Source organism: Ambystoma mexicanum, chromosome 9, assembly GCF_040938575.1.
Source record: "Ambystoma mexicanum isolate Mex_15411 chromosome 9, UKY_AmexF1_1, whole genome shotgun sequence".
In the NCBI taxonomy this organism is placed as follows: Eukaryota; Metazoa; Chordata; class Amphibia; order Caudata; family Ambystomatidae; genus Ambystoma; species Ambystoma mexicanum.
The window spans coordinates 1,498,144,874-1,498,216,962 of NC_090931.1; the positions used below are offsets into that span (position 1 = coordinate 1,498,144,874).

Below are 72,089 nucleotides of genomic sequence, written 5' to 3' on the forward strand. Positions count from 1 at the left end.
GAAAATAAAGGTAAAACATTGAATTGTGTATTCATGACAAGGTGGACGAAGCCGCAGGAAGGGATTTAACTACCAGAAGCTTGAAGCCCTATCCTGAACTGTTGAATTGTGCCAGTAAGCCAAAGTGTGTAATACTGATAGAACTGTGCCATCCACCTATCCTTTTAAATAAACTCTCTAGGCCCTGTGCTGCTGAATGTGGGGCAGGGAGTTGTTACCTAAGCCCTTCTGACATTTCTTTTGAGACCCGATTTTCCTCTTGTATTACCCTTAACACATTTGTCGTTTTGAGAAGGAGGGCAAGGTTAGATTTTTTAGAATAGGCCTTTTTATTTTGACTAGACTGACTTGGATTTGTTTTTTATTTGTTTAATGGTCGAGACTACTCCCATTCTAGAGTAAGGGCCAGTTAGGAATTCTACCAACCAAACCAAAACACCAAATAAAGGTATTGTGTCTTGTCTACTACTTGATACCATGACTTCCTTACAGAGGCTAAAGCAAAGTATCTCCATACGAAAATTCAATCTGCTTTGAATAAATGCTGAGAGCTTGTCGAATAACTCAGCTTATGGAACAGCTGAAACCAACTAATGACAGGTTATATGCTCTACCAGCGATACCGGCTTTGGTTGCACCCAAATATGCCATGGCTACTGCCCCTATTAGCACAGTGTTTGTTAACCATTCTCTAGATCAAGGCATTGCTCCTCTGGAATTGAAATTTTCAACAGCCTCACCTCTATTAAAAAAGCCTTTGCTTGATACATAGAACATGCAAAATTCATGTCCAGTTGCTGGACTTTCTTGGCCGGCCAAAACATTCGGAAATGTTGTAACAGGCCAGCTTCAGACACATGTGGAAAAACATGCATTGCTTGACACATTTCAGTCAGGTTTCCGTCCAGCCCATGGAACCGAGACGACATCCTCAAAACAGCGGACAAAGGTGAGTTATCCTTGTTGGTGACAATATGACTTGGGGAACTTTTTTTATATAGTCACTCCTAGACCTCCGCGACTTGATACAACATGATAGTATTACAGTGTCGCACTGATGAGTGCAGAGAACGAAGACACAGAGTTCCCCTACTCGGTTTGTAGTAAGTGAAAAAGGTGGTTTCTGCGCTCATCTATTACTGCGCCACAGGGAGCGCGGTATCAACCAACACAAGTTTGTATCCACATAATAACAATTAAAACAAATCAAGTGTAAATCCATTATGAAATAAATTAAAGCCCACCCTGTTAGCCTCCTAATTGAAAGAAGGTCCGCAGAAAACAGGCAGGCTTCCAGTTGCCGCTATGTTTTGTGACGACAACCATTTTACGAATGCACACACAAATACATGTGCAATACGAGATATGTATGTAACAAGAAATACATTTTTGACAGTTATTGCCAATCGCTCTTCGATTATCTGTATATCATAAATTCCACAATGAACGTAGACATAGTGGAAACCCGAACCCCGACATGGTAGATTTATGACTGAAATTCTGTATTACGCAGGAAAATAATATATTTTTCCATTGTTTTCTTTTATATGGATCAAGTGCGTGCAGCGCTTGTGAGTCTGATGGGACTCTCTCTGACAACACGACATCAGTGAGCTATTTGTACTCCGACGATAGGTAAGCCCTATCTCAAGGCGGATGTAAATTAAGTCAAAATAGCAAATGAAAATTAACCTAACTCGAGCTTATGTCTATTATATCTTCTTTCTTTCCCCCTTTATTTATCACAATGTTTCCCCTCCCTTCCTCCTCCCTCCACGATATTCTCCTATGTCCGATCACCCCAACTGGGTGCCATGATGGAATGTTTAATTTATTTCATAATGGATTTACACTTGATTTGTTTTAATTGTTATTATGTGGATACAAACTTGTGATTCTGTCTACACTCGATTTGTTTTAATTGTGATTGTGTGGTAACTAACTTGTGATTTTTTTGGTTTTTTGTAAAAAACGTATGCTTGATAATATGATTGATATGAATACTGAATCTGTCCTACTGACATACCATAACAATTATGTTTATTATTTTTTACTATCTTGTACATAGTCTATTAAACAATCTATGCCCAGATTTAAAAAAGGCACATGTTGGGTGCCGAAACACGTGTCATCCTTATGGGCGATCAAATAAATAAATATATGATGAACTAAGAGAAAATGGTGTTGGTTGATACCGAACTCCCTGTGGCGCAGTAATAGATGAGTGCAGAAACCACCTTTATCCTTGTTGGTGATGCTCAACCTCTCAGCCGCCTTCGACGCGGTGGACCATCAGAAATTGTTGTCTCGATTAGTATCAGTGGAAGGAGTATCTGCCCATGCTCTACAGTGGTTTGGATAGTTTCTCTCTAGTCGAGTGCAGCGAGTTAAACTTGAAGGTCACCTGTGTGATGCACTATCTTTGAATTGCAGAGTTGCTCAGGGATCTTCTCTATCCCTTCTTCTGTTTAACCTCTATCTTCAGCCTTGAATGGGTATCTTCAGGAAGTTTGAATTTTCATGAATATGCTGATGATACAAAAATGTATGTTACAATTAATGAGACTTATGAGTCACTACACAAGGTAGTACAATGCCTAGAAGAGGTAGGTCATTGGATGTCGATAAATCGACTCCAGTTGAACTCCACTAAAACACAAGTGATTCTGCTTGGGCCAAAACATCTCGTAGCAGATAAATCTAAATGTCCGCCGCCCTCCCCCCGCCCCTGCTTCCTTGGTTCCCAGCTGACATTTGCTTCAAAGATTAAAAACTTGCAGTGTATTTGGCCTTCTAATCTTGGTAGTGAACAACAGAATGGGGCAAATGAGAAGGCTGCGTTTTTCTCACTTTGCGTTTTTAGCCGTGTCCTTCCTTCGTGTCATGCCGCTGTGCTAGGATCCTTGATTAACTTGAGACTAGATTATGGCAATTGCAAAAAGGGGCCAAGGACGTGAGGCGAACAGCTGCTCAATTTGAGTTCTGAAGCCATTTTATGAAAGAAATAATCGGGTTGGCAAAACTCCTCTCTATCCCTAAACTATCACACAGTTCCCTGCCTAACACAAACTAACATACGAGTCTAATTTAAAATAGTCCTATACCTCCTACTAATTCAAAATACACTCAGGAAAATGGCATTCAACATAAAACATACAGTGTATCACCAACAGTTCCCCTTCCACAAGATTCAATAACTAAAGAGAACAAATGAAAGTTCACCTCCAGCTCAAAAAGTCAAATGAATGATTTCCTTATATTCCCCAAAGTCAAAATTCCAAATGTTGGGGAAAGGCAACGGTTCTTTTCTTTAGGCAATTTTCAGTTTCTAGAATATTCGTCCTTAGCGTTTTCAAACAACAAAAACACAGTCGGGATGGTTTTCTAAAGAATAAGTGTCTTCAGATTTTCCAAACAACAAAAAAAACACATTCAGGATGGACTCCCCTCATAACAGTTTCATCACAATAGCAATGTTCTCTTCTCTTCTAATACAAGTTGTATCCTGTTTTGCAGACTTCTGTCCGATCCACTAACCAACAGAAGTCCCTTGCCCTAGTCCACTCGCCTGCTAGGACTGATCTCCTATATCTACTAACATGCACTTTCAAAACCAAATAGCTGGTACCCCGCTTTTCTTCTTCATGATAAACTTAAACGGAAGCGCGCTCCCCTTCCCCAACTGAGCCCTTCTCTTTGGCTTGCTCCACTTCTCTCCTATCCCTACGGCGTACTTCAATTCAAATACTGCTTCCCATATTGCTTCAAGGTAGAAGGAATGCTTTCTACATGCCGCACAACCCGCTTTCTCAGCTTAATCAGTTCACCTTCAATGATTTACAGCAACATAGTTCACACGCAGGTTAAGTTCTGTTTGCAAGACTTTTCAATTGGGTGAACAAAGGTTTGCTACTTTTGAAGCGCTTGTGAGTTACTTTTCTTAAATTGAAAGTGTCCACCAATGTTTCCTTGGTTACAGTTGCAGCCAGCGTTCGCGCTCACGAGCAAAGCGGTTCCGTGTCGGTTTCTGCTCCTGCTTCCGCGACAGTGGCTAGTTCTGCAGTGTTCCTGTCCTCAAAGTGGCTTCCACTCTGGCCCTCAGACACTCCGGGGCATAGGCTACCCTCTGAGGCAATGGGCAGTTTTCCACTTCGGTTTGGAATGCGTTTCTTACAGCACGTCTTCCCACTGTTCCAAGACCCAGCCTCACATGGCACTCAGTCTCGGCACACTCTCCTCTCCTTGTATCTGGGCAGCCTAACCTCATCTCTTGCACCGAACCATACTCCTGCCATGACAAATTCCCCCTTCAATTCTACCGCTTCACACTCAACGCTGGTACACCTCTTCTTGCACCCTAGAGCCCCTTTCACCTCCAAAGTCACTGAGCAACTCTTTCAGGATTTTCAGGACCGGCCAAACTGAGCAGCCTTTGCTATACGGGGCACCCTCTCCAGCACCACTCTCTATATCCCATCTCTGTTCCTTGGGGTGGTCTCGGCGTCATACTTAGTAGACCTTGGTTTGACACAGTTTCCAAAGCTACCATCTCTCCCCTCCTCCTGTTCAGCCTCAGCTGATTGTTCAAACGACCTGGCCTGCGGTCTTTCCTCCCTCTTTTCTATTGAGAGCCTGTGCTTTTTAAAGTCCTTCCTCAATCCCAGGTGTGGGTCATAAGATCCACCTTTCTTCTCACTACGGCAACCTAACTCATGAACCCTCTTCCTCGTCACAGTACAAAGGGATTTCTGGGATTTGTAGCCCAAAAACCAGACATGGGTTTATTTCAAGATTTGAGCTGTACAACATCTTATTAATAGTGTAGGTTTTTTACGGAGGTTGTTTTCCCAGTTTCCCTGTCTCAATTTGTCCCTCATGTGATTCGTGCGTACAATGCCCTCCCCAGGAATCGAATCAGGGAGTGTTTGACGTGCCTTGACCACAGGAAAGGAATCTGCGATCTGGGTTTTTGTACAAATAGAGTCCAATTCGTCACACAATGCACTACTGGCTGGGATTCCTGACCAACAAATGTCCCGTCTTCAGTGGGCACAGAACGCTCCCAAAACAGCGACGATTTCACCCCTCAGAAGATCTCTTCATTGGCTCCCCGTCAAGCAGGGGATCGAATTTAAGACAGTTTTTATTTATTTAATTTATTTATTTGAATGTATAAAGCGCACATCGTCCCGGAGGCATTGTGGCGCTGTTACAGAATACTTGCTTGGTACAGGAACACATTGAACAGGAACACTAGTACACAGAATAGCGATATCAGTATATTATGCATGTTCAGTTAGTTACATAAGAACAGCATGGGAGTTCTTTGTAGTTAGAGCGAGAAGACAGGCTTAATTGAACAGGTCAGTTTCCAGCATTTTGCGGAAGACGGTGTAGGATTTTTTCTTTTTAGTGCTGTGGGCAAGGCATTCCAGTTTTTGCCTGACATTTAACGCTATTCATAGTCTAGCCTCGCGCTATATTTCCGAAATACTGACGCGTCATGAGCCAAGTCATAGCTTGCAATCTCCATTGGATATTAGCAGCATTACACAGTATTTGCGGTTCCGGAAGACATTGAAGACCTTTTTGTTTCAATAGTTTTATGTTCCTTGTACATGTTTTACCAGCTTTTGTTATTCTTGTACTTCATGATTTTGGCCTTAATTGAACACACCTGCACTTAGAGGCAGTTTGTTCTGCCTTATGCGCGTAATAAATGCAAAATAAAATAAAACTGCAATGGATTACTATTGGTTTATTGGGGCAAGGATGAAGAATGTGGAGGTAAGCACAACCGATGTCCATTGGGGTACTGGGAAGAAGGAGATGGGTGTATTGCAACAGATTACTATTGGGCTACTAGGATGAGAAAGAGTGATGTGGAATTAATGGAGTATTGGGACAAGGAAGAGGAAGCTGGGGTAATAGTAGGGATTGGTATTGAGTTACTGGGACGCGGAAGAAGGAGGGAAGGATATGCAACAGATTACTGAGGTGGTACTAGAGGAGGAACCAGGAGAGGTGGGGTAACAGAGAGATCTTCATTGCGGACGTGCCTTCACAGTTATGTCATGCGAAAAGCTTATCCAGCCTCAAGCCTACAATATGGTAACACTCTCTTACAAGCATTACCTCTCCTGCACCAACCCCTGCCACCAACATCTCAGCACTCTGCTCTACTGTCATCCCAAACCAGGTCTTTTGGTCCACCTCCACTCACTCCCGCCCACACTCTGCTGCCATTGATTCCCTTTACATACCGTTTGTTTCCCGATTCCAACCTCATCCCTTTTCCATTGGCTCCCACACAAACCTGACTCTAGGAACCAATCCAGACCCGCATTTCCCCCAGGTGTTGGGATGCAACTGTCAGAGGCTGTAAACCCCCATTTTAGCTCCACCCCTTTCTCCAGCATGGGCCTAGCAACAGTCTCTGATGATTTTACTGCTTCTCTGGCATGCTGTGGTGTAACAGTTCATTTTCATTTCGTTTTGATGTGGTGAGTTGTTTGCCTATCTGGTGTGCTGGATGCGGTTTCCTTGACTGACAGTTTCACAGTCCGTCTTAGTTGCAGTGTTTTTGCTTTTCCTTTTTGTCTGGTTGTTGCACTGCCGTTTCAGTGCATGCTGAGTCTTGCGGTCCTGTAACAGACAAAAAATAACTCTGGCCAGAAACAGTACTGGAAGGCAGCAAGTGATAGAAACCAGTACTGTTACCGTTAATCACATTCATAGCACACATAGGGCAGGGGCACAATACACCACTGTCAAGGATAAGGCGTTCTATGAAACTACTAAGGTGGTGATTTGGTACAGTATAAAAGCAAAGTAAGAAATTACCCACGCGCACCGTTCTCCACATGCATACATCGCACCATTTCTTAGTAGCCAAGTGTCAATGATAACTAGCCGACAGATGTGGTGAATGCAAATTCTGAGGCCTCATTCCTAAACGCTCCAATATAATATGCCATTATATTACAACATAAGAACACATGAAGCGTCCCATGATATGTACTGTGCTCGATCGTGGAACAGGCTTGCGAAACAAAGGGAGTCATCAGACTCTCATGCTTGTAGACCTGTTTGTTCCTGAGCACGTAAATCTCCATTGACTTGTACCAGTCACTTGTGTCCATGGGGATCAAGAGGTTTATGCCAAGCTTCGGTCCAGTTTCTCCGTCAGCCCAGAAGTGTACCAGGCTGAGGTTGGGGTCCTCTCCAATCTCCCTAAAAAACAATCATCCTAGGAATGCATTTACCAAAGGTCAACTAGTGCTTTAGATGATCCCAGAGCAAGGAGGTTTTAGAGCCAAAGGAAGATCTGCTTGATTGCACAGGACCACCCATTCTGAGTTGGGCATGGCCTTAGGGGTTTCTGGCAGGTGATGGCTCCTATATAGAGAAAACAAGCCTACCTAGAACTAAAGTTCAAGAGTGGTCATTGGTACGACAGGGATAGGTGAGTTCCTACCTGGCTTTGGGGATAGTCAGTGGCTGACCAAGGCGGATGGGTGCCCCCCCCCCCCTTGCAGTGTGATGATGGGGAGTGGCATGAGGATTCGCTGGTCACCACCATTCTTCAAGTCTCGACGCACGAACACCAGAAAAGGTACTGGCCATTTAAGTAAAACTGAATGTAGGTTGAAAAATCATACCTTGGAACTTTCTGATGCTGTGTGTGGACGCTGTAATATGGGTCACGCGACTTCGACAACTGTTTCCAAAGCTCCCAATGCAGTATTAATCAGATGCTCACTGCGTGCATAGGGAGAGCATGAGTAGACACAGCATTGCTTCTAGATAGGCACACATGCACACAGAAACAGTTAAGCAATCTATATTGGCGTTATGGGCTTTTAGAGTCTAGGTTTGCATTTGGGCGACAAAACACAGTCAGTCGTCCTGCACACCTAAAACTAGCCAAACACTAAAGTTTAACCCCCAGCAGACACCAATAAATAATTACAGCTGTAGATAATTTCCCTGAGCCTTTCCCGCCCAAGGGTAGGAAGTACTATGAGATGAAAAGTCCTTAGAGCGACAGTGTTGTGATGGTTTGGCGATGGGGGCACTAGGGGTTTAGAGTAACTTGGAGAGCATACCACAGGGTTAAAAGGGGAGCTTTGAGGAAGGAGATGGTGTTAGAGTGTAGAATGCATGTTTTTCTGGAGGGTGCATGTCATCAGCAGATGGAAGTACAGCCTGAGGCAGAGGAGATTAGAAGGCATCACCAGGAGGTGGAAGGAGTACAGGTTGAGGTGGAGGAAGTGAAAAAGTGTCATCATGAGGAGGAAGCAGTTCTGGAGGAGGTTAAGAATTATCAGGAGGAGATAGGAATACAAGTTAAGGAGGAGGTGCAGAAATATTTGGAAACTAAGGAGGAAAAGAACTCTAAAGAGAAAGTTAGCAAGTGTAGAAAGACACGAGAAAAAAGCATACCATGTCCACGACAGGGGGGTAGCCCTGATCTAAAGGAGCAACACCAAAGTGTCAGAGGGAACAAGCCCTTAGTGTGGGGTTGAGGAGCAACAGGTGAAATGCAGGAGTACAGTTTCTGAAAATGAGGCCAGAGAGAAGAAAAACCAGAAGGCTAAGACACGGAGGTGGTAGCAAAACAACAGATTGCCTGTGGAAACTGGAGGGAAAACCCTGTTTGTCTCCAGTTGGGAAAATGTGAAACAATCCAACTCTATCTGAACCTGTTGGTGGTCTTCAGTGACCAAGACATTATTGCCAGTGACCATGAGTGTTGCTGGGGAGAGCCCGCTAATCTTATTGAACTAATGTATTGGCAATTGAACTCAATTGTAAATAAGCTATCCTGGCTATTTGGTGAGATCAGGTTCGTACCCTCCCGTATGTGATAAAACATAGAGAACAGTTGAAAGGCCCTTTTACAGATGGGAAAAGAATTATACTTTTCCATGTTAGTTCTTGGTTTTCTTTTTTTGCGCTACTTCCAAGAAAGGAAGGAGGAACCCTAACAACCAAGAGTTGGTCACGAGAGAATGGCAGGGTAGGAACAGGGTCACGGGGCATTGAAACATTCCCCTACCTCCGTTTATTATTTTTGTCCAAAATTATAAGTTACAAAAATAAATTAGCAGTTTATACCCCCAAACAGGTGGGAAGCAATTTGTTGATACCTGCCCACGTTGTGACAGACCCACAGACTCAACACAAAAGAAAACCTATAATAATTAAAACAGTTAAAACAATTGTGAGATTAAACCACATAATAGTGTTTAATAGCTGAATCAGGAATTTATAGTCATGTTCAATGTAATTTAACCGGAAACTGATATAGGCCATTTTCCTCCGTTTTTCAACTGTGATCGGTCGTGTTGTTGGACTTTCTCGAATTTGAATGCAGATTATTTTTTTTCCATTTTGGATATACATTTTTTGGGATGCCTTTGGATTCTTTGTTTGTGGATTTTTTCGGAACTCGCCTGGATTTTCTTCAATGGATTTTGCGATAGGTCCCGTTTTCTTTTTACTTTCATGGATTTCAATTCAGATTTTGTCGTTGTTGGATTGGATTAACAGTTTTTGGATGTTCCTGGATGCCTTTTTGTGGATTTTTTGGTACTTTGCTGGATAGTCTCTGGATTAATATTGTTCGCATTTTGACGGATTACCTCGACTTTGCTGAACTGTTTACAATGGAATTTTTCAGCCTGGAAGTCTACATTGGTTCTTTTTGGTGTAAAGTTTCTTCATTTTTCTACCATAAAGTCGTTTTTTCTTCTCTCCATTTTAGTACTTCAAGTTAAATGCCACACTTTGTAGACACAACATTGCTTCCAATTTTTCTAAATTATGCAGTTACTTTAATCTACTGGCTGCATCTCTGTTTTTCTTTCTGTGTATTCCAGTTTTCTTTCCTGATACTGCTTGTGCAATGGGTAATTCCAGAAATGCTTGTTCACTTCTCAAATGTTTTATGAAGCTCCATAGTGTTGGATTGTGCTAAATGTGTGTTGTAGACCATTGTGCCAGCCTTCCATTTAATTATTTGTTTTTGGGTTGTCTTCAATACTTGCTAAATAGCAATTCCAAATGTTTTTTTGATATCAAGGCTTTCTTCTCTCTCCATTTCTTGTTAGCACACCAATCCAATGTGTGTCCAAGTAATCTAGCAATGGCTCAAATAATTCCTCATGTGTCTTGAAATAGTCTGTATTAGCTCCTCGTAATATTCTTCTACTTTTTGTTCAGAAACAAAATGCTAGTGAAAATAGTAACTTTATATTGAATTCAAACTCTGTCTCCTCTGCATAGCGTGCTTGTAGACCACTTGTTTGGATTTTTCTCCATATAGCAGGAGTACAGTGGAAAAAACCACCCTGTATTTTTGTATGTTCAAAATGTTCACACACTTTATTTGCTGAATTACAAAATCCATTATGTTTGTCTCTGGTTGGATGGGTGAAATTGCATTCTTTATGTACTTGTTCGGTGTATGTTGTGCAACTTTTTGTTGCCATTAAACAGTATACTAACGGAAATAGATTGTTGTTGATGTACCCTTGTATAGAATAAAACTGCCTGAATGGTTTTGGGCACACTTTGAAAGTTCCATCAACCTTCCATTATTTTTGAATTTTTTAAATAATTCAATCCATGTTCCGTTCCAAAAACGATAAGCCTACCTTCCTTTTTTTATGATCATATAGTATAAATGCTTCCCTTTTCTCTGTAAACTGTAATTCGATTGGTATTTATATTTCTTCAAACGACTATGGATTCAGAGATAGATTTTCTTTTTTATGTCTTTGACTGCATATTCTCCTCTGAAGTAATTTAACATTTGGCATTTGCCCCGTTATGTGAAATGGTACACTTTTATATATTTCTCCAACGATGGAGCCACTTGCTACTTCATTATTGTGTCCTGCCATTTCTTTTATTTCTGCTTTCTTTTTTTATGACTACTTTAATTCCATCTGGAATGCGATTATGTTCGCCTTCATTTATTAATTCAGTTCCCTTTGTTATGGCTCTACCACGACAGCTGTGACTAAAGTAGTATGAACATTTCCAGTATGTACATTCATCCTTTTCTCTCCCTATATTGAGCACATATCCGTGTAATATAAACTGTATTTTTCCTTTTTAGTAAATTCAAATCTCTTTCTTCCATTATTTATCCTGTGAACCTAAAACATACATTAAAAAGTGTTCATTTTATCCTATATTTTTCTTGTCTTCTTCATAAAATGTTCTCGCATTGTTTTTCTCTTGTTTTCTGATGTATTTATTGTTCCGTCAATCATTTACTCTTTCCTTTCATCCGTCTCACTAATCTATCTCTATTGCAGTTACCGGAGTCTGTCAACCGTTTCCGAAACCATACTTCTGTGTTTATCACTTCACTTCTGTATGTAGGTTCTTTTTTTCTATCTAACTGCATTCATTTAGTTATTGCTGTAAATCTTTGTTTCATATTCATTATTTCTTACATTTAGATTGGCTTCTATTAACTTCGATATTATTTCATTTGTTGTTTCATTTTCGTTAATTATTATATTCATTATTTTATATTCAATAAAATCACATGTAACCCATTTCAACTTGTAGAGCAGCTCCAGTCCCATTACCGAAGATTCATATGGGTGGCAAGGCCTGGGCAAGCTGACATGAGTGTCCTGCTGTTGAGCTACATGTCCACTAACTTAATGGGACCTAGAATTCACCCACCCACGCTCTGAGATTGGGAGACACTGTGGGAAAACCATGAGTCGTGCTTTTCAAGCCCCAACATCTGAAGGAAGACTGCTCAATATTGGAAAATGATATCCATCAAGCGCCTCTTTTCTACATCAGAAAAGGGTAGACAGTTAAGTTTGCCATGAGGAAATGTAAATTTTTTTTTAAACAAATAATAAATAAATAAGGTTATTAAACAAAACTACATGCCAGAGTCCTCCAGCCTCTAAACACTGTAGTGAAAGGTAAACATTACCAAATGCAATAGTACTCAATTTACTGACCTTGGAAGGATGATGTACTGAGTCAACGCTGGCAGGATTGAAACCTGTGGCCATACCATGCAACACCGATTTCCTGAAGTCAGTGCTAAACTTAATGAGCTATTTTACCAACAAAATATTCTTGGTATTGGTTGTGTGGCGGGTTTCGCTTTTTTAATCAAGCAAAGTGTTAGTATAGGCCTAATAACCTTTATATCCTGCCCATAAAGAGCAGATACCACTAGCTTTTTGGGGTTCATCAGTTCTCTGGAGTTGTGAGTCACAGGTGCAATTGCTCAGCAGATTAAGTGCTCTCCCAAACAGAAACGGAAGCTTCCTGAACTAGTCCTTGGATTTTCACATTTAGAATGAGTCTGGCCTTTCCCATAGGATTTTGGGGTCCAGATATATTGTATAGGGTCATATTTTTCTGAGATGCATGTGGCTGAGATTGTGGCTTAATTCAGCATTAACCAGTCACTGGTTCTGTAAGATTTTATTGTAATGCCATTTTGTTCCATTGCAGTGATGTGATAAACTCTCTATGCATATGTATCTTGTCCACCCTATTTCAATTATTGGGTTATAGTTTGAAGGTCGGCAGGGATACTGAGTAGTAGATTTAAGGAGGAAGTGCCATGTTCTGATTTGGTGAGATGCCATGTTCTTCTTGTTAGCCAAGTTCATGGTGATCCAGGCTGCATGTGCAGATCTGTTGTGCACCCAGCCAGGTCCTCTTGCATAGCAGCTTATTGTTTCAGCTGCTTTCTAGTTCTAGACACTTCTCGCTTTTCAGGTATGTCTTCTGTTGTATTTCTGACAAATTTGAACTGAATACACTTTCTTTCATTAGAAGTAATAACTTAGTTTGCTGATTACGTTATAGAGGTTTTGCATATTTTTATCCCAAAGTACGCCTAATTTCTTTTCTTTCTTGTCTACTCTTTCATGAAATATTTCCTTGATTTCTTTACTGTGTCACTGTTGGCATTCGGTACACTGGTATGGCTTGTCCCACATGCGCCTTCTCTCATATTGAAAAAGACCGATTTCTCAAACGTGTGCACTGATATTTTCTTTCTGGGTCAGTGTCTTTGGAATTCATGTGGGTTTTCCAGGAAAATTTAGCTAGGTTTCTGGACTGCTAGCCTTCTGGGCACGTGTATGCCTTTTTTACTTGCATGCATTTTCTCATGCTTCGTTAGCAAGGTTTTCTGACATTCCATGCACCGATAAAGACCTCCTCCATGTGAGCTTTCTCATGTAGAATTAGAATATTATGAAAGCTTACTAACATTCATGACAAGTTAAACTGATGTACACAGAGGCTTTTCTAACAGTCTGTAATGAGAAGAAAGTAATGGGAGGGTGGAGCAGAGAAGACAGTGAAGGAGGGACCTAAAGAAAGGTGGTCAGGTGCCTCTTTATTTGGAAGTCTCGGCAGACAGATTTGTGGCAAGGTTGTCAGCTGAAAGGGAGGATGAAGCATAAACTGGAGATTTCCTGGAGGCTTGTAGGGAGATGGGAGGGGAGAGAAGGCACAATTAGTGTGGTATGAGGACTTGGTAGAGCATAGGGCAGTGGCGAGTATTGAGTGATTCCTTGTAGGAAGAAAGTAGGGTATAGCAACAGGTTTACTCCATTAATGTAGGTAACAATGCATTATGTGCCTGATGCTCCCAGGGTTCAGGCATGACCAGGAGAGTGATCATCACACACAGCAATCAGTGCTGATCGGAAATGTAGGAAGGCCTTTTCAACTGAGCGAGCCAGAGAAGCCTTGAAGAGAAGACCTGACTTAGTCGAGATATTGTATCAAAGGGTCCGGTTTGAATTTATGTTTGACGATACAAGAGGTGAAGTAGAAAGAGAGTGGCGTGAGAATAGAGACAGACAAATGGATAAGGGAGTCGTCAGATGAAGAAGAATTGGTGCAGGTGAAACTAGAATTTAGGGAAGCAATGAAAATGGGATCAAGCCAGTTACCAGTATTGTGTGTGCTGTGTAAGCTAGATTTAAGGGGCAGTTAGAGAGTGATTGAAAAGAGTGGGGTCATGAGCTTTGTCAAGTTCAGGAGGCTTAACATTCACATGAGCCTGGCAGGAACCTCAGTGTGAAGGCATTAAAGTAATAGATCCAGGTCGGAGTAGAAGGAGCTAAGAGTGTCACAGACTGGTTGATTATATCAGGGTTATCTTTCTTGTTATGTTTTACAGCGTTTTCACATATATTTCTCTAAAATATGTCCAATTTATTTTCTCTTCCATGTGTATTTTTGTGTGTAATGTTAGCATGGTTTCTGAACTGAAGCTCCTCTGACACTTAGTGCCCTGTAGGCCAAAGTTTCATCTTGTGTTGAAAAAGACAGATGCATTAAACAAAACATTTGTGACATTCATAGCCCAGATAAACCTATTCTCAGGTCTGTATTCTCTCATGGCAAGTTAGAGCTATTTGTTCGCTGAATCTTTTCTGCCACTCCGAACACTTCTAGGTTTTTGGTTTCTGTGTTTTTGCTCATGTCGAGTTAGGTGAATTTTCTGACTGAAGCTTGTCTGACATGCAGTGCACTGATAAGGTTTTTGTCCTGTGTGTGTTCTCTCATGGCAAGTTAGAGTTGCCTTATTAAGGAATCGCCTCTGGCATTCAGTGCACTGATAATGTTTTTCTCCTGTGTGAGTTCTCACGTGGTAACTTAGAGTTGTTTTCTGACTGAAGCTCTTCGGGCACTCATTGCACCGATAAGGTTTTTCTCCAGTGTGAATTCTCTCATGTTGAGTTAGAACAATTTTCTGACTGAAGCTTCTCTGACATTCAGAGCACTGATAAGGTTTTTCTCCAGTATGTGTTCTTTCATGGCATTTGAGGAAATGTTTATGACGGAATCGTTTTGGACATTCCGTGCACTGATAGGGTTGTTCTCCAGTGTGCATTCTCTCATGGGCTGTAAGATTGCTTTTCTTACTGAATTTCTTTGGACAATTTGTACATGGATAGGGTGTTTCTCCTGTGTGGGTTCTCTCATGCTCAATAAGATTTCTTTTTAGACTGAAGCCTTTCTCGCATTCAGAGCACTGATATGGGTTTATGCCAGTGTGAGTTATTTCATGTATAACAAGGTCTGTTTTAATTCTGAAGCATTTTTGACAGTCAGTGCATACATATGGTTTTTCTCCCGTGTGCATTCTCTCATGAATAGAAAGATACTGTTTTGTACTGAATCTTTTCTGACATTCCGTGCACTGATAGAGTTTTTCTCCTGTGTGTATTCTCTCATGGGCTGTAAGATTGCTTTTCTTTTTGAATTTTTTCTGACAATTAGTACAAGCATAGGATGTTTCTCCTGTGTGAGTTCTCTCGTGCTGAATAAGGATGATTTTTAGACTGAAGCATTTCTGACATTCAGAGCACTGATATTGTTTTTCTGGAGTTAGGACCTCCATGCCTGGCTTTGCTATGGATACACACCAATTGTGAGAACTAAACTCATTGGAGAGTGAAGGCGCACATGGACAATTCTTGGATTTAATCTCTCCAGTTAGGTTGTAAGTGCACTTATTGATACTTGCATTATACAAAGATAACTTCTCTCGGATTTCCTGTGTGGTCGCCTTTATGGATAGCCTCAACAAATGTCCACATATTCATTACTTGATTAATCATATGGTGCCCATGATGGATGGGTGATGCTATCCTCCCATGTGGGCTTTCTCATGTCAAGTAGTTTTTGATGAGTTTCTGATTAATGCAGCCAAAATATTTCTCCCATGGATCCTTCTTTTTCATTTATAACGGAGGTGTATCATTCTTCATATGGTTTATATCCCCTAGGAGTTCCTGAATGCAAAGACATGATTAGCACTTACATGGTTTCATTCCCCTAATACTTCTGACTTGTATATGTTCGATCATTCCTTGTTGAAAGCTTAATTCAACGTATTATGGAATTCTGCAAGAATCAAGGCTTTGCATTTTCAAGCAGTCGCATCCTCAGTTCATTATGATATCTGGCCTCCGATATTCTTTTGGGATCTCTTCAGCTTAGTCACTTTCTTCCAGCAATATCTTTTTAGGGTGGGCATAATGTACGCATTACTTGATTATCTTCTTGTCTTTTATGATGTTCTATGAAAACACAATTAAGAGTTATTTTTCTACATGTACATCTGCACTTAAATTTAAGAATTAAAAACCAGCATTGTGTAAATTAGTACAGACAGTGAAAATCAGGGCTACTTTTGTGACAAAGTGGGTAAGGTTTGGAGCAATGTAAGGACAGAGCTCTTGTAATCAGAAAAAGGAAAAGTGGACTGAAAAAACGGATTATCAAGCAGTAGAAATAAACAGTCACGCTTACTCTGTGACAACGTAAGAAAAATAACAGCCAACAAGTGTTATTAAATGAATCCTCTGTTATTCATTTAAAAATGGTATGTCTAACTGTGTCTCCCCACTCCCATCAACTCTCACAGAGCTCCCTGACATGCAGCACCACAAGCATTCCTGCAGGCAAGATGAGATTAAGCTTAAGGTACTGTGACAAAGTCCAATGTCTGGGTGTTTGATCAAATAGAGGGGTGATCAAGGAAGACAAATACCGTCTGACACAGCATTTTGATGGGCCTTGGGTGGTATGGTGAGGATACCCTACCCACCTAACCTAGTCGCATTTGCACAGTAGAGTATTGCCACATTGGCAACCTGCACTTACCGCCCCAGGTGAGATGTGTTACCCCAGAGAGGAGAGAAATCCACTAAGCGTGAGTTAAACCCGTTTCCTAAACAGGAGACCTTGTGGGCCCTTTTAGAATAGTGACACAGTGTCCCATTCACTTCAACTGGATATTTATCTCCATGTCCCGGGAGGGACATCAAATGTCTTGAGCAGTAGCCAAAATGGGCGGATGAATGAGAATGCAACATGCATTTAGGCTGCAGAGCCGGCAGTGAGAGAACGAGGTGAAGCTGCACAGCCAGCGGGTGAGGCTTCGCTCAGCCACTTTAGTATTCATGACTCAGCCTGGCCACAAGGGAGAGGAGACAGGCCTGAATAGAAACCACGAGGAAGGAAACAGTGTTAGAGTTTTAAGAGCTGTAAGCAGAGAGTGCCAAGATGGCTAGAGTTCAGCAGGTTGGAGTGGAAGGAGGGGAGAAGGTGGAGAATGTAGGAAAGAGGGATACAGAGGCAGTGATGGGAGGAACATCAGAGAGTGAGGAGAAGGTTGGAAGAAGTTCAGTAGAGGCAAAGAGGAACATAGGAGAGTGAGCAAAAGGTTGGGTGAAGTACAGAGGAGATAAGAATCCAAGTCTCATGCAAAAGTGCAAAAAAGGCGTTATACACGCAGTGGCGAAAAAAAAGCCTACATAATTCTTTATCACTTCATATATGTTATGTACAAGCATGTTATTGTGCACATTAAAACCAATATTACAACAAACATGCAACCAAAATTAGTAATGTATCAAAAAGAAAAATGTATACATCTATCTTTATGGATTGTTCAATAATCTTATTGTATAGAAATAGTCAAAATGAACAATAAAAAAATATCCTTTAAGAACATTCATAGGATCTGCATAATCTGTGTTTACGTGGTTTCTTCTTGACCCCAATGTGCGTGCTGATCTGTTGAAATATTGTTAGCTGGGTTGGTTTGGTTTTTTACTTCTATGTGGCGTGAGATATTTTGTTTTCTTGCAACATTTACTGTTCTCTTTTTTGTGATAATTTTCCCTTGCAATATTTTTCTGTAGCAGTTGCTTTCCATTATCAGGAAACGTTATATGTTCCTTGATGGAATTTGTGGTACGTATGGAATGCTATTTATTTGCAGAGGGAGTTCTATTTTTATGTTTTGTTATTGTCAGTACTCACCAAGGATAACAACGAGAGACATGTTGTAGCTCCGGTATACTTGCAATCCCAAACCCCAAAAGGCAGGGTCTCCTCATTGAGGGTGACCTTCCTTTTGATATACCTCTCTGTTCATTAAAATAAACACCACCAGGTATGAGCTAGGCTGTGGAGAGAGGGGCAGGTCTTAATACTGATACTGTACAATTGGTATGAAACGCATATAACAACGTCAGCACTAACCTGGTATAGCTTGGGACTCAACCGAAATACCAAGGTGGCGGAAAAAAGGCTCTGTTCTCACTATAGACAAAAAGGGAGAGATAGTATTAAACTAGCAGAATGGTTAATGGAGGTATAGTTCCTAAAGAGTGAAGTCTTACCTATGTAAATAGGGAGAGATGCTCAGAAACTGTTGAGAGGCAAAGGTAACAGTACCAAGTAATCCACAAAAAGACGAGAACGGAGCAGGGAAAAGGGTAGAATGATTAGTAGGGACCTAATACCAGAATGGAACACACTAACAACGGGTTGGTGCATAGATATAGATGAAACAGCAGAGCGTCCCTATGTCCAGTGCACTACACTGCTTTCCAGGAAAAGGCAGTCAAGTATCAATCCCACAGGTTTCACAAACCAGAAGTCACGATACACATAGGGCAATCCAAGAGACAAAAAAAGATTTGTTACCGGGAGATCAGATGTAGCAGAATAAGGAAAGTCGGGATCCTAAGGCAGTCTGTAATGTAGAAACAGGTTCAAGGCAAGATCAAGACTAGAGACTTAGGAAACAGGACAATGCGGGTACTTACTAAAATCAGAAGCGTCTGTGCCATTGTGAGGCTCTTCTTTATGAAGATGAGGGAGAGCGCGCAGCGTGTTGACACTGCGTCCCACGTCGGGTATCCATAGTGACCCTTGTTGTTGTCCGAAGAGGAAGCACGGCCGGTGAGATGTGACCCTATGTACGTAGCATGTGCCTGGGCGCCACGGCATCCGCCAAGGGCATAGAAAAGCAGAAGCTGTGACACAGTGTTTACATATTGGGAGCTTGCCATGGGGCACAATCATGACAGTTATAGTGTTTGAATTGTTTAAATCACACAGACCAGAAAGAAAGACTCTCATAGCTGATAGGAGTTCTGATTCAACACAAACAAATGAAATATATATGCGTAAAGAAAAGCACAAATGTACTCTTTTTTATATTTAAAAAACAATACATAGGTAACTAAAGTCTTAAAGTGTTCTTGTAGAATGGAGACCACTCTAGACACACGTTTTCTTTTCTTTGAATTGGCCCTGTGAATTAATACATAGCTGTATCTGTTGCCTGTCCGTAAAACAAAACCATCATCTATACATTGTTTCCAGGTTGAGGAAAGGATTGGTACCTGCATATATAATTTTAGTCTCAAAGCTTTCGACATAAAGATTAGCCATACTAGGTGCTACAGTAGAACTCATTGTGGTTCCTTCTGCCTGGTGGTATAATTTGTCCGAAAATTGGAAGACGTTGTTAATGAGGATGAGGTTTTTGGAGTCAACAAATATTGTCTTTATTGTGTAGAATTAGTCGAGAAATAAGGCTACGTTTCTGCGAGTCAAGTGATCATATGTATTAGAGACGTCATCCCCGGAAGAAAATCATACTGTAATTAAACTTTCTCACCTGAAGAATGTCCAGCATATAGAGCCATATGAACAGAAACGTATGTAGTGAATGTCTAACAGTACATATGGCTGTTTAGGTAGAGGATAATTTGCGCAACATCTGTGGAGTTGCAACCAGAGAGACTACACACAAATGAATGTTTGCTGATCACTGTGTATTAATTGATAGGGCACATTGAAAGAAATTAAAAAAGATAAACATGTGGGTATATAGTGGTTTATCTTATACAAGAACAATTTTAAGACTATTCACTATTTGTAAATGGGTATGTCACATGTGTTGGTTCTCTTTTTTTAACTATGCATAGAACACATTTATATATATTTTTTTTTATCTACATATTTTTTCCGTAGTTCGTGTTGACTCATAACTTCTCATCAGCTCGGAAAGTCTTTCCTGCTGGTCTTTGTGTGTGATTTATTTATTGTACATTCTAGTTGTGACCAGGTGATTTGTAGTACTGGAAGACCTTTCTTGTTATATAGTATTTGTATTTATTCATTTTTCTCCTTTTTTTCATTTTGGTTCAATAGTTTTTACACATGCTAAAGCAGCAGGAGTAAGTAGGCGTCCCTGCCATTAGTAGCTAGCAGGGCATCATCAATCACTTGAAGAGCTCCCTTCTCTCGAACAAGCTGCAATCAAAAAAACAAGCCCGGCAGATTCTCAAAAGGTCATCGTGGAATATATGAGCCTGCAACAGAAGGGCTACTGCCTTTATAATAATGTAACAGTTTGCTGACTTAGTATTCTTGTAGACAGCCCCGCTTATAAGCACTGCGATAATCTGTGTTATTACTCACCCATGGTACTGAATTTATCGACCTCTGAATGATGAAGGCCTGAGTCAGTTCAACAGGGGTTCCAGACCCATGTCCCACATCACTGCCCTGTTCCTGAGTTGTTAAAGTTGCTGGTGCAGTCTCCTGGACCCCTGTACTAACAGGGCTTTGGATCTCGAAGGTTGGGATTTGTAGAGCGGTCAGGGGACGGACGGTTGAGAAAGCCACTTTCTGCCTATATCTGGCAATGAGGCATACCATCTAGTGTTAAATTAAAGCTGAACAGCAGCCCATTGAATTAATTTACATTTGCATACGTCTCTCCATCTGTGGGCGTGGCAAGGGGCCTCACATTTGCACTTCAGAGGCACAGTGAATTCTTGTGAAGGCTCCATTTCCGCATTTAAAGGAAAAAAGCAAACCAGAAAAAACAGGAAGGTAGCTTAGGCTTTGGAGAGGATGATGAACCACCCATCACTGAGGCAAAGAGGGAAGAAGAACCTACTAACCTTCCCGATCTAGCCTCGGCCCAGCAAAATGATCCAGCACTTGTAGAGGCTTTCTTACAAGTGATTCCTGAGAGAGGAGGACTAGAAAAGGGGAGCCCCTTTTTCTTCCTGAAAAAGAGTTTTCTATATAGAAAGGAAACCTCCCGAGAAGTCCTAAGTAAAACTCAATTATTAATCCCCAAAGCCCATCGTAAGATTGTGCTAGAGACTGCACATTCTCATTTGACAGGGGGCCATTTATGACAGTTTAAAATCCAAGCTCACATCAGTGGGAAATTCTACTGGCCAGGTATCAATGCTGACATAAAGAACTTCATCCAGACATGTGAAATATGCCAGAAAACCAGTCCAGATATTCCCTTACCTGCCCCTCTAAACCCCTTACCAATCATAGAAGTAGCTTTCTCCTGAATTGGGATGGATATCATTGGACTATTGCAAACCTCTAGATTGTGTAATAAATATGTTCTCATAATCATCGATTATGCTACCCAAGACCCGGAGGCGTTCCCCATGCAGAACAATACAACCCAGCAAACCTTAACACCTACTACCATTCTTTTCTAGGGTTGGTGTCCCCAAGGAAATTCTAACAGATCAGGGATCCAATTATATGAGCAAACTCATGGGTGAAGAAGTCAAGGAATTACTACATATTTCCACCTTAAGAACCTCAGTATACCACACCCAAATGAACGGATTGGTAGAGAGATTTACCAAAACCCTTAAAATGATTTTGAGTAAATTGGTAGATAAGGATATAAGGACTGGGATAGCATCATCCCGTGGGCCCAATTTGCAGAAAGAAATACCCCTCATGCATCAACTGGCTGCTCTCCTTTTGAACTACTTTACGGTAGTAAACCAAGAGATGTCTTAGACATGCTCCATGAGACCTGGGAAGAGGCACCTATTCCCCTCTCACAAACAGCTACCCGATTGCGAGAGCATATGAAACTCATTCAAAATCTAGTCTACACTCACATGGAAAAACCTCAAGCCCAACAGAAGTCCACCTATGACAGGAAGTTAAATTTAAGATCCTATTCAGTAGGACAAAAGGTATTAGTCCTCTTACCTACCTATGAAAATAAACTTGTCTCAAAGTGGCATGGACCATATGAAGGACTAGAGCAAACAGGGACCTGTACCTATAAAATGGCCCAACCTGACAAGAAGCAAAAGACCCACCTTTACCACGTAAAGGAGTTGAAAAAAAATCCTTCTGCTGCCTCTCCTCTGCCTCTATATTGCCTTGTTTGTTACCACAGGAAATAGACAGTTCTGGGCTTATTCCCCCCAAGAACTATCTAGACGGATGCAAGAAGATTTAAACGACAAGGTTATGGCATTCCCCGATGTATTCTGCGAGAAACCAGGGAGAGTACATCGCACTTATTATATCAGAACTACAAAACCAAAAAGTGGTCCATTTAAAACCCTACAGACTCCCAAAAGCCCAAAACCAAATAGTGGTTAAGGAAGTGAAAGAAATGCAGAAGGCAAACATTATCGAGCCCTCTTCAAGTCCATGGTCCTCCACTATTGTGTTGGTAACTAAGCCTCATCATTCTTGGAGGATTTGCATAGATTTCAGACAGATCAACACCATCTTCACCTTCAATGCCTATCCTATGCCACGCAAATAGATAAACTCAGAAATGCCACATTCCTATCAACCCTAGACTTAACCAAGGGATATTGACAGGTCCCAGTACATGGACCTGATAAGGAAAAGACAGTTTTCTCAAAGTCCCTGGAACTATTCCAGTTCAAAGTCCTCCCTTTTGGCCTGCATGGGGCACTAGCCACTTTCCAATGGCTTATAGACTAGATATTACCCATCTAAGATACTATCTTCTAGGAAAGAAGTTAACACTTGTCACCGACCACTCAACCTTAGTATGAATAAGTCAACAAAAGGACTCTAACCCTTGAGTCATGCATGGTTCTTAGACCTGCAACCCTACTGTTTCACTGTGGAACAACGAAAAGGTTAAGACCAGGGAACGTCGATTTCCTTTCCCGGTGTCCTTGTGAAACAGATGCGTCTACATCACATAGGGGAAGGGCATGTGAGAAACCAGACGGTGTCTCACCCGCTAGTCCCTGGGGGTCTCTCTCAGGTGGTCAGGACACGGCCATCGTCTTTGGACCCAGACCCTGGGGGTAGACCAGTGCGGGAGGATCCCCTGGGTGAGGAGTCTTCGGGGAGTGGGACAACTGATGGCGAGACGTGGTATCCCCCTCCCTGCAACACCTTTATCCCTTCTGATCCGGTAGGATATACAGGAACTTTACCCCCGGTCCCTTTTCCCTCCACAAAAACTTTCACACAGACAGCCCGCTCTGGGATAAAACAGACTGACAACAGAGCATTGTACCTGACATGTCCCACTACTATGGTCAGGCAATTACTGGTAACCACTCACACCTGACTTCCATTAAGCTTCCCCACACAGATAAAAGGCAGAGCACGAGAGCACACTGAGTGAGCAATGCACACAAAGGAACAGCATTTTCCAGATGGCAGCTGAACGAGGGAAGAAAGACGGCAAACCAAGGTGAGCAAGGAAGGAGACACCCTTGACCTTTCCAGTGAGAAACTGTTACTTTCCAGAATCCTTCAGATTAAAAAGCATAAGGCCAGGAAACCAGACTGAAGAATCCTGCATTGTGTGTTGGAGATACCCGAGGCACTCCTGCATGGCTGACCTAGTCCGGAGGAGCAGCAGCCACTGTGGTACCGTCCTTGGCTCCAAGATCAAAACAGCACCAGAGAGATCAACACAGCCAGTGAGTTGGGGAGACCACTGCAAGACCAGTCTGTGTTGAAGTCAAGGTGTCAAGTGGCAACATTGTAAAAATTGCGCAAGAACGAAGATTGGTAATGCGCGTGATGAAAAACGCGAGGTAAGCTTAATAGCGTATGGATGTTTGAACTTTAACATAAAAAGATACAATCCCAGTGACAGAATGGTCTGGCACTGTGTGTGTGCTCAATCGAAGGTCTCTGTGAGGCATCAAGCCAAGAAGTGGCAGAAGCAAAGGTAAAAGATAAGAATGAGAAATTAAGTGAATCGAAGTGGTCCTGCAATGGTTTAAGCAAAATCCATCACACAATCGTAAGTCTTCTATTTTTGATGCAAAGAGGAAAGCTTAGAAAGTGAGATTACATGGTCCGAGCCCGAACGAGGGAGACTAATTGTGAACATTGTGCTAAAGCGGTCGAAGCTCAAACGAGGATGATCCATGGTCCGAAACCCGAGCGAGGGAGACCAATTGTGAAAATCATGATAAGAAAGGAACTTTAGTGCTTGTTTGTTACGTCAGGCCCTCTGCAATAAGAGACTGTTATTGGGAGAGAGATTTTGGCAGAAGCCCCTGATACATATCCTTGTGGCAGAGAAGCCATAGTGTGTGCGAAGTTAGAGCGTGCCGCCTTGTCCCGTGCTGAAAACATGGGGAAAGGAAGCCAACTGCTCAACTATCCTGACACATAATTTCTTGAACTCTTTTTGCATACATTGTTGTCCCACACCATTTGTATTTAGAAGTAAGGATTGGCAATAAGTTTATTAGTATGGGCCCTTTTATTTTGATAGAGACTCCACTAGGACTGCGTTCTTTTTATTTGATGGTCGTAGCTTGCTCCCATCCTTAGATTTAGGGTCAGATAGGCATTCAACCAACCCATTGAAGTTTAAACACCCTTAAACTGTGATAACTTGTCTGTCTTCACTGTTTGATACCATGCCTTCCTTACAGTATCCTTACAGTATCCTGAATCCTTCCCATTAAAAAGAAACACCAACAAAGCCATTCTAAAAAAGTATGACTTGCATCCTTCACTCCAGTGGGATTTCCTAAGGAGATATTGAAGGAACAGGGCAGTAGCTTAATGTCCAAGTAAATGGGAGAGATGGGTGAGAGGTCAGAAATGTGAGGCCGACAAGTATATAGAGTTTTTTTCACAAGTAGCCATTTTATTAAATAATAAGGGTGGGATAAATGCCTCACTTTCCCTAACCTAACAAGGATTTCCCTGCCTGTCTAACTAAGACTAAAGGAAAACTCTGTAAAAAGGTGTCTGTTCCTCACACTCATACATACAACAACATAAGCGCTTTGAGGCCTATGGCGATCTAGCGCTTTACAAAAATTAAATCAATCGAAATCAATCTGGTATCATATGGCCGGTAAAACTCAATAACATAACAGTAATATTCAAACATCAACTCTGTATACATGTATCCTTGTAACCATAACTGCATCCTGTTCTCTGGGATTAATTCAGGATTTTCCAAAACAAAGTTCAAATCAAGAAAGTACCTTTCAATAGCCAAGTTCAGTTCCAAATATAACACAACGTTCTCTTCACTTCACAAGTCTTTCACTTCTGCCGCTTAAATGTTCAACAAAATATATCGCTCTTTCAAAATGCTTGTCAAAATTCTACAGATCTTACTTGATAAACCACAAGACTCTGTCTTTGCACTTCAAGTCAGTTTTCAGTATAATCTCTCTTCTTTGCAAAACACAACTATTTCCACATATCTCCTTCTTAAATAATACAGTTTTGTAAGGATGGCTTTTCAATAGTTCATTACAAAACATTAGTAGCCTTATTCCTTTCTTGACACCACAACCTGCTACCACTTTCCAGTACTTCACTAATTTTCTTCCTGGTCCACTAAACTACCAGGACTAACCATTAATAGTCCCTTTCCTGATGCACTCGCCTGCCAGTATAAAACCTTTATCACTATTATAAGTACTTTGTGAGGCTGTTTCAAGCTTTCAACACTTTAATCCTTAATGTGGAAAAAGTAAAAACCCAACAACTGCTTCATGAGTAGATTGCAACACAATCATTTTGATTAATTTGCTCCAGACAATGCAGATTATCTTCCTCTCCCCCTTGATATTGGTTACAAGGAGGGCTTCTGTTATGCCATCCTTGAGTTTCTTTAATTGCCTTGCTTTGGCTATACTGATTTTCCTCAATTGCCCTTCTTTGGCAATACTGATTATAGTTATCTTTTATAAACTTCACCTTGTGTGAATATTCTTCTCTTTTGGCTTGGAGAATGGCGGTTACAATGCCCCTCAACATGATTTCTCTTAACATAAGAGTTGCACCTAGTTCGACAATGGTGGATACAAAGTTTGTCAATGCTGTCTCGTTCAACATAAATGTATTGCTTAATTGGCTCCCATTCAATAGTTTGGTATTCAAAACCTTTGGCGGCAGTTAGCGATCTGTTTTGGAGCGCCCCTGGGTTCCAAGACAGAGGCAAACTCACTAGTCTTTCTGTGTGGCTCCAAAAGACCCGCTGCTCTTTTTCCCCCTTCGTCGGTCTTGCACAAGCGTCCCACAGCTCCGCTAATGTGTCCCTCGCTTGCGCCCCCTGTAGCTTTCTCTGCTCCTACCGCATCCCGGTGAATGTCACACACCAGAGTTGCAGGCAGAAGCACCAGAAGAGATCCTCTCTCCCTTGGGTCAGCCAGCCTCTATACCACTTCCCGCCACGGGTACTCTGCATCTCAGAGGGCTTCCGACTTCTGCTACTTACACGACACAGCATTCTGCTTCCAATCTAGTGGCAGCTCTGTCTCATTCCACCTGCCTCAGCTGCTTCAACAGCTGTTTCCACAGCTTCCTCCTTATGGCCTGCACCTGAGGGGGGGTTTTAAAAGTTTAAAAGTCCCACACAGGTGTGAGTCATTAAAACCACTAAACTGCACATTATAGTTCTGCGCCTCTGAGCCTCTCTTCCTCGTCCCAGTACCTAGAGCATTATTGAAGGTTCCCTGGCCACGGTCTTTGGGATGATCACCTCGGATTCATCACAGATGGAAGAACATTTTAATATCAATACCTTACGAACTTCAGGGTACCATGCCCAGATGGATGGGCTCATGAAAAGGTTTTTTTATCAAACTCACAAGAGGATCCTGAGAAAACTGGTGGACAAAGACAGAAGAAACAGGGATGACCTGAACCTGTGGATTCTATTTCTGATACAGAAGACGCCCCAGGCCCTCGGCAGGATTTTCACCCTTTTAACTGGTTTACGTCCAAAACCCCGGTAAGCACTTGATATCACAAGTAGAATGGCAGGAGCCAAACTACCGGCAAACCAGTGAACACCACAAGATACAAAATACTAGGGAGAACATGGAGAGAGTCAGAGGATTGGTTAGTTCTCATCTCCAAGCCGCCCAAGCCAGGCAGGCAAGAGAAGGCCTACAGTCAAAAGAAAAAATTGCAGACCTTCCAAGTGGGCGACAACCTAATGTTCCTCCACCAAACACCAACAACATGCTTCGGGACAGATTGCATGGACGTGCATTGTCCTTATATTATGGCAGAGGTCTTATCCAACTGGACCTATAAAGTCCAGCAGGCTGATAAGAGAAAACATTTGCAGTTATATCATGTTAATAAATGACAGGCCTGGCAGGAGAACAGAAACCCTATTTTGTTGGTTCTTAATGATATCAACACACAAGAGACATCCCTACTGACTATAGAAAATGGAGTTACCATATGTCCAAGGTTACCAAGATCAGGTTTTTTAGATCTGCTGACATTTCTGAGAACGTATTCCAACATGTTCTCCCCTAAACCAGGAAGAGTACGAGGCTTTGTTAAAAGGAAAACAGACCTCAACCGGGAGAGCGATCTGATTGAAGCCATACTGATCACCGGAAGATGTAAAGAAGATTGCCAGCGAGCAGTCATTGAGTGATCCTAAAGTGAGGGGTCCTCCTAAATAGTACTGGTGCCAAAACTCGACAACACCTGGCACATCTGCAAAATCTTCTAAAGGTTAAACAAGATCTCCCAAATTGATGCATATCACATGCCACATATAGATGAATTCATGGAGACATTGGACAAGGCCAAATATATATTCACACTAGACCTAACAAAAAGGATACTGGCAAGTCCCACTAGATGAGGAAGCCAAAAAGAAAATGGCTTTCGCCACACGGAAGGACTCTTTCAGTTCACAGTATTATCTTTCAATCTTATTGTGACACCTGATACTTTAACAATTGATGGACCGAAACTTAGCACCCTGTCAAAACTTCGATGGGGCATAGCTTTTGATGATATAGTCATCTACACTAAGGTTTGGGCATATCACCTCAAACACCTCCAGATCATCGATGATTGCCTATGGAAAGTGAATCATACTGTTAGTCCAGCTAAATGCCACCCAACTCAGACAACTGAAATATCCTGGATTCCAAGTGGGAAATAATCTTCCGCTATCACATCAATGCAAGGTTGAGGCCGTGAAGAGCTTCCCCTGCCCAGGAACAAATGTACAGGCTTTTCTTGGGATGCTGCGATACTATAGATGCTTTATCCCCAATTTCTCTTCCCTTGCAGCACCTTTAACGGATCAACTCACTAAATCCTACCCTAATCCTGTCTTCTGGGACCAAGAAACTCAGGCTGCCTTTGAGAAGTTGAAGCCTGAACTATGTCAAAGCCCAATACCAATGGCATACTTCTCAAAAGAGTTCATATTACAAAACAGACACCTCACTATCGCACATCAAGAATGGGGAAGAAAATCTGATCCTTTACATTAGCCGGAAACTCTTTCCCCGTGAAACAAATTACCCTATAGTCGAACCAGAGTTTCTGGCAGTGAAATGGGACATCCACGAATTGAACAGGGCAAACATTCATGCTGGTCACAGATCACACCTCTCTTGGGTGGATGGCTCGTACCAAAGATACTAATCCAAGTGCTCTTATGTGGTGTGTGTTTAGCCCCCCAACCACTGACCTTCATTATGGAACACAGAGCTGGGTCAGAACAAACCAACAGACTTCTTACCATGATAATCTAAGGTATCTAGAAAGCTCGAGGGTAGGGGAGTGGAAGTGTGACACGATCCGGGGCTTGAACCTTTTGGGGCAGCAGGAACCTCTCTTGACCTGGGGTTGGAGGCCGACCAGTGTTTCTACTAGAGCCAGTCCTGCCACAGAGTTGGGGTGAGGGAGTTACCCCAGTCTCCCTCCACCCCCAATTTTGACATGATATACAATGAGGGTACCACTGCCAGTCACTCAAAACCCTGCCATTGTGATGCTGACCCAAGTTCTCTGTTTTTTTTTACAGAACTACTAGTACCAGCATGTCCACAAGTTGCAGCGGAACACCGCATGAGAAAGACAAGCACTAGCCATCCCAGTCTTGACTTCTCAAAACCCACATTGACATGGCTGCTCACTACATGGAAACAATTACACTTTTGCACCTACGTCAGCGTGAAGTGGTCATCCGCTAAAATTGATGCAGTGCCAGAACCAGCACGTCAGCACTTTAAGTAATCATTGTTTATTTTCCTTGGAAGATTTGTGTTACGCTTTGCTCTTACATTTTTAACTGTGATCTTTGTGTTGCATTGTGTTACCTTAGTGGACCTTTGAACCCTTAGGCTTACTTCTCACCTGCACTCATTTCTGAACTACTTTTCCCACACTCCAGTGTTTCGTCGCTGCTACGCTCCTCATCCTTGAGTGCCGCGGGCATAACTGTCCTGCGTCAGGGTGAAGCCTGTTGTGCATGCGGGCACACCGCTAGCTAGCTAGCAGGGCCTCCCACTTCGTCATCTACTAAGGACCCTAGGCGTTACTCATGTTTGTTACATGTTTCCACTGATTTTAGTCACTTATTTGATTATTGCCTGCTCCTTCCAAAGCTTGCTAGCTATATTAGTTTATATTCACCCCCACCCCACTTATCTGACTGTAGTGTGCTCCCAGAAGTCAGCCGGCATCGTCGTAGTGACATTCTCAATACATATCGCATATTACCAGGAAGACATGACCATATCTCCCGCAAGCTTTATTCCTCATCAAATTCCTAATGCACAACTTATTAACAGCCTAATACACCAGGTACACAACTTTTCTGCACTGATGCCCTATTCTCATCAAATCAGCCACAACACATATCTGCACCGAGTATCTCTATGTTGATATCTCATGGGTTTCTATCACTGCTTGCTGTTTTAATAAATACTCCCTTTCTATCAAGTTAGATGTGATTGATGCATTATCAGATTCCATTGGTTCATAGTTACCTTACCATTCAGAACATCAGGACTTGCAGAGCACCACCCACCACGCCAGAGAATCCATGAAAGCTGGTTTTCCGCAGGTTTTTTTTTTAGCCTGAGAAAAGTGGGCCGCTGTTGGTCAGTGTTACCAGCTTTCATGTGTCCTTCCTAAACAGTTGCTTCACATGTATGGTAACCCTGCTCCATTGATTTAACTTTCGGCAGTGGGAAGGCAATCAACTCCAGTGCATTTTAACTGCAACTTAATCGGCTCCAATTCAACTCCGATTATAGATGCTGGTAGCTCAGACCGTTTTGGACCTCTACCTAGGGTGCTCGACTTTACAAAAAGGTTTTGCAGGACACTGTACAGGCAGATGGTCAGCAGAAGTAGCCTGGCGTGTGCAAAGTTCCATATGGTATGCATAGAGGGCGCAGACATGTTCTGTCCAGACCTGTTCATAGCATTTCTGGAGGTCCTATGCATGGAAAGAGATGGGGGACCCCTAACTTGCATATGCATTGACATAAGAAGTGATGCCACAGTAAAGGGCATCACAAGCAGTACTATAAGTCTGATACCCAAGGGCGTAATGGAAAATGACAGAAGTGTGCCAGGAGACGAGCAACTTTGTGGCATGCAATTTATGGCCATTATTATATATGATGCAACAATATAGTACAGTCTGGGTACACGTTTTCTTACAGTATAAGCTGTGAGGTGACTGACGTCTAGGGACACCCAACTTTAGCTGGCAAGACACAGGAAGCTTAAATTATGTATTTATTTGCATTAGTATAGTGCACTTACAGCGCTGTCACATGAAGTTTATAACAAATTTTGCTTAAGTGGATACAGCTGACCGACGCAGGTCTTGGGTACAGGTGTAATAAAGGTAGGTGACTTGATACATGACAGGTAGGTGACTTCATACATGACAGGTGAGCCAACAATCAATATTACAGCAGAGATAACAGAGCATATAAGAGTTAGACAGGCAGTTAGACAAAGAGCTTGGTTTTGATTGCTTTGCGGAATGCTAGGTGAGACTCGATCATTCTTAGGTGAGAAGGAGGAGCGTTCCAGTGTGAGGCGGCAAACGTGGGGGAAGCTTGAGCCCCCAGCATGGACTTTCAGCGTCTTTGGGAATGATGATCATGTTAGAATAACCCTTTCTGAGAGGTCTTGTGGATGTGTGCTTAACAATTCTTTGGCAAGGTAGGGTGGTGCCAAATCATGAAGGCATTTATGGGTAAGGGAGAGTGGAGACGATTCGCTCTTTGACTGGGAGCCAGTGAGCCTGTCTCCCCACCTCAGAGATGTGGTCTTTCCTCGATGTGCCCCTGGCAGCCCTAAGGGCGTTGTTTTGCACAAGTTGGAGCTTAGCCAGGTTTTTACAGGAGGTCCTTATGAGGAGGGCATTGCAGTAATCAATCCTTGATCCAATTATTGCCCTAGCGATGGTAAGGCAATTCTGGCGGGATAAAAAGGGTCTGGCCGCATTAAGAACTTTGGACTAGTAGGCCGATGAGGAGGCAATGGCGTTAACCTGTCTGTCTGTGGTCAGATCCGAATCTAGATAGACTCCAAGCGTCTTGACATTATTGGATACCTTGATGGGAATGTTGTCGATGGTGAAGGACAAGTACTGCTGATCCAGATTGCCCAAGGTAGTGGGTGAGCCGATTAAGAGAATTTCAGTTTTCTCACTATTAAGGCACAGCCAATTATCCACCATCCTGGACTGGATTGTGGAGTATATGGTGGTGATGGTGATCATGTCCTCTTTGTAAAATGAATTGCCATGGATCCAACACTTTTAATAAGTGTATAAACCTGGATTTGAGACTAGTCTGGGATTTAGGCACTTAGCTACATATCTTCCCAGCTTAACTTTTTGCAAAGATTTGTTATCGTTTGTGTGCCAAGATGTTTTTGAAGATGCCTTGAAATTAAACAAATGACTACCATCAATATATAGGTAGTTATTGTAACACACACTGTGTAATGCACTACTCCTACTTCTAACTGCCCACCATTCAGACCTCTTGTAGGACAAGAGTCGTTTCCAATGCCCCATTCACCGCTGTGACGTGTTAAGAAGCTATTTGAAAACACCAGCGGCAGCGCCTGTGCCACCCTACACTTCAATAACAAATGGAAACAAAGAAACAATGCTCTTCAGACAGAGCTTTGAGCACTGGGAAAGCGGTTAACATTTATCTGGCAGCAGACAAGCAAAGTCAGGACTTTTCTAGATCCCAGACAGGTTGTTTGTGGAATGCAGGACACAGACAATGAATTGGGCCCATTAGGCAAAATGTTGGTTTGGTTGGTCACCCTACCAGTTATCCATGTAATTAAAGCATCCTGGCTGAGAGTTGGGGTTAAAGTCAACAGGGAGCACAGAAGGTGGTATTAAGAACACGCTTGTGCCTCTGAAAGGCCGGGTAACTGGAATATGGTCCATGTCCATCCAGGGTGATAGCATACAACTGATTTCACTGAATGGCATCATAGGCTCAGACTACCTGGTAACGGGTGGACAGTGTTGGTTATTCATAAGTAGACCTCTATGGGAGAAGCAGGGGAAGAAAATTAAGGTTGGGTTTCAGAAGATGAATGGATAAACAGAATTGTGAGGGGTGGAGGGAGGAATGTCATTGAAATGTACAATGTGACAGGGAGGAATAGAACGGGAATGGAATGTATAACTGGACAGAAGTCGAAGTGGGTGAACTATAGGGTACAGCATTCCTCTACTTTTATTTTATAAGAAGTAGAATTCGTACCCTTACTCTTTCACCCGGGCACACCATTCCTGGACAGTGCCCATAGAGCACCAGTCGATTATGTTCCTTGCCTGCATTGCTGCAGGTGCTTGTGTTGATTTCTGGGGGGTGGAGTCATTGCCAGAGGATTCGCTTTGTGAATCCCAAGATTCTTGGCTGGGAGGCAAAGGGGATGAGATGAGAGGTGGGGGTATGGATTTAAAGTGCGTCACCCCACCTGCGCCAATGGAGGTGTCCACCACTTTAAAAACATAAGAACCGAACGCAGCCTTTGTTGATGATAAGGCCTTTTCACATAGTCTAGCCTCTGTTCCACCCGAGGTCCTGATTTACAAAGCAATTTTCAAAGGGGTTTAGCCATTGACAAACTCTTTTATAAATCAGGCCGAGCCTGCTTACTGACATGTCCACAAGCAACCAGTTGATCACAATTAGTTTTATTTTTTATTGCTTGATTCTTATTGATTTACAATTTTTACAAGACAATTTCTAACGGGACGCATCCCCCGCTACATTCTTAAAATCACAAGAAAACTAAAAATTGTTAGTCCAATATCCCCTAACGTTACTTCCTCCACCCTCACTTGCCGGTGTTCTCCTGATTCGTTGGATAATACTATGTTCTCGGCCGATTCTAACGCCTTGTTCTTATTTATCTGTTTTCCTTTCAGAGTCCAATTTTTTGAAAGAATAACGCCACTGCTATCATCCGTTTTGTTTTTTTTCTCCGCTCATCAAACACGTCCACCAATCTTCTTCGTCATAGACTTGTAGGCCTGAAAATAAATGGCCTAATTAAGTGTTCCTCAATGTGTTAAGGCCCAAGCAAGACAGCAACAAATGTCTCACTGTTTCCATCTGGTCTGATTTTCCACAATAATGGCAGTTGTTTGAAGTGGACATTCCTCTAATAGCCAGTTCATCACAATCTGCAGCTGCTGCTCCGGGGATCTTGCTGACGCTCCGGGGACTTTGCTGCTGTTCCGGGGATCTTGCTGCCACTCCAGGAATCTTGCTGCTACCTTCTGTTCAAAGCTGCTTTGAGTAAGCACAGTGATAAGGCAAGTAGATTGATGGCGCTCAAATTGTTAATGTAAAGAATGCCTGCTAAGAGGCTACTGGCCGGGTGCCATATTTTAATTTTAGTTAAGATGTATCGTTAGCAATCGTTGAGGAGCACTCGCGCACTTCCCTTATTCTCTTGCTCAAAGTAAGCAACAGAAGCTCGATGGGCTGCGCTGAGATCCCACAGGTTACATAGGCTCGATCCTCAGAAGGGCAGGACTGAGGTCGGCCCTCCTTTGGATGACGAAGAATTGGGTAGAGCAATCAGCGAAATTAGTGCATGGAATTTCAACATTCTGTGTGCATTGTCTTACCCAATTATGGTCATTACAACCAGGATAATGGATAATGGTGGGGCTCTTTTTGGTTTATTGAGCTGCCCGTAAATGCAGCCTTCTTATAAGAAAAGCTGGGTCTCGGTCAGCATCTGCACCAATGCACTTTGGAGAGCATCTTGTAAGGGGCAGCTACAGCTCAATGCCAATACTGGGTGCCCAGGGGAACCACTCCCCTCTACAGCGATCACAAACACTGTGCTACATAAACAAATGTTTTGGTTTGCAAAACAGGTGCAAGTCAGCCCTTCACTCCATGAACACTGCAGAAACTGCTTATAAATGAAATAAGACATCTGAAGACCTATACACACAAAGTATTCATCGCAGGATATAAGTAAGCAAGGTGCACTTGTAAATATTTGTACAATTAAAGAAGCAGTCTGCTGTATTACACCAGCAAACCTTAATCCAAATAGTGTTCGGACGGCCTGGTGCTGAATCGGCCTATCATCACTAGGAAGTTAGCTGACTACCATTATATTTAGTAGTAATAAAACCTATTGTTACAGCGCTTAGAAGACGGAAAAATCTGGCATGATGTGCTACACATAGAAATGTGATATAATTTATTTTAGTATTTGTATAGCGCACTGCAACCCGTGGGCATAGAGGCGCTGAGAAGAATACATATGCAGGCTTGCTTGAGGCTTACAAGATAGCGGCCCAGTACAGTTGATAGAACAGTTACATCAAATACAGTAGGTTACAAGTCAAGGTGCAGCAAGCATAGACAGACAGTAGGGGGAGGCAATTTAAGTAAAAAGCTTAGTCTTCAGGGCTTTATGGAAGGTTGTGTGTGATTCGATCATCCTGAGTTGGGCAGGGAGGGTGTTCCAGTGACGTGCAGCCAAGGTAGGGAAACTGGAGCCACCGGCTTTGACTCTTCGTGTATGAGGAACAGTGAGACGATTGGCATACGCAGACCTGGATGGTCTGGCGGGTGTTTTTATGAAGATCCTCTGAGCCAAGTAGGTAGGTGCCAGTCCATGGATGCATTTGTGTGCAATGGCCAGTGTTTGAAAATGATCCTTTCTTTGATGGGCAGCCAGTGGACATGCCTTCTTACCCCAGAGATGTGCTCTCTGCGATCAATACCCGTTGCGGCCCTCAAGGCATTGTTTTGAGCAACTTGAAGTTTTGCCAGGTTTTTTTGGGAGGTGCCGGCATAGAGTATGTTGCAGTAATCTAGCCTCGAACCTATAATGGCCCTTGCAATGGTGATGCAGTTGTCTTGTGATAAAAAAGGCCTCACTGCATTAATTAGTTTGGAGTGGTGAGCAGCTGAAGAAGCGATGGCATTAACCTGTCTGTCCATGGTCATGCTCGGTTCCAGGTATATGCCTAGAGTCTTGATGGCTTGGGACACGGTAATGGGGATGTTGTCTATTGTGAATGCGCTGTATTGCGCATCGAGTTTACTGAATGTGGTTGTGGATCCAATTAGCAAGAGTTCTGTTTTCTCGCTGTTTAGGCACAGCCAGTTTTCAGCCATCCAGGACTGGATTGTGGAGTAGATGCGATTGAGAGTATTCGTGTCTGTCTGGTAGTCACCAGTCAGAGGTATGAGCACCTGTGTGTCATCCGCATAGTTGGTATATGCGATGCCCATGGCGTCAAGAAGTTGGAACAGTGGCCTCGTGAAGAGGTTGTAGAGAGTTGGTGATATGCAGGACCCTTGAGGGACACCGCATTTGATAGGGCTAGGGATGGCATTAGAGGAGTCGGAGAATACCTTCATCACTCTCTCATAAAGGAAGGATGATATCCATTTGCAGGCTTTTGGGGAAAAGTTGGCAGTGGAGGACAGATGATGACATAGGGTCTTATGATCTACCAGATCGCATGCGGCCGACAGGTCTAACAAGAGAAGGAGAGCAGGCCTGCCGGCATCTCTTAAGTCATCGATCTGATTTTTGCGATTCAGTAGGGCAGTTTCTGTGCCGTGGTCTGAAGCCAGATTGGCGTAACCCTAGGAGCTGGTTTTCTTCCAGGAATTTCTGAACTTGCAGATAAGCTGCTTTATCAAGAATCTTTAGCAGGAAGGGGACAGTAGTGGTTGGTCTGTAGTTCTCTGGGATCATTGGGTCAAGGGAAGTTTTCTTTAGGAGTGGGCGGACCCAGGCCTCCTTCAGTGAGGTAGGTACCTGAGCTGAGTGGAAGGATGAATTGATGAAGGCAGTGATGAGGAGAGCCAGGGAGTGGGCACATTCTTTAATGATGTGTGCCGGGCAGGCATCCCCTTTGCAGTTAGAAGGCTTAATGGATTTGATAAGGTCTATAACTTCTGCTTCCGTCAGGTCAGAGAAGCCAAAGCTGGGTAATTCCTCGGCTGCGGTGGGTGTGGAGGGTGGGGCGGCTGTGTTTCTAGGATGGATATTAAAGCTTTTTGGTGCGCTATAATTTTAGCGTGCAGCGTGTCAAGCTTGTGCAGCATAGCGGTTTGAATAGTGTTGCACCAGGACTCATCCTTGATGATGGTTGAAAGAGGGGCGGTATGAGTCTCAAGTTCCCTGAAGATTGCAAAGTTCTCTTTGGTTCCAGATTTAGCATTGTTGATCCTAGAGTTGAAGGGTGCAGCTTTAGCCTGAGTGATGGGTTTTTTGTACTGTTTAGAACAGTTTTTGAAAGCTGTTTTAGTTTTATAGTTAGGGTTTTTTCTCCAGGCTGCAAGCATGCGCCTTTTTTGAGGAACGTAATTCTATAAGATCTTGGGTGAACCAGGCATTCGACTGCTTAGATTTCTTTGCTTTCTTAAGTGTAAGCGGTGCTATGGTGTCTACGGCACAGGTGAGGACTTGCTTAAAGGTGTTAGCGAGGAGGTTTGGATCATTCGGGAAGGGATGTTGGAGGGCAGGAACTAGGAGGTGGGGAAGGAGGTTTTCAGTAGTGAGTTTGCGCGAACTTCTAGAGAGGGCTGCCGGCAAAACTGGGTTGGATCTGGTGGGCCCTGTGTAATAATACCAACTACTATAGCTGGATATGGACTATCCAGGTCACAGTAACATCAACATACGCTCCATGGTTTATTATGCACATAATGATAGACCATGAAGCAGGGCCATTGTACATCATGGCCGGGGCATCCAGTCTGCCTGCCCTACATTGGCAAACCCTATTCTCCAGTTGTACATTCATGAATATGGCACAGTGCGGAAATCCAAAGCACACCTGAGCGGGAGGCTTCTGGTTAGGGGATATTAGAGATCTCACAGATTACCCATCCCACTTCTCAAGTCTATACACAGGTCTGGGAATTGGTATCGAACCCGTACTGCTCTGTAATCTTGCTTCCAAGATAAGCATGGGACCCCTGATCTATCCTCCAGCTATACATACACTTCTCTCTTTCTCCACATCATTTACACTCCTCTATATTCTTTTTTATCGCCTCTTATCAATGAGCAAGCCTGAATAAGCCCCAAAGTGGTAAATTTCCTTCATTTACAAAAACAAACATTATTGAAGCCATCCTCATGCCCCGCCCGTGAGTAGCGACCTTTAATAGCTATTCTCTCCAATTTAAAATAAATTCAATAAGAACATTTGTGCATTTTGTAGCTCAGCCCACTTTTGCACTCTCAGTAGGCCCGCCTCTGACCACGCAACTCCAAACTTTTTTCCATCAAATGCCATTTTATTTATTTTATTGAGTATTTGTTAGGCGCTTATAAAACAGAATTGTGTTTAAAAGCGCCACAAGGCTACATTGAAAAAATAACAATGGCAAAATGGTAAAATACAGTTGTGGTCCTACTAGGCCTTGTGGCATTCGGACTTGCAAGTGTAGTGAGAAGTGTGTGAGATGGAGGTTGGGAGTGGGGAAAGAGGAGTAGAAACGGGCTGTTGGAGGGTCCGGAAGGGAAGTGCTATTGGGAGCCAAGGAGGAGAACCTCAGGCTAAGTGCTAGTGCAGGCGACTCCCAAGGGTGGTATGCAGAGCTGCAAAGCAGGGGTCCGCAAGGGCAGTGCAGTGTGGGGGTGTGAAAAACCTGAAGGCGTCTCACCCGCTAGTCCCCAGGGATCTTTCATCCAGGTGGCCAGAATACAGCCATCGCTTTTGGATCCAGTTCCTGGCGGTGGACCAGTGCGGGAGGATCACCTGGATGGGGGGTCTTTGGGGAATGGAAGTGGGACACTGGAGGGTGAGACGTGGTATCCCCTTCCTTGTAACAACTTTTCCCCATCCTACCAGGCAGGATACCTAGGAACTAAACACCCCTCCCCCTTTCCCGACACAAACACTTTCTCACGGACAGTTCACCGTGAGCTACAACAGACTAACACCAGAGCTGTATACACGACATGTCCCAACACCATGGTCAGGCAATTATGGATCATAACACACACACACACCTGACTTCCATCACACTTCCCCACATGGATAAAAGGCGGAGCACGAAAGCACACTCTGAGCGAGGCAAGACACATGAAGAAACCATTCTCCATTAGTTTAGATTAGCCAACGAAAAGACTATCGCTCAAGTGATGCAATGTTTCTTAGACCTGCAACCCTACTGTGTCACTGTGGAGCACTGCAAGGTAAAGACCAAGGGAACATGGATTTCCTTTCTCCATTTCCCTGTGAAACAGCTACGGCCACTTCGCATAGGGGAAGGGTATGTGAGAAACCTGAAAGATTCCTCACCCGCTAGTCCCGGGCCAGATCCTCAGGGTGGACCAGTGCGGGAGAATCACCTGGATGAGGGCTCCTCGGGGAGTGGAAGTGGTACAACAGACGGTGAGACGTGGTATCCCCTTCCTTGTAACACCTTTTCCCTATCCTACCAGGTAGGATACATAGGAACTCAACCCCCTGTTCCTTTTTCCCGACACAAACACTTTCTCACAGACAGTTCACCGTGAGCGACAACAGACTAACACCAGAGCCTCATTACACACACCTGACTTCCATCACCCTTCCCCACTTGAATAAAGGCGGAGCACGAAAGCACACTGAGCGAGGCAAGACACACGAGGAAACAGCAGTTCCAAGATGGCAGTGTAATACAAGGAGAAATACGGCAAGACCATAAAGGGTTGCAAAGAGGGAAGTGCCCTTGACCTGTAAAGACTAACTTTCATGAGCCTTGGAAAGTAAGAAACTGAAGACTAGGAACTGATCAGACCTGCACAGTGTGTCTGAGGTACCCGGGGCTCTCCCATGTCGAGGACCTAGGCGGGGAGGAACGATTGCCGCCGTTGTGCTGTCCTTGGCTCCTACTGCAAAGCGGCGTCAGAGAGGACAGCACAGCCGGTGAGTTGGAGAGACTGATGCCAGACCGGCTTGTGTTTTGAACCAGGGTTACAAGCAGCAACATTGTATAAAGAGAACTGTGCGTGAGGCGTTTGGGATGAGCAACACAAATACAATTGGAAGCCAAAAGGAAGTAGTTGAACTTTATAATTGAACTTTGGGAGGCCAAGAGAAAATACCACATACAGAGTGGTCTGGTGTCACATGGGTGCTCTTCAAAAGTCTCCGTTAGGTATCCAACTAATGCTGAGTGTGATAGAAAGAAAATGGTCATGCAACGGGTCAAGATAACCCTGTGCACATTTCAAAGTCTTTGATAGTTTAATGTACATCACAATTGGTCTGAACCCGTTAAAGGGAGACTAATTGAGTGAAAGAAAGGGATCTAAGCCCAGCTGAGGGGCATCCGGGGTGAACCGTGAGTCACCCGAGAAAGAATTCTCTGAACTTTGGAAGGGATCTGAGCCTGGAAGAGGGGGGACTGGGGTAAATACCCAAGTTGAATACCGGTGAAAGGAAAAGAACATTTGCGTGTTGTTTTTGGTATAGCACTGTGTGCTTTGATCGAGTGCTCCGCCTTGCCACGTGCTGAAAACGTGGGGAAGGGAGGTCAATGGCCCAAGCATCCTCCAAGCAACAAGTTGGTGGTTGATCTCTTTATTCGGCTAGGGCCTCCCCCTAGAAGAGCTACCCTGAAACTTGAGGAGAACCATCTCTGGTTCAGGAAGCACCTCAAAACCTTCCTCTTTGCTTCTGCTTTCTCTCCTCCTCTCCGAAGCTGAACTCCTGGCTGAAACTGCACTGGTTACCTGGCCACCCTCCGATCTCGGTCCAGGTCCCCTCCCCCGCCAGTTGCACTCCTGCACTGCCTCTCTGGCAATCCCCACACTTGGGGACTGTTTCTGTATCCCTACAATCCCCCTACCAGCACTTGACACCTGATGTCTGCACTTACCCTTGTACTGCTCCCCTTCCCCTGCACTTGTGCGATCTGATTGACCACTGGCCTAGTAGGATCCTTGTCTCTGTCTTCCCTCTGTTCCCCCTCCCTTGCCTCGTTGCGCCTTTAAACACTTGTATATAGGTGCGTTATAAATGCCATGCCATATCATATCATACCATATCATATCCTGACATATTATTTTGTGAACACTTCTTTCTTTTTCATGAACATTAACCCACATCATTTTGTAAAATCAGTGGTAAGGATTAGCAATAGGCTTTTTAATATAGGCCCTTTTATTTTGACAAGACTCCACAAGGACTGCATATTATTATTTGATGGTCGTAGCTTGCTCCCATCTGTAGATTTAAGTTTATATAGGCAGGGCGATATCACACCGTTGTGCAAGTTCAATAAACACCCTAGAACTGTGATCACTTGTGTTTGTCTTACTGTTGATACCATGACTTCCTTCCACGGGGGTGCTGGTGTCGACTGGGTAGAAGGGCCGGAATCTAGTGAGATTCATGAGGATCAGGCCACCGGTCACAGCGGCAGTGGGTTGAATAACAGGGAAGGGAAAGAGGGGGAGAGGTAAAGAACAGCAGAGTTTTGAGCAGTTTCTGGAACTTAAAAAGGTCCGGCTCAAATCAGAGGGACAGGGAGGCACTAGCCGAAGAGAGAGGCCTTACCCATACTCTCTGCTTGCAGAAGCGTTTGATAGTCAAACAGCCGTAGTTAGAAGAGTGTACGGCTCTAGCAGGGGAGTATTTAGGGAGGGAAAGTTGGAGCTACCATGGTTCTAGGCCCTAGAAGGCCTTGTGGATATTGCAGAGGGTCTTGAATTTGATCCTTGCAGCCACCGGAAGTCAGTGGAGAAATGTTAGGGCTGGAGAGATACAGTTCCTGGGCTTGAGGCAAAGGATAAGTCTTGCAGCCCTATTCTGGATTTGCTGGAGGGGGCGAAGGGAAGAAAGAGGGAGATTGAGAAAAAGGCAGTTGCAGTCGTCCAGCCTGGAGAGGACCAGAGCTCTGGAGGCATTGAGCTTCTGGGGGGGAAGGTGAGGAAAGGAAGAATGCCTCTGAGGAGGTGGAGCTGTAAGTGGGACTTCTTAGTAAGGGCCATGATGTGAGGGATGAAGGAGAGAGTGGAGTCGAAGATGACCCCAAGGTGTTTCGCCTCACAGGATAGGGGGGGTAGAGGGCCCAAAGGGGGTGGCCAGAGGGTAGGGGGAAAAGAGGGTGAATGTGTCCCAATAAGAAGGATCTGTGTCTTACTGGAATAAAGGCAGAGATTGTTAGCTGCACACCATGTCTGAATGGCGGACATACAGTCTGGGATCGGAGAGGAGGTAGTCGAGGAAAGCTTGAAGGAAAGCTGTGCGTCATGGGCATAACACTGAAATGAGTAAATCGGGTGAGCAAGAGGGGCAAGATAGATATTGAAGAGCCATGGAATAGAGCCATGGGAGACACCACAGGCAGAGAGTGAAGTGTAGAGGAGAAAGGGCCCAATTGCAACCGGGAAGGGTGGTTAGTGAGGAAAGAGGTCAGCCAATCCAGTGCCCGGTCAGTGACACAGAGGGTGTTACAGAGTTGTTTTATGAGGATGGAATGGTTGACCGTGTCAATTGCAGAGGAGAGATCAAGGAGAATGAGCACAGCAGAGAGTTGGAGTCAAGATTTGCAAGCATGGTTTCAATGGTGTTCAGGCGAGCAGTTTCTGTTTCTCTGGATACCCGGAATCCAGATTGATGGTCACGAAGGCTACCAACAAGATCAGTGTGGAGGGTCAGTTGGGGGGAGGACCAGCTTCTCCGTGAGTTTACTGAGGAAGGTGGTAGTGGAAACAGGACGATAGTTAGCCGAGCAGGAGGGGTCAGCAGAAGTTTTTTTTAAAGAGAGGGTGCACAAGGGAGTGCTTCAGGGACAGAGGGAAAGAGCCAGTGGCAAGGGAGTGGTTACAGAAGTCAGCATGAGCCGGAGCGAGAGAGGAGATGTTGTCCTTAATGGTTCTGGAGGAGCAGGGGAGCACTGGTTTGAAGGAGACTTTCATAAAGTGGACCACTTTAGAGACCTCGTACCGTGCCATGGGCAGGTGGGAGGAGGGTGGGGGGGGGTAGAAGGAGAGGCGCGAAGAGAGGCATGGGAGTGGAGATGAGAGGACAAGATGTCCTGAGTTTTTTTATGGGAAATGGGAGGCCAAAGCTGTGCAGAGATGGCGACTGCAGCTGGATTGGCGAGTTGCTTGCAGATTTTGAAAAGTTGCGCTGTTTTGTTAGTGGCTCCAGTGATGCGGGCTTGGATGTGGGCCCGCTTCTTGGAGCAGATAGAGAAGCGATATTGCCTTTGGAGCAGATGGCAGGTCACTGTGTCAGAGGGTAAACTCAGGATCTGCCACTGCCGTTCAGCAACTCTGCGCTTTTGCGCTTCAGAGATGCTAGATCGGAGTCGTACCAGTTGTTGTTCTTGGAGGTAGGTTTTAGGTGGATCCTAATGACAGGGGAAAAGGATGGTGCAGGTTAGTCAGGACAGAGTCAGAGGGAGAGTCAGATGTGAGGGTACGAGGGGGGGATGAAGGTGGAGGCGAATGCAGCGACTGACACTCACTTCATAGGTCAAATGACGGCAAAGGAGCTTGGCAGTGCTGGGGGTGGCTCGGATAGAGGGCCAAGGGGCCCCAGGTGGGAGGAGAGGAGAGAAAGGTCAGACCAGGAGAGGGGGTGGTGACCGGATTAGAGATAGGGATGTTGTCAGAAATGTAGGCGTCCAGGGTGTCACCGTCAGACTGGGTTGGGCTGCAAGGGAGAATAGAGAGGGAGTCACAGAGGACACGGAACTGAGCGGTGGATGGTTCAAGGGAGTCGAGGTGGATGTTGAAGTAACCAGGAAGAAGGAGTTTGGAAGAAGAGGTTGAGAGGCAGGAGACGAGGGTGGCCCATTCAGAGAGGAAGAGAGAAATAAGGCCAGGGGACCTGTAGATAGTGGCGAGAGAGATAGAGAGAGAGAGAAGGTGAGACCCCACACCTACAGACAAGGCATTTAAAAGAGGAGTAGGATTGAGTAGGTATGATGGAGGCAGGTACCCACTTAGGGAATATCAAGGCCACTCCACTTCCAGGCCTGTTGGGTCTGGGTTTGGAGAGGATTTTTTTTTTGGTATCAGGTCATATTGTTCCCATATATAAAGTCATCATACATATAGTCCCCGGGAAATGGCATAGGCAGCATTATATATGGGGACAATATATGGGGTAAATCGGAGCTGGGGTTGCGGGGGTGTCCTAACTCCCTTTAATAAAAATGTCAGGGGTTGCGTGGGTGTCCCCCGCATGTTCCTTATGATAATGTCTCTGCAAAAAAAAAAAAAAATATGCCGCATTCTTGCATGGTGACATTTTTGTGGGGACATTATCACATGGAACAATTGCTTAGCCCTCAGGAAGGAGAGTGTCAAGAGCAGTGACAGAGCTGGCATTGAACCATGTCTCGATAAGAGCGAGGATGTCAAGGTCAAAGTCTTCGAGAAGGAGACAGATGTCAGAGGAGCCATAGTTCCACTACTTTCTTTTTTACACTTCAACCCCTGAACAGGACAGACAAGAACAGAAGTAAAGAACGTGTGTGCTAGAGATAAAAAATACATGGGGAAAAATCTGTAGTGAGGGAGTGAAAGGATGACTTGGGAAAGGAAATGTAGATGGCGTAAAAGAATAAACATAAATGTGCAAAGGATACAAAGTGACTGAACATGGATTATGGGATGAGAAGAAGAAAGAGAGGCAAATCAAAAGTACGAGAGGAGAGATGAAGATCTAGGAGGGAAAGCAAACGTGTGAGTGGGAAGAATGAATAGAAACCATGACAAAGGAAATAAAGGAGGGTGCCACTTCTGTATAACCAGTGTCAGAAGTGCTTTAAGTGGGATGCTAAATACAGGGGGGACTCCCGTTAGAGGGCATGGCCTACGTCCGGTGTGTACTTAGGACACGCCTCCTAACAAGAGCCCCCACCCAAGGGAGGGGCTGTTAAGAGCAAGAGAGCTGGGCACACTTGCATTATTACCTTTAGTGCGCCCAGACCCTCATTTTTGTTCCAAATCATGGGCTTGGAGCATGTGATAAAAAAACTAAAAGGAGAGGCTGGGCGCACCAAAGGTGTGACCACTGCACCCCAGCGCTCCTTTTGTGCTTACCTCACCCAGCAGGCGGCCCTGTAATACAAGGGGCCACATGGTTAAAGGGTTGCCTGTGGGGTAGGCGTGCCTAGGGCTAGTCAGAGGTTAGCCCCAGCAGGTCCCCGGCTCGGGATGATCCCTTTCTTGTAGACTGCTGGGGCTCTGCCCTGTCTAGCCCCAGCCCACTTAAAGCACTGAGTGTCACAATGCAGTGTCAAATCTGTGCCCACAAGGTTAGCAATTTGTATTTCTCCTATGTTACCAACGGATCGTCCTTGTAGGTCTTTGGTGGATGTGCTGGTGCTTGGGGGCGGATGGCTGCGAGGGCTGGTATAAATGATCTTTAGTTATTATTACCTATGCTGATCCCTGCCCCTCCAGTGATAATTATACACAGGTGCACGTGTAATGCTTCTGCACCAGCTCGGGCAGCCAGAAAGTGGCCATATTGCGTGTCCTCCCCTTCTCGAGGCAGGACCCTTTCTAAAATTCTGGATCCAGCACTGGCCAGATTCCCTCCCAAGAACACGACTTTTCCCATAGTTGATGCTCCCCACGCTCCCTCGCACCTGTCATGCCGGATACTCCCCCACTCCCCTGCCACTCACCATCAATTTGTTTCGGAAGGATAATTCTATTTAATCCCAACCTCTATTCCAGAAGGACATCGGATTCAGGGTTTGTGCGCATGCGCCGGTGATTAGTGTCTCCAATTTCGAGCGTTTTCTTTACTTAGAGACGGGGTCACGTTTACATTACCTTTGCGCATGCGCTGATGATAGCCACTCAAAATATACGCATGCGCGGTAGATGTAATAATTCCCCTCAAATACATAGGTATTTGTGAACGCTGTACTGAGCTGTATTTCTAAGACTTGGTTGGAAAAAAGGAAGTCGCGTGACGGAGTCTGATAACAAACACTTAACCTTTGCCTTTTTAGAGCGACGAACCTGAATTTCCAAATCAAAAATACAATCAGAAGCGCCATCTGTTGGGTTTTACCCATTCTAGTAATTCCCTGATGTGTGTGAGCTTAGAGTGTTTAGTATGGAGTCTTGGCTGTAGAATGTCATTGTGTAAAGCTGCTCTGATTCCAAAGAGAGTCAGTAGGGAACTGAAGCCTAAGAACAGGGGGACCGGTGGATGTCTCTCTTGTTTTAAGAACTTGTCTTGAATATACCTTATCTAATCCTGATGTACTTACCTGAAACTAGGACCCCATTAAAGTTGTCTATGTCACCTGAGGCTCCAGAGCAATATGTACTTTCCTACTTTCAAAATCTAACACCATCCCGGCAGAATTCATATAAATTCGGTAATAAAAGGGGTCATATGCGGAAACCAACTTACTGTGGAACCGGTGCCCCTGCCCCACTGTACAGGTCTCAACTCTAGGTACAGCCTCCATCTTTGTCTCTTGTATGGTGAAACGTAGTGTATTGTGAGACCTGGGTCTCTGCCCCACCATACAGGATTCTTAACTCTAAACATTACTCTCAACCATTTGTGTTGTAATGGCGGGTGAAAACACCCGATTTTATATTTGGCGGGTGAGAGCCCATTGAAATGAATGGGCGTGCAGGAGGCTTGGCGTGTGAGTTAGCTCTTTACAAGGCGGGTGACACCCACCAAAAGCGTGTGAGTTGAGAGCTATGCTCTAAACATTTAGCCAAACTGCAAAGGTCAGCTGCGAGACATATAACCCACTAACCAAAAAAGCTAAATAATTCTGCTTACCTAACTCATACAAAAACCTACACAACCACCTCTTACAGAGCAAAACGCACGCACTTCACCACACCGCAACCCGCATCAACAGCACACAAGGCCTGACTTCAATCCGATACTCGCACCAAAGCTCAGCGTACAGTGTATACCAAACTGAAGCCGTCAACAGGACACCACTTCTCTCACTATCCTACTCCCTCTTCACCCACCCCGCCTTCTCGTTACAGATCCGCCTGAGCACCTGGGGACCAATTCCGTTGGTGACGGTGCGCTATACAAATACCTTTAACATTTACATGAACGTCCGGATGGGGCCGTGGAGGCCGGGGTAATAAGAGTGCTGGTGATAGATAGCTCGTAAGAACCCCTTCAGACAGTCCTGGTCTTGTACATTGGATTTGTAGTTTAATATTTTTCCTTGAAAGCATGAGCCTTAAAGGCACAGCATACAATATATAAAAACAGCTCAAGCTGATGCCCTGTGCTGTGCATAACATGGCGAAAAGGAAGACCACAAGAACACACATGCTGTAAGAAGACCCACCACCTCACTTGAATGACGTGGGGCATATTGGCATTTGCTGTACCTGCTTTACCAATGTTAGCTAGAAGAGTATCAGAAAATAGTCATATGTAAAGTGCATAGAAACCTTATGAAACGTACATAGCAGTTGAATCATAGGTTCCCAAATAATGTATTCTGCTGGTCGTCTGTGACGTATGGAATGGAGAGAATACACACACAATTCTCTGAACAATATATGACTAACACCTCGTTCTTACTCGTTCTAATTGAGGTGGGTCCACATCACCCAAGACCGTCACCCTGCTTCCTTCCACCAGTCCTCTTTGGTGTGAGAAAGTGCATTTTATTTGAATTTGATTCAGCCCCGCTCTCCCTACCCCCACCTCCTATCTGGAGAGCCCTATAAAAACAAAAAGCACCCCTTTTTCTGTCCTTAGGGACACAGAATAAGCTATCACAATGCTGCACACTAGGTAATAAATCAGGGATGAAAGTAAGTAAAAAGCCAATGTTCTAAAAAAATATATTTTCTTGTGTACAAAAAGGGATCAAAGTGGCCTAACCAGTCTCTAGTGCCCAACAATGGACTATGGTGGCAGTTAGCAGTGAAAAGTACCTTTTTGTGGTTCTTGGTGGTTCTACAGCTTTTGTGCGAGGAGTTCAATCCAAGCTCGGATGCAGCCAGTTGTGTAGATCCAGGCAGCGAGCTGCCATCGGGCTGGGGTGAATACGGTGCTCCGAGTGGTTCAAAGGCAGCATTCAAGCAATGCAGGTTGGAGCACTGGTCGAGCCAGTTCGAATCAGGGTTGTAACTTCTGGGACTTCTTCTTTTAAAGGCCTAAGTCCACAGATGATTGGACTAACTATAGCCTACTTTAGGGGTCCAATCCCTGTCCTTGAATAAGTGGACTTTGCTTTCTGACAAGACGCCCAAAGTACTTTGTGCTAAAGGAGGTGGAGGGACCAGGAAGGAGAGATAGAGGTAAAGAGAAACAAGATGGTGGAATCTTCATTGAGTTGTTAAGAGCTCCCTCTGTCTAAACTAACCTACCCATTCCCTTCTCAATACACAAACCCACACCTTCCCTTCTCAATAGAATCAAAGGCCTTTAGATATGTAGCACCCTGGTATGAGGCTGAGCCTTTCTGATTGGGTGTGCTCTTTGATTCCTGTTTGCAAGCAGCTTCCTGTGGAGTGGCTGTCTACTGGGCAGGGTGTTACCTGCCCTCACAAAAGGATCAAAGGGAGGCAATACCCGAGACTACAGTACACAGCCTTTTTTGGGAAGAATGTACATAATCCCTTCACAGCTCAGCTGTGCTCACTGTGTTGACAGATGTGTGATATCAAATTTCTGTAGCTGTAAAAATTGCGGGAAATACCATTCACAATACCTTAACTCAGGCCTGGCTGATATTTAAAGATTATTCTGCCACCAGAACAGTAGAGTAATAATTATAGGTTTTGGTACAGGCGAGCATATATTAAATGTAGTCCCTGTGCTGCAGGGCATGGCAGTCACTGCAGCTGTGCAATGGGCACTTGTGTCCTCTGAATCTACTTTGTGCCACTGGTAGAACAGAAACTACATATCAGGATACTGGTGAAGCAGGGCACAGGTACACAATATGCTTTTGACCTGGAGCTTATGAAACTGGAATCTGACTGGCAGATAACAATTTCAGAGATGGAATTACTTGCATCGTTTTATCAGGATCTATGTGTTTTCACCACTGAAAACAAACATCGTTGGGTAAACAATATTTATTTTCACCCGCTAAACACCCATCCCAACATATTTTAGGAGAGGTGCAATTATATAAACAAACTGCAATCCTAGAAAATGTGGGGAAGGTGTTGGATAGTGGCTGAAAAACAATATTGTTTATTCAACAATGTTTTTTTTCAGTGCTTAAAACATACTGCATACCTTCTATTAATTAATAAACATAAAAAGCCAGGGCTTCTACACCCTTGCCAGAAGGCAGTTCCTCACAGTTGCAGACACAAAGCAAAATGAACATGCCAGCGTGACTGTCGCTGGAGGTTCTTGACAGAAAGACCCCAGGAATAGAAAGTATGCCAAGGGTCAAAGCAGAACATAAGCCCCAGGGCAAGTCTTGTGGTCTGCCTTATATATTTTAGATGTATAGTACTAGACTTAGCTCTAAATGCATTGGTATAACCAAGCGATTCGAAACAAATGCATAACATGTAGCTATTCCATTAGTGTTGTAATTACAGTTCAAAGTTTTAACAAGTGGGTAGGATATTCACTCGTTTCACAATGTGCTGTTGAGTTTTGTAAGCAAGTCCCCTCTAGAGACAATGGGCCTCATTACGAGGTCAGCGGTAACCTCCCGGTGCGACCGGCGGGTTGCCGCCGACATCGTAACACTGTTTCCGGCACCTAGTGTCACAAGTCTAGGCGGAGAGTACAGGGCAGAGGCTATCTCTCACTCTATGCAAGTAGATTAAGGGAGATTCCGGAGACAATGCTAGAATAGAACAGATTAAATGTACATACCAAGCTGTTAGTTGAAACAGGTATTCACGAGAACTGCAGGAGCAGGCTGTAAACAAAGAGACAGAGAAAAGGCAAAGACAAGCAAGTACGCTTGGCAACTTGGATTGATCAGAAATAAGGGTGTACTGGAATATGATAAGGGGTCTCCAGGGATTAAGGAATGCCCTTGGGATAGGTACCAGCAGATTACTCTTAACAACAGTCATACAGCAACGTCATGACTTAGGCGTGCCGAGCAAACTGTTGTACTCAGTCCAAGGGTAAAACTGAAAGACCATATACCGAGGCAGGTACGACTTCAACGGACTAGGTGAAGGCAACAGAAGTCTTCCCTTATCTGATCTGAACGGAGACCAACCCAGGGTCACACTGTAAAACGGATTCAAGTGGGGACACCACAGTGGACCAAGATGTATACAAGTAGAAAGCAGTGTTGAAACAAATAACCAGGTACCGGACAGGATAGGATATCAGAAGTTGGAACAGGCAGGAAGCAAGGCAAGGAACCCAGAGGAACAGGGCAGAAGGCAGAGGAGTGCAGCAAAGCTGTCAGACGGGAGCCCAAAGGAACAGGGCGGAAGATAGCGGAGTGCGGCAGAGCCGTCAGGCAGGAGCCCAGAGGAGCACGGCGGAAGGCAACAGAGTGCAGCAGCGCCATCAGGAGAGAGCCCACAGGAGCAGGGCAGAAGGTACAGGTGGGAGCCCAAAGGAGCAGGGCGTAAGGCAGCAGAGTGTGGCAGATCCGCCAGGTGGGAGCCCAGAGGAGCAGGGCGGAAGGCAGCGGAGTGCGGAAGAGCCGTCGGGTGGGAGCCCAGAGGAGCAAGGCGGAATGCAGCAGAGTGTGGCAGAGCCGCCAGGTGGGAGCCCAGAGGAGAAGGGCGGAAGGCAGTGGAGTGCGGCAGAGCCATCAGGTGGGAGCCCAGAGGAGCAGGGCGGAAGGCAGCAGAGTGTGGCAGAGCCGCCAGGTGGGAGCCCAAAGGAGCAGGGCGGAAAGCAGCAGAGTGTGGCAGAGCCGCCAGGTGGGAGCCCAGAGGAGCAGGGCAGAAGGCAGCAAAGCCGCCAGGTGGGAGCCATTACAAGTCCCGCAGGTGCCGAAAAATGTTAGTCCCCATTCCCATGGAGTCCAACAGGACTCCATGGGAATGGGTTCATGGAAGCACCGGCACCGTCACTAACGGTGCCGGTGCTTCCGTGATGAGTCTGCCTACCGGCGCCGCTGCGCCCGGAATGGTAGACCTGTCAGGCATACTCATAGTGTGGCGGTCCGGAAACAAGGGTGCCGGTAAGCTTACTGGCACCCTTGTTTCCTGACCGCCACACTTGTAATGAGAGAGACCCAATGTCCAATAATAAAAAATTGAATTGTACAACTGCTGGTTATACATTGGAGAATTTAAATAGAATGTCTGTGTAGTCTTCTAAAGGTTGGGCTTCTGCCGAATCTTGAAGCAGGAGATTGCACAGAGTTAGGGTGTAGTGTTGCAACCCCAGTCAAACTAAAGGCCTTTCTTAAGCATTGTCTATGCAAGCAAACTTGTCGTAGAATCCCCAATTTAAACATTTAATAAGCCCTGCCCGGGCAAGTTATCAGGCGCTAACATGTAAATTAGAGAATGCTTATATGCTGATTTGAAAATGTCAAGCAAATTCTTAAAGCTACTTATCAACTGCTTTTTAGCAAGTGGAATGCTAATAAATATTTATTGAGATCATGCCATTTTTGAATGTACTAAGCATTTCAGTATCTGTTTAATAAATACTAATGTCTAAAAACTAATGTCTAACCCTACTGCTAAAGGGGAGTTCCCTTCCAATCAAACAAAACTAAGGTGCTCATCAATGGTCCAAATAAAAATAGTCCTCCATCCAAATCCTATCCTATAAACTGGCCCTACCACTTAGAAAAAATGTAAAAGAAAAGTAAGTAAAGTACTCTGCACTCAGAGTTGTTCAGACCAATCTCTCTCAGGCGTTCCAGGAGTCCCTCCTGGTTTTGGATATACTAGTTATCCATAGAAAACAGTTCTCCTTCTTTTAACAGTACTTGACAGCCTATCAAAGTTCCTCAAAAAGTTTTCCAAGTTCCACAAAGTAAGTCTCAAGTCCCTGAAAATACAAAACGGCCAAGGTTCGTTAGGTGGAGGGATATTTCCCTGATCGTTTTCCACCTCTTAGGTTCCTGTCTCCCCACTTGGTTGAAGTATTGGGTTCCTCTTTGATCCCCTAGTGTCTGCTGTTTACTTTTCGTATTGGGCCCCTCTGGTTTCCTTGGGTTCCTCTGTCCCATTATTTCACTTGTCTCTCTGGGGTAGTGGTAACCCCTCTTTCCATGTGGCACTCTTGGCTCTTGTGGGTTTCTCTGACTCTTCTGGAGGTTTGCAATGCACAGGTTTCTCAGGCTCCTGTAACTTTTCTCTCTCTCTCTCTCTCTCTCTCTCTCTCTCTCTCTCTCTCTCTCTCTCTCTCTCTCCCCCCCCCCTTCCTTCGTTCCCTCTCTCCACCACACTCTGCCCTGGGTAACCCATTTACATCTATGTCACACCCTCTCTTCACCACACTCTGCCCTGGGTAACCCATTTACATCTATGTCACATGGTTTGCTCCAGTGGGGTTGTGTCTTCTCTGGAGCGGTGGTGTTCTCTGCAGCTTTCCACTCTTCCGAAGTGGATGCGAGCAGCTTTCGTGCTCTGCTCGTTTCAGCATTTTTGCTTTCTCTGGTTTTCAGGTTGGGAGCAGAGGATTCACTCCTTCCTCGGTTCTTGGTTTTGGTGTCGGTTTTCAAGCACCAGATCCGCCATATCCACTGCATACTCGCACCTCCAAATAAGGTTGGCTTGGTGTAGCCTTTGCCCCTCATACCCTGCTTGTTGCTGGGTATGGCCGGCGGAGTATGCCTTCGGCGTCTGCTGCTCTCCATGCCACAGCCGGCTCCGCTCTCCATCGCGGCTCTGCCCCTCGTCGACGCTCTCACGTCAGAGGTTAGCATCTGTGTATGGTTTCTCTCTCTCCATTTAAGGGCGGTTGGCCCTTTATTCTTGTTCCCCACCTTAAAGGGCTGCATTGTTCACCATCAGCTGTATGGAGAGTCCAGCATTACCTTCAGCCAAACGCATAGAGGTAAAGTCACTGGTTTTGAGTCCAACATATAAATGTAACATCATTCTCTCTTATTGCCATGTAGGCAGAAAGTACTTTAGATGTAGGGAGTTCACCATGGGAATGGGAATCCTTGTCCCCAGGAGGGGAGCCACTCCCAGTGAGGTCCCGCTTTTCCAAACTACTAGGGAGGGTTTTGCTGAGTGGGCTCCTCTCCCTAACCTCAACGGGGTGGCTCCCTCCAGGGAAGAAGGGACCAAGCCTCCAGACTCATCACATTTTATGAGCATCTTACTCAATGCTTAAAGTATACATGAACTGCATGCAGGAGAGAAATGCTCATCAATGCTTAGATTCTATTACTTGAACATCCCACCTGCTTGATAAAGGCTTGAGAAAGCAAGTATTTCTCTTTGGGGTAGATTTCTCTAGAGAATATTGAACATGTTTTCCAAGAGCAAATGTAGTATAGTGTATTTCCCTTTGGTTACAAACAAATTAGTATTTACATCTGCATTACATCAGCGGTTATTTACACTGATCTTTCAGAGTCGTAAAGTGCAGCAACCTGCAGCTCACTATGTAAACATTGGTAAAATGTTTACTTGTTAAATGTTTGTCTTCATCCAAAATGTAAAAAATTGTTTGTGGTAAATTCAATAAGATTAGGAAGCAAGTTTCCTCACTCGGCGCTTGAAGAATTTCAATTTTTAATCAACAGCACGTTGGACTCATCGTCCCATCTCTCATGCAATCAGAAGTCCCACCTCTTCAGGAAACACTTTCAACTACGCTTGAAAAACTATATCCTGTGTAGCGTCTACCAGCCTGAACAGAACAGGACGTCAATGTCTCCCCATCTCATATTCAGCTCCTCAAACTCTAGCTTGTTCATCACTCACCCCCAAAGTATGTTTTTGATGCCCTTTACATCAATGGGTTACACAGTGTGCCACTGCTACTTGGGGTCCGGTGTATGTTTATTAAATGTAAAAGTGAACAAAGGATTGTCAGCGTTGAAGATTGGTTTCATATTGCCCTCTTTACTTTATCATTTCTTCTATGCAGATATAACAACCAACCCCAATGCCAGCCCAGCTTCATGAAAATGTACACCGGCTGCTGCAGTTGGGTCTCATACTGGGACCTGCGAAGGCATCAGGAAACAGACACGGACAACTGAGGAAAGTCTGGGTTGCAAACCTTTATTAAAATCCCCAAAAGGGTTGGTATAAGGCCTATCCTGCCCCGTGCTAAGGTAAGATTTCCCTACCTAAATGAAACTAATGATTATCTGAGACAGGAAGTCCAAAGTAAATGTCTGGCTGTGTCTAAAACCTATACTTGCCCTCACATCTATTTGTCCAAACTGTATAGGTGTGTCACCATCAAAGGAAAACGTGTTCAAACAAAGATTCTGAGCTTCTTCCAGTTCTTGGCACCACGATCCCAAGTAGTTAACTTTCAATCAAAAGAGGTTTCCTTGCCCAAGCTTTCAAGTCTCTCACTTTTTTCACAACAACAGAATTCCTCTGGATTCTTCCCAGCTTTCAGGCCTATTCAACCATAAACCTAAAAATGTGTCAAGTGTTTTTTCTTTAATTAGTTATATTCGGTCTAGGCGCAGACGTCGGACCACACGGCCCACTCATAAATATCTTCCTTCTTGAGCCCTGCGCTCATCCTCCTCCAACTCCCTCAGGGTCAGTTGCTTCTCCAAGCAACGAGTTGGTGGTAGACCTCTTTCTTCTGCTGGGGCCTCCCTCTGGAACAGCCTCCCTGCCTCCCTGAAACTTGAGGAGAACCATCTCTGGTTCCGGAAGCACCTCAAAACCTTTCTCTTTGCTTCTGCTTTCTCTCCTCCTCTCCCCTACTGAATTCCTGGCTGAAACTGCACTGGTTACCTGGCCACCCTCAGATCCCTTCCCCGCCATTCACACACGCACCTTCACTGTCTGCCAGGCAATCCCCACACTTGGGACTGTTCCTGTATCCCTACAGTCCCACCACCAGCACTTCACATCTGATTTCAGCACTTACCTTTGCACTTGCCACCTGCTGGCCGTTACTTACTTTTGGAATTACTTATTTCCTTGAACTGCACTGCCCCTTCCCCTCCCCCCTGCTCTTTCCCTTTCCCCATCCCATGTACGTGCGCGATCTGAATGACACCTGGCCTAGTAGGATTGTTGTCTGTCCTCCCTTTGTTCCCCCTCCTGTGCCTCGTCGCGCCTTGAAACACTTGTGTATAGGCGCGTTATAAATGCCATATATCATATCATATCAACAGTGACATTATATTCTTGCAGTCCTTTTCGACACTTGTTTTGCCATCATTCACTTGTTGGAAAGCATTCTCATAGTATTGCCAAACTTTCAACTTGCAATTTGCACAGTTCCTCTTTTCCTTATGGCTCTTGCCAAAACGTATTCTTTCCCAGCTTGTACAATTCACAGTCCTTTATATTCAATGCCAATGTGTGCTTTCTTTAGTTTCCAAAATTCACAGTTGCTTTGTATCAGGGAACACCTTTCTTTGCTTCCCACCCATGTGGCGTTCATTACTTTCCCTTGGTTCTGTATTCAAAACCTCAATTCATTTATATCACAACAACGTAACTGCAAATTCCCAGTTCGCTCTCCTGTTGGGAATTTGCACCTTGCTCACAGGCTTCTTATTCAATTTAAAGTTTACTGATTTTCTTGCCCTCTTCGGCCTTCCAATACAGTTCAGTATTCTTTTTTTATTTATTTTTTATTTCATTTAGTTAATTACAACTTTTAAAATAGATAAACAAATACATCCGTTATGATTAATAAAAGCAAAATTTATAATTCAAAAGAGATTCCATGTCTATCTAATTTTCCATGAATATTTTCTATTGGTGATTTGCCTCATGGGTTGTTCCGCCTAATTATTTCATCAGTCTAACTTCCAATTCTTCCTGGTAGAATATTAGTGCAAAAGTCAGTTTTCTTTCATTTCCCGCAAGTATATTCTCCCACCATTCTTCTCCACAACGATTTTGTCTTTTCTTAATCTCCATTCCCAGGTGTTTAGTTCTCAAGTCTCCCAAATTACTGCAGAATAGCACCAGGTGCTTCAGTGTTTCATTTTTCTCTCTGCAGAATCTACATATAGAGTCAGCTTTCTCCACTGTGCTTCTCAAGTTGAGAATCTCTTTTGTTTTAAATATATTCAATCGTAGTTTCATGAAAGTTTGCCTTTTACTGTACCATGGAAAAAGTTCTTAGTATTTCGGTAATGTATTCCTAGCTCTTGCTTCAGTGGTTACATTGGCCATGCATCTGTGCTTTAATCTCTGTTCAGATGTCTCGTACCAATCTTGATCCCATAGTTTTCTCTTTACCATGTTCGGATTTCCTATTAGTTCTTCTTTGCTTGCACTTATTTGCTGTAACGTTAGTTTGCATGTTTGTTTCCATTCATCAAAGATTGACCCACTTGTGTTACTCATGGTGGTCCTCAAGATGTTATATGCTGATAACTCATCTGCTCCAATCACCCTTCTGTATATGGATAACATATTCCATGCCACTCTAGCGTTAATTGAGGTTAATCCGAGTTCAAATCGAATACAGACGTTAGGGGTGCCCTTAGGTAGATGTAGGATTCTGGTCCAGAATATGTTTTCACATGCACTGCACGCTTTATATGAGCAACCTAACATTGATTCACACCCATAAATCAGGCATGGTATCACCTTTGCATTATAAAATTCTCTCACCGGTCTTAGCGCGAATTTACCCACTCTCCTGTTGATTATTGATTCTTGGGCAGTGAGGAGTTTGCATTTTCATTTAATTTTTTGGACCATTGGATCATCTGTTATTTGTGCATTGATTTTATTGTTTCCTGACCTAGTTTCCATTTAAATGTCCTTTTCTTGTCTTTTTTTTGCTCCCACAAGCTTTTGAAGGACTAGGACCTCGGTTTTTGCTTCTTTTATTATTAACCCATTTTTCTCTGTGTAGGATCTCAGGGCAGTGAGCTTCCTCTGTAATCCAATCAGCGTAACGTCTAATAACACGATATCATCGGCGTATAATATGTAGCTTAAAGGGTTCCTGTTTATTTTTGGAGCGAAACCTCTTGCTTCCATGATTTCTCTTCCCACCTCTGAAATAAAGAAGTTAAATAGAGTTGCACCCAACGGGGATCCTTGCTTTACCCCTCGTTCCATTTTTATCAGTAACAAGAGTAACCCATTAGAGTCCAAACGGATCTTGATCTCAGTATTTGAGTATAGCTCTTTGATTGCTCCCAGGAGACCTTTTGGGCAATCTTTCCTTGCTAGTTTTTTCCACAACAATTCCCGGTCCACACTATCAAAAGTGTGCGTCAGGACAACGAACGCTGAGTATACTTTTGATTTTTGTTTGATGGCTTCCATTTTTATAAGGTTTAGTAAGAGGAGATTGAGACCACATCAAACTCCTCTCACAAAACCAGTTTGTTGTTCATCTCTGAACTCAGTTGCTTGCATCCAGTTTAGTTGGTGCAACAGCTGAGTCCTGAAGATCCTTCCCACCACATCCAGCAAGGCTATTGGCCTATAATTTTTTGGATCAGTTCGTATTCCTTTTCTAAACACCGGCACAATAATCGCGCTCTTCCAGGATTTTGGAATCCACCCTTGTTTCAAGATGTTTTAAACAGAAATCTGTCCATTCTTCAGGATGTTCCTTAAGGGTCAGGTTAGTCAGCCCATCAGGGCCCGGGGCTCTTGAGTCGCTTATTCTTCTGATGTTTTCTAGAATGTCCTATCTCTTTTTCTCTACATCCCAACCTTGATCAAGATCCTGGATGTCGAATACATGTTCGCTTTGTTTGGCAAACAGACTGGAGTAATGGTTGATCCATTGGGACTCAGTTACCATATTACACTGCATAGCTTGTTGTGGTGCTTCCATGTTGTTAATAATTGCCCAAAAAGCGCCTGAGTTTTTTTGCGCCATTATCTGCAGCATATACTCAGCATCTCTTTGTAGGAGGGTATGTTTATATGTACGTATCCAATTTCCGTTCCTTGATTTTACTTTCTTTATTGCTTCTTTGCAGTTCTCTATGTCATTTTTCTTTATTTTCCGTATACTCTTTCTCAGTTGTCTCTTTTTAGCCACTACTTCCAGATCGCCAATGTGATTTTTCTTGAAGGTTGGTTTGCTTCGACTGTTTTGAATTTGTGTGAATTGTTGTAGTAATGCCGGGTATTCTATGGAATCTCCTTCTTCTTTTTGGTCATTGTCTATTAGTTTTTTGGTTAGTCTTATGATTTTTACCTCATCCATCCTAATTCGATTTCTCTCTGGTGCCACATTGATCTTATGTTGCCATTTCTCTTCATAGTTTTTTCTTTGATCTAATACTTCAATTTTTACTAAATTTTGATCACTGTTTGGTGATGGTACTACACAGAGCTTTCAAATGTTCTTACTTAGATCGCCTGATATGTAAAAATAATCAAGTACTGATTTCGCTTTATCTCTTTCCCAAATTGGTTTTGCAGGAATATCGCCACTGGTATTTCCATTCATTAATAACATCTGTCTAGATTCCATCTCTTCTTCCCATATTTTTTTAATTTTGTTTTCATTTCTGCTTTTGCATATGTTCTTTGGCTTGCCCTCCCAAGAAACAATTTCCATATTAAGATCACCGCACAATATAATGTTTTGATTGGTGTTTTCATTGGACCTGATTTCGTCAATCTGATCACAGATTAAGTCAAGGCATTTCTCCTCATCAGTAGCTTTATGTTGCCAATAAACGCTTATTATGTGTATTTTCAAACTCTCCTCTTTGTGATGATGGTTTAATTCTACTAGTGTGGTTTGAAGATAAGGTGAGGGATTTGATGAATGTATTATCCTCAAGCCGTTTTTTTTCCTGACCAGAGTCAATAGTCCCGCCATCGGGCACCCTATTGGCTGTTTAATTGCTGGATTTATAGCTGTTTCATATCCTTTAATACAGGGACTTGTCAGCAGCCATGTTTCTTGCAAACATATTCTTAGCTTTACCAACAGTATTAAAGGTACTCACGGAACTGAGAGTCCTTCTCCACCGGATCCTCTGGTCTTCCTCTTATTTTGAAGTAATGGTATGTCTCCCAGAAGGCGCTGAAGAGACCAGTGTCTGGGCTCCAAGCGCCTCGTGGGCGGCACCCTCAGGAAACCCTCCGGGGAATAAAAGCCGATATATGTTGACCAGCGTTCCTCCAAGATAGTTTGTAGTTGTTTTGGTGAAGGATGACAGAGATGACCGTGCTCTGTGCACCAATGAGCACAAGGTAGGTGCGGGAATCAGAAGACTCAGGCAGCGAACGGAGCAGCACGGCAATGGAAATGGTTCGCCGTAATCCAGGGCTCCGATGGAAGACAGCTGTGCGGCAATGTAACGGGGCTGAATCCGGAACGCCAAAGGTAAGAGATGCAGTTCTGTAAGGAAAACGGTGCCGTACACAGAGGCTCAAATGAGAAGAGCAGTACAGAATTGAAAACAGGGTTGCCTTCACCCATAGTTCGGCAAAGGAGGCAGGAATAGCAAAGGCAGCACGCTGGGGAGGCAGGATTGAAGCCGTAAAGGAGAGTCGAGCGGCTAGAGAGAGGAGCCGGAAGGCAGAGCCTAGCGAGAGGCGAGAGAAAAGGAAACGAAAGTAGGATATAACGGAGGAAGAGAAAGATAGACCGAAGTCCGAAACTAGAAAAACAGGAAGAAAGGTTTTTCTAATAGCAAGCAAGCATAATGCGAAAAGGCTGAACAAGTGTGGAGCGAGTAGCGACGCACCTACGTGCTTCCTTGCTGGAAAGATATGGGGCCTCATTATGAGTCCGGCGGTAACCGAGGCGGTAAAACCGCCTGGTTACCGCCAGACTCGTATTACCATTCCGCCTCCGTGATTCCCGGAATTACTGGGGCATTACAACCCCGGTTTCCCGGGAATCACGGAGGCGGAATGGTGTTAATCCCCATTCCCATTGAGTCCTATGGGACTCAATGGGAATGGGGATCATGGAAACACCGGCTGCATCTCATAATGCTGCCAGTGTTTCCTCGTCCGCCTGCAGGCGGGCAGTGTTAAACCCGCCAGGTCAGACCTGGCGGGAACATCACCTCCCGCCTGCAGGAGTCGGGATCAGGCGGTCCGGAAACAACGGTGGCGGCGGGTTTACCGCCACCGTTATTTCCGGACCACCTGATTTGTAATGAGGCCCATGGTGTCTGGCGAGAGGAGGTCGCCATCTTGAGGAAGACTAGACCTGCACTTGGAATTAACAAAGAGGGAACCAAATAGGCGCCATCTTGGTTTCTGTTTCAAATTATAAGGATGGTGTATTTTCCAATTTCTCCAGTACGACCTTTGGGTTTTCCTAACACATATGATATCTAAAGTTTGCAATTGAATTCCGGAGCTTCTCTGAAGATGGGAAGATCCTCTTGTGTTCCATGTCCCATCAATATGAGCTCCTCATAGTTTGTTTTTTGACATTAGCTGTCGATCTCTGGGTTTAAGGCACCAGCAAGCCAATTCTATGATTCTTGCCCTCTTTCACACTGACCGTCGAGTTTGTTTTCTCCGCCTTTTGTTGTTGAAGGAACGTAACAAGTAAAAGTGATCTTGATTTGTTTTTTGTTCGTGATACATTCAGTTACCGAAAATTCGTCTGCCTCGTCTCCTAGCTTTTTTATATGTTCCATTCTGTCTCCTCTCTCTGTTTGATTTTTAGCTCTATTCATGATTGGTTTACTTTGCTCTCTTTCTTTGTCCAATCTCTCATCATTTAACTGTTGTAAGTTACTTGATTGATTATATTTCACGTCTTCTGGGCTCATTTCTTTAATATCGAATCCTAAAACATTCAACGCATCAGTACTGTTTTTGATTGTGTCTTTAATGATTCTAGAATCGATATGCAGTAAAACTCGATCATGAGTTGCCTCTTTAACAAATTTGATGATCTTAATGTCGTTTGAGGAGCTTGATCTCAGTTGGGGGATATGATGGAGAGGTTGCATAACATTATAATGGTTTAGAATTAAACCGTCATTAGTTGGGAAGATCCTTTCCATTAGTAGACAGTAGTTTGAAATCAGATTTTCTCTTTGATTTAAATTTTTCTAAGTTTCCATTTTATTCTGTCTCTTGTCTTCGCTCCAGTTTACCTCATAGGTTTCTTTTGGACCTTGACTTTCCTTCTTTTCCCCTGTTCTTTGTAAAGTATTTTGCCAAATTTGTTTTATTTGTTTTGTTTGCTCTTTTTCATTGTTATAGTTCAGGTTCTTATTAAGGGGCAATTGCCTTTCCACCTCTTCACTTTTTTTAGTAGAGACACGCGCTCCTCTTCCAAGGTAACAAACCTTTTATCAGCTTATTTTGATTGTTCTTCATTTCTCTCGTTAGATTTAGCTTTTTTTGGTGTAACTATTATTATGCATGTTCTTTTGTTCTTGGGCTTCACATTGTTTTTTGTTTCCTTTAAAGGGCTGTGATTACTTTCATCGTCCGATTGTGAATCTATGCATATTTCGTCTTTACTCTCATTAGTGGTTGGGTTTGCTTCATCTTCACTATCAGAATCATAGGTAGATAGATTTACCAAGTCCTCCATGATTCTTTCTTTGTCCGTAGTAGGTTTTTTATATTTTGGTTTTCATCTTCATCTGCATTTTTATTCACGGGGATTATTTGAACTTCTATTTGATTATTCAGGGAAACTTTATGCTTTATGCCTAGATCCGTTTGAATAGTCACATTCAAGGCTTTTATGTTCCTTAGAAATTTACAAGAATTTCTTGCATTTCTTTGATGCGGAATGTTTTTAGTTGTTTTTGTTTTGTTTTACAGGAGGTTGTGTACTATTTCCCTTATTGGTCCCTGGATCTCTTTTTGTTTTGTCAAATATGGAGAAAGTTTCATTCACAATTGCTCCTGGGCTGAGATCATGGGATCTTGGCGATGGTGGATTCCCGATTTCCCCTCCAGTATTTGCTGAAGTTGAGGGGACTGCCAGGTACTCGTCCTCAAGATTTGTGCTCTTAGTTTGTTTATGGTTGTTTTCATCACAATTTATATTGTTCTGTCTTTGGTCTTGGTCCTTCGTTGAGTCTTCTACCGGAAGTTCATCAGTATTGTAATTTTATTTTTTGGAGGCATCTGGGTCATTTGAAGATAATTTTAAGTCGATTTTATCAGTCACATGAGTCTTAGGTTCCACTTGCTTCTTTTGATCAAAATTATTTTGAGTTGGTTTTTGATTCACTTTAGCTTGATCAGCAGGTACTTCCTTTACAGAAAACTGTTTTTTTAATGTATTGATGGCTTCTCTGGCTACTTCCGCGAAGAGCTGTTTCTATTCTGCGTTATTTTTTAGCTGATCTCTTTATATGTTATTCGCTAACTGGTTCTTTTTGTCATTCTGATGAGTTAGATGTGTTATGTCTTGCTATTCTAGTTCCATGTTTATCATTTTGGAATTTAACAGTGCCATTAGAGTCTTTTGATCCTTGGTACCTTCAAGTAGTTGCTCGTACAACTTTGTGAATGGAGCCATCGTAATCATTAGTGTGGACACTAAGGATGGTTGTAGGTCTTTCAACATCAATTTCAAAGTTTCAGTGGAGATTGCTGAATTTACTTTAGGGTAAGATCTCTCAACCAAAGAGGAGTCTGATATGTATTCCGTTGAATCTTCCGTGGAGGATTCAGTCGACCGTTGTTTTTTTTTTTTTCAACTAGCCCTTTTTTATTTGCGAGGTCTTCCTTCCAGTCTCTTTGATCAAATCCACAGCACTTCCTTTTTGCGAACATGGTAGGATGAGTCGAGGACTGGACTCAATTCTTCTTCGCTTGTTAGGTCTGTTAAAACATTGGGAATTCTTGTCCAAAAATACATTGTCATCTCTTCCTTTGCCTATTTTGTTTGTAGTCAAGTTGTTCATATTTTGGATTGAGTAATTCAAAGAGCCTTCCAGGGGGCAAGACTGAACATGACTTGTAGCATTATTTGAAAAAGATGCGTTTATCATCATAAGATCTTTTATCAATTTGTCGGCGACAGTTAATGAGTCCCATCCCTCCTCTCCCTTCTGAGGCTCATTTAAAGCTGTTTCTTCAAGCGTACAGACAATTGCAAGATCGAAGACTTCAGGCTGAGCAGAAGCCTCACAGGGTGTCTCATTTTGCTGCCAGCTTTGTTGTTGTTTTGTGGTTGAGTTTTCTACGGTTTGCTCTAAATTCCTTTTTCCACACACATGTTCGTTCGAAAGGTAATCATTTTCTGGATTTACATTATTTGGGTTATATACGTGGAGTGTGACATACATGTTTAAGGTATGACTCTCTCCCCTTACAAAATCCGGAGCCATCGCCTCTCTATCCTCCGAAGCGTGGTTTTTTGTTGTCACATTTCCTCTTTGGTTTATTTGTTTCACTATCCTCCATGCCATCACACGTAAAGAGGGTATGACAGTGTTTGAAATAATGGTTTGTTGATTTAAGTTACAACTTTTCCTGTGAGTTATCAGGCAGTTTGAGCTACAGAGGCTATCTCTGGAATTCTCAATCGATATTTCATTGAGCAAAGCTTTATTGTTTATGTTCATTGTGATTTTCATCCGTTCGCTCGTCAGCCCCTGGGCTGTCTGATTCTCCAGCAGCATGCAACAATTTACAATTTTAATTTGTGTTATTTCGCTTCCATTTCCGGCCATACATAATTCATTCTCTAGCTGCGCATCAGCTGCTTCAAAAGTTATTTCTGAGGGAGCCTCCTTGGGGCCGCTCGCAGCTTTGCTACTGTTTTTCTCCAAGCATCTCAGCGGCGCATTTAACATATCATAATTCTTCTTCTCTAAATCAATATGCAGCACTCTTTCTCTTAGGACTTGTTCAGTATCACTTACTTGCTGGGGTACGTTAGTGCTGTCCGCTTTCGTTTTCAGCATTTTCCTCGGCACATCGCCAGCCAGGTCCGATACTGTTGCAAATGCCGCAGACGAAGCAGAGTGATGACGCCGCAGCTGCGCTCGTGTTAGGGGCTGAGCGGGCACTGCACTCCATTTAATGGAGCGAGGTGTCTGCACGGGAAGCTGGGAATGCAAAGAATCCATCACAGCTAGTAAACGGCACTTGCCACAGCGCGCCCACCCCGACCACCAGAAACACACAACCTCATTCCGCCAGGCGAGAGGTTCAAATAGTCATCTGAAACGATGAAAGAGTAAACAAGGTAAACAGACTCCGGTCTGTGTCCAAAAAGCAGGTTGCAAACAATTGCAAGGAACACTCAACCTCACTCCACCGAGGCTCCGCCAGGCGAGAGGTTCAAATAGTCAGCTGAAACGATGAAAGAGTAAACAAGGTAAACAGACTCCGGTGTTTGTCCAAAAAGCAGGTTGCAAACAATCGCCAGGAACACTCAACCTCAATCAAAAACTCACAAACTGCTCCGTTCATCTACCTTCACATTATCGTAGTCATCAAACATCTGTGTTTTACATTTGGACCGGCAATCCCATTGCCTCCGCTGTCCTCCACTCACTCTTGAGCGCTCCGTCTGGCATTTACAATGCGGTTTGCACCACAGCTTCTCGGAGTCAGTCAGTCTCACTTGACTCACCGGGTACGCTGTCCTCATGGGCCCTTTTCTGCTTCGGTCGGTTCTTTTTGGCTGCTGTTCCCATCTGAGCAAGCCCCTCTTCCTGGGTCTCTGACACTTCGGGCTACCAGAGAGGGAGTCCTCTTGACTCCAGGAGGTCAGCAGCCTGAACCTGTCACCGGAGACCTTTCAACATCACAAACTGCTTCCGCTGCAATTACTTTGCAGCACCTCAGCGTCTCTGACATGCATCTCCCTGCCTTCACCTCCAGCTCCTCCGTCTGCAAGCATTCCACAGGCAAATCCATTAACCTCACCTGAGCATGCCATTTATACTGCCCCTCTGGCTTCAGCTGCAGCCTATTCCCATTGATTTCACAACAGTCTTGGTAATCAGCATCCCTCTTCCTCATCCCAGTACCAGAGTGGTGTTTGTGTGTATCTGAGTTAATAACGGATGAATGTAAGTTCCCATGTGGTCTCATCCTCATTTCAGTGCCATAGTGGTGTGCATTGGAAGATGGTTTTCTAACACAACAAGGAAGGGATTGGAAATATCCCATAAAAGCCTGGGGGACATTTGATTCCTTATGGGGGGAGGACATTTTTGGCAATGAAGTGAGGATGCCCTCAGATTCCTCACAGCCTCTAGCACCAAAACCTATTCAACCTTTATTTTCTTTCATCACTTCATGATTCCGTTCCTATCTTGCTTCTGTACATTTTATGGTGCCCTAACATTTCTCTAATGGCCTCACTGGATCTCCCAACTCGCTTCTTCATATTTCTCTCCTTCTGTATCATCTTCTCTTGCTATTCTAGATGCTTTATATGTCTCGCACCTCCATTTCATAGTCTCTCTTCTGGATCCTGAGAATGTCAGTGGCAACAAGGGCGATTCTCCCGATTCTGAACCAACTCGATGTCTCTACTTGGTGTCGCGGCCATCATTGTGAACTGTTTCCAGTACTGAAAGAAGATACATTTTTTTTTCTTTATTGTTTAATCAAAAATAAGATTTTTACAGTATATCTGTCGCATTGCATTTGATGTCTTTGTCTTGACATCCGTATATTCGTTCATATCATCTGGGCTTGTCATTTTGCTTCGGCCATAGTCAGTTTGTTGAATCGTTATTGACTTTGAATAGGTCATTCACAATGAACTCTAATATTTTTGCTGTGATTATTTGCCAGCTCGTTCTGTCGCCCCCAATAAGCCTACACCACCAGGTTTGCTCTTCCATCAGTGAGTCACCATGTAATTCGAGCGCGAAATAACTTTTTCTTATTGCACGTGTTGCCGGGCAACTCATCAGGAGATGACGAATGGTTTCTTGCGTTGGAGGCATGCTGTTTTGGCAAAAACGACAATTTGCTGTTGCAGATAGACCTCTTATATGCAAGATTTCATTAGTTGGCAAGAGATTTAGCCGCGCTCTTAGGATTAGATTTTGTGCCTGTTTATTCGGAAATCTCTTTAAGAAGTTTTGTAACTCATTTAATTTCCTTGTGTTCCCTGGCAGATGGGAGGTGAGTCTTAAAGTGGCGGCTGTTTCAGTCGTCTTCGCCCAGTCTGCTTCCTTCAGTTTGCGCATAATTCTGCATGGATTGAAAATGAGATCATCTTCATTGGCAGCAATGGTGTCCAGGAGCTGGATGTTTTCTTTTTGCCATGTTGTGAGCAATTCAGAGTTACCTGTGTCCATCTCACGTTTTATCATGTTGTAAAGCTCATTACCGTCTACCATTCTACATTTTCTGTAGAGCAATAATGCGTTGCAGTTGACCGTGCATTGCATAGACTGTAGGCTCAACTCACGTCTTATCGCCACTCCTGAAGTGGAACTCGGCAGATTCAGCACTACTTTCCAAAAGGACGCTTCCAATTTGGGCCAGATGTTTTTAGGGATGGTCGGCATGGCCTCAGTGCCGTATGTCATCGCAGGCACCACCTTCATTTTGTAAAAATTGATGGTTGGTTGTAACGAGAATTTCCCAAACTTGCGATCAATTGTTTTGGCTTGTGCAGCTAATTTCTTGATTTTAGTGAACAACGTGGCTTGCATGTAAAGTTCGCCTTTTGTACTGTTAAGGTGTACTCCCAGGTACTTAAAAGACTGCACAGTCTCAATTTTTGAGTCTCCAAGGTACCATTTAAAGTTTTCAGTTTTCTTTTTCTGTAATGTCAGTACCTTTGTTTTGCTCTTGTTAATTTCCAGGAAGTTTTTTCTTGCATACTCTTGGAGACCATTGAGTTGATGTTGGAGGCCTATTGGTGTTTGGTCGAATAAGGTGAGATCGTCCGCGTAAAGAAGTCGTTCTGTTATCGTATTTCCGATTTTTGGAGGAAAAGCGTGCGTACTAGGTGTGTGCACTTGTAAGTCGCCTATGTAGGCTAGGAACAAGGCTGATGCTAATGGGCATCCCTGCTTGACACCTCCGGTGGTTGGAATTTTGTTGGACAGCTCACCATCTCGGCATAGACGAACTCTCATTGAAGTGTTATGATGCAAGGCTTGGATGGGTGCTAATATGTCTTCAGGACAATTCCACCCTCTCAATTTCTTCCAGAGGTGGGATCTTTCAATGATAAATACGACAAATAGCCATTGGTTGAGTTGCAATACTCTGCTTTTTAGAATGCTGAACAATAAGATGTTACCCGCTGTTCCAGCATTTATTTTAAAGCCTGATTGCAGCTGATCATTGCACTTGGCTGATGCCGCCCAAGTTTGAAATTTCTTTAACAGAAGTGTTCCAAAGACTTTGCCAATGAAGTCGAGCAAAGCTATAGGACGGAAGTTTGCAGGGTCCTTTATGTCTCCTTTTATATAGATGGGAATTATGGTCGCTGTGGTCCATGATTGAGGCACCGAACTTGACACTGCACAGCGTTGAAAGATTTCGCTGATGAAATTAGCCCATTCGATGGGATGAGCTTTAAGCTAGAAGTTGGTGATCCCGTCCGGGCCGGGCGCTCGTGAGTTTTTAATCTTTTTGATGATTTCTTAGATTTCTTCTTTGTCTGCTAAGTTGATCCACTTTACTGGGTGGTGCTGGTCCTCCCCTGCATATGTTGTTATGACAGATCTGAACACTTCTGCAAAGTGTGCTTCCCAGGTGGATTGTGAGATGTTGTTTGTTATTGAGTTTTCCACTGAGTGTTCGGCTGTTTTTAGTAAGGACCAGAAATCCCTTGCATTGTTCATTATTAGTGCTTTGGTGATGTTTTCTGCATCTAGCTGGTAGAGGTTGTGTCGATGTGAACGCACCCAGGCTTTGTACTCAGATTTTAAGTTTCTTTGTGTTGCAAGGCCGTCAGCAATTGGCTGGATTTTATTAGCAATCCTCATGGCTCTTCTAAACTCTCGTCTTCTGGCCACTAAATCGATGTTATATGAGTGTTTTTTAGTGGCACTAGTGGTCTTCGTACCTGTTCTTGTATGCGTATATGCCATTAACAAAGGCTGGTAGTCAACTACTGAAGTTTCTGTTCACTGTGCTTTGCCTTTGTATCTTTGTGTTAGCTCTTTGATTGCAACTGTATTTAATTTGAGCCGAGTGCCTCTGGCATTGTTCTCAATGTCCAAGGCTACTCAAATGATTTTGACAGGTTGAATTGACCAGCTGGCCTCCAAGAGGTTGTGGTCACTGGCTAAAGTACGGCGTACATTGAAGAAGGTGGTAATGCTTAGCAAAGGTTTGGAGACAGAGATGTAATCGATTGTTCCACTCGAATCCGCACGTTCCCAAGTGGGTATTCTATTAGGTTGATGGAACGCGATATCGAGGTTTTGCAATTCACGAGAATGAATCAGGTCTAGCCAGGCTTTGCCTCGCTGTTCTGCTGCTGAAGACTGTTTTTTGTGTCCAGAGCTTTTTTGAGGGTTGCAAACTGCATTTAGATCTCTGCATATCATTAAGGAGGACACTAACAGGTTAGTCAGTGCGTCGTCAATTACCTGTTCACACATTGTGATGAATCTGTTTTCACCAATTCCAGCAGGGTTCCAGTATGCGTTGATGATAACTATAGTGTAATCTGTTTGTTTAGCATTGGTCGTCTGTTTCCATGTGACAGTAACTGCCAAGAGGGATGAATTTGCAATCAGGGTAGTGTCAATGGAAAGGCCGCAACCTGTGCAGCAGGCGATTAAAAGTCCAGACATTGGCCATCCTAAATGGCCCTTTTCTGCTGGTGCCAAAATTATTTGGTATCCCTCTATGGTCGGGGGGCTTGTTAACCAAGTCCCTTGCAGACATATGATGTCATATTTGCCTAGATTGATTTCACCTGGAATTGTTAGGTGCGAATGCCCTCTTGTATTCCATGAACATAGTTTCACTTCGTTATACAGGTGTTCTTTTTGAAATGTTGCTGTAGGGCTGACATCACTGTTGTCGGATTGCTATTTTTTCCGATGTGTTGCAAGAGCCTTTGGTAACCAGGCCCAAATCCCTTGTTTATTTTCCCTGAGGGGGCTAACGTGCCTTTCCGTGGGGTTATTTTGCACTGTTTGTGAAATGCCTCTTTTTATTTCACAGACTTTGTTCATTGAATTTGATTCCCTGTCTGAGCATTGTTCACTTTTGCGAGTTGGCTTCTTCTGTTTTTCGGTCTTCATAATTTTGGTGTTGCTCAATCGTTGGTCCTCTGAGTTGTTATCAGGTTCTGGGACTTTACGTTGATCCTTTGCAGCATACTTCCTTTTGTGGCTTTGAGCGAGATTGTATCGCTCGTTTCTGTCATGCGTATTTATACGCGAAATGTGGGAGTCATGAGTTGCTGGTACTGCATCCATGGCTGCTTGCTGTTTCGATGTTGAAACCGAGCCTGTAAATTTCATTCTCGTTATCATGAATTTGCTTATATATGGTTGAGGAACCGATATATATCAACGTTGCAGCTTTACGCCTGTCATGCCATGGTTCCACGATAAGAAGGTTGTCTGATTTTATGTGCCTCAACTTGTAGATCTGCTGTAATATCGCCAGCACTGTTTTTCTATTTAGCGTGAGTTCCTCCTTGTTGCTGTTTCTTTGTGACATTTGTACTGTCCACTTTGCCTCTGTGCGCTTTGCACTTTGTCTTTTGTAGGTGTCTGTTCTTGATCTGTAGTAGACTTTTTTCCCACCTAAATCCGCTTCTTCTTTAGCCCTTGTTTGAGTGTCATGTCTACTTCCTCGTGTGTCAACTTCATGCATGGTTTTTTTCTTTGGACTTGAGCAGTCTGCTTGAGAGCCATGAGTTTTTATTTCTGGTGCGTTTTGTTGCTTGTCTCTTCGACCATGTTCTTTCTTGCCCTTACTTGTATGATGTTGAGAATCTTTGGCGCTGCGACATTGCGCGTCCATTTCCCGCTGTTTTCCTTGACCATGCGTAGGCACCTTTTTATTTGTTTGTTGCAGCCATTTCTATGATAAGCGATTTCGTTTCTCTTCAAGCGTCTCGAAATCTCGTTCAGACTGCCTCTTATTATTGTTTTCTTTAACTGCTGATGTAATGTCACTGTCTGAGAACGATGCTGGCCTCTTGTGAGTTGAGTTGAATATAGGCGCAGAGTCATGCACTACGTCATTGTCCGAATAAACACTGATGTTCATTAGGTTCGCATCTTGTAGAAAGTCTGCTGTTGATTTAGGTGAAACCAGTGTAGGCTGTTTAGTGTCAGAGTGAGTAATTTTAGTGGTTTTGGTATTGGAGGTTGTGCTGCTAAGTATGGTACTGGTTTGTTGAGCTTGTGTTTGTTTGTTACTCGGTTTTGTTCTCTGATCAAGGTTCTCGGGAGGCACATTGTTCGCACATGGTAAAGGTCCCTTGTTCTTTGCATTGGCTTTGTCAAAGATAAAATACGCTGCCTCAGGGGCCTCGCTGCTAGCCTTAGTAGTTATTGTTTTTTATCCACAACGAGTACTACCGTAGAGGTGTCCTCTTTGGTGACTATGATGCCTGTAGATTCTGTTTCAATTTCTGAGTTCTTCGCATTTTGATCCATAATGGATTTTGTAGTAAGGTTCGTAGTTAAGTCAATGATGGCGGTTGCGAACCTGAGTTTCTAGTAGCTGCGCCGGTGGCTAACTTACATTCATGTCTAGGTTTCGCAGATAATTTAGTGATGATTCTTTCGATTAGGCTGTTCGCCAGATTGTCCAATTTGTTATCATGCGCATTGTGCTCATTATTCTGCTGCAATAGATGCTTCAAGGTATGTGACTTTTGTCAGGATCGTGGCTATCATAGTTTGTTGGTCTTTTGTAGTCTCGTTGAGCGTTTCATAAAGTTTGCAGAATGGATTTAAGGCAATCGTGATGGCAGACATGACACTCAACAAGTCTGTTTTTGCTTATGGAGTTTCCGAAATAGGCAGCCCAGAATATGACGCGTGGCCGTTTCCTGCGGCCTGATGAAGGTCATTGGATCTTCGTGTTGGGGTTTGACATAAATTGATTGCACTGTTTGGCGTATGAGTGGGATTAAGGCCAGATTGCTGGATGGAATTTCTATTTTTATCTAGCGTTTTCGTCTGTTCTTTATCTGTGTCCTCTCGGGGAACATCGGCCAGGGGTTTAATGAAGTCACTATGTTCAACTTCATGAGTACCAGATTTTTCCTTGTGTTGTTTGTCATATAGTTGCTGAGGTTTATCTTGCTGTGAGGAGCTAAGTTCTTCGGTACTGTCAGTCGGCCGGCTTTCCTCTAAGACTGGGTCTGGGATGATTGCATCTTCCGTTGAGTCTAGCCGCCCCTCTTTAAAGCTTTCCTTGTTGAGGAGGGTGATGGTTTTGATGTTTTCCACTGACTTTGATGCGCTCCCTCTTTGCAGCGGACATGGGCTAATGTCCTCGATGGTTACGATATCGGGTTTTTCAGCAGAGGAAGAAACTGCGGGTGCTTTTGCTGGAGTCAGACACGACGCCACCAGGGGGGATTTTTGCAGAACAGCCCTCGGACACTGCTTGACAGTTCTTTCGTCGTCTATTTTACAGTATTTGGAGCATGTTAAATTTTCCTTGACAGCGGCGAGCATTTCGGCGTCAGAGATTTCTCTGAAAACTTTGTTTTTTGTTGTTAGATGTGTTTTGAAAAAATCCGTTAGAATCCGCATTGTATTTGGTTTAGTTTGTGCTGCATGACTTGATGCAGCTGTCCACCTGACATTTTTTCTTGTTTGTGAAGATGATAGTTTTTGGCCGCTGTTTTTGTTTTGGCAGAGGCCATGTTTTTTCTTGTTGGATTTTCTCCTTCTTGTTGCATGCCCACTGTTTTGCCTTGGTCTCTTTTTGGAGTTAAGCATTGGAGAGCCCTCTGTAGAGGTAGGATCTGTCACTGGTAGTGTGGGTTCAATGCAATTATTTAGCTCTTCTAGACTTTCCGCTGTGGCATGGATCTGTGCCGTTATGCTTTGCACTGAGGATTGCTCTGCCCCCTCCATTCCAAGAGCTGACTCCTCTCCGACTGCAGGTACGCTCAAGCTTGCACAATTATGTGCCAGGGCCGCCCTCGCAACTGGGAGCAACCCGAGCTCTGCTCCTGGACCTCCTGTGGCCGCCTGCCATCCAGCTCGATGCCTACTGCTTCGTCACGCTCCGCCCTCCCTCCGGACGGCGTGAGCCAGACGAGTGCTGAGGCGACGTGTCGCGGCGGCTGGAGCTCCACAACGGTGTCTCGGCTATGGGGTGGCACATGAGTGCTGCATGCAAATGTCCTTGCCCGCACTTCAGATCCTCCCAGTAGGTGGGGAGGACACAACGAGGGACCTAAGTTAATGTGTGGGTCATCGTTTAAATCTACCAGTTCCTCATTGACGCACTGTTTTGCTGCTGGCTGCAGTACTACACTTGTAGCTTGAAATAGAAATAGTCCTGCCGATCGCGGCAGTGGAGGCGCTTTTACCTCCATCGTTTTTAGGGCGTGAGCTTCTAAGGCAGCGCCTCTCCTCTTCTTCTAGCCCCGCATTGTCTGACAAAGTTCTAAATTGTTGTTTAGCTGCCATTGTTTTGAATATAGTGGGCTAATGCAGTTGTTACACAAATGTCAAGGCAGGTTACGTGTGTTATTTTTACTCTCACCGCTTACCGTAATGACTTGCGTGTCTTTAAGTGGGCGGAGCAGGCGTTGTCATGCA

The 72,089-nt window shown here is 43.8% G+C and overlaps 1 protein-coding gene across 2 annotated transcripts; it reads right to left on the reverse strand.

Moving 5' to 3' along the window:
- Nucleotides 1-9,224: 9,224 nt before the first annotated feature.
- On the reverse strand, nucleotides 9,225-45,150 carry LOC138489306 (zinc finger protein 84-like). Of its 2 annotated transcripts, none has more exons than XM_069617006.1 (2): nucleotides 45,069-45,150; nucleotides 9,225-16,106 (listed from the first exon to the last, which is right to left on the reverse strand). In XM_069617006.1, exon 2 carries the CDS (start codon nucleotides 15,422-15,424, stop codon nucleotides 14,432-14,434), a length of 993 nt encoding a protein of 330 aa, XP_069473107.1. In that variant the 5' UTR covers nucleotides 15,425-16,106; nucleotides 45,069-45,150; the 3' UTR covers nucleotides 9,225-14,431. The 2 variants fall into 2 exon arrangements, with proteins under 2 accessions (XP_069473107.1, XP_069473108.1); XM_069617007.1 differs by lacking the exon at nucleotides 45,069-45,150 and adding an exon at nucleotides 18,079-18,202.
- Between the last annotated feature and the right edge of the window lie 26,939 nt (nucleotides 45,151-72,089).

Excerpts from the sequence above, each read along its gene's own strand:
- LOC138489306 (XM_069617006.1), bottom strand. The coding sequence starts at position 15,424 with ATGGAGGTCCTAACTCCAGAAAAACAATATCAGTGCTCTGAATGTCAG.